The sequence below is a fragment of the Ammospiza nelsoni genome, chromosome 5 (genome assembly GCF_027579445.1).
Source record: "Ammospiza nelsoni isolate bAmmNel1 chromosome 5, bAmmNel1.pri, whole genome shotgun sequence".
Classification (NCBI taxonomy): domain Eukaryota; kingdom Metazoa; phylum Chordata; class Aves; order Passeriformes; family Passerellidae; genus Ammospiza; species Ammospiza nelsoni.
Window position 1 is genome coordinate 3,640,711 of NC_080637.1, and position 65,373 is coordinate 3,706,083.

The 65,373-nt window shown below is 47.0% G+C and overlaps 4 protein-coding genes across 5 annotated transcripts; all 4 read left to right on the forward strand.

The window, feature by feature from the left end:
• Nucleotides 1–6,903: 6,903 nt before the first annotated feature.
• Nucleotides 6,904–33,678, forward strand: LOC132073710 (endonuclease domain-containing 1 protein-like). The gene is made up of 4 exons (XM_059472923.1): nt 6,904–7,008; nt 28,349–28,490; nt 31,130–31,448; nt 32,563–33,678. Exons 3-4 carry the CDS (start codon nt 31,164–31,166, stop codon nt 33,106–33,108), a joined length of 831 nt encoding a protein of 276 aa, XP_059328906.1. The 5' UTR covers nt 6,904–7,008; nt 28,349–28,490; nt 31,130–31,163; the 3' UTR covers nt 33,109–33,678.
• LOC132073053 (endonuclease domain-containing 1 protein-like) lies at nt 15,769–18,616 on the forward strand. The gene is made up of 2 exons (XM_059471742.1): nt 15,769–16,053; nt 18,077–18,616. Exons 1-2 carry the CDS (start codon nt 15,769–15,771, stop codon nt 18,614–18,616), a joined length of 825 nt encoding a protein of 274 aa, XP_059327725.1.
• A 4,873-nt stretch (nt 33,679–38,551) lies between the features above and the next one.
• LOC132073611 (endonuclease domain-containing 1 protein-like) lies at nt 38,552–44,434 on the forward strand. Its single transcript, XM_059472743.1, has 3 exons — nt 38,552–38,688; nt 40,740–41,058; nt 42,607–44,434. The coding sequence occupies exons 2-3, from the start codon at nt 40,774–40,776 to the stop codon at nt 43,147–43,149; spliced, it is 828 nt and encodes a 275-aa protein (XP_059328726.1). The 5' UTR covers nt 38,552–38,688; nt 40,740–40,773; the 3' UTR covers nt 43,150–44,434.
• A 6,829-nt stretch (nt 44,435–51,263) lies between these two features.
• On the forward strand, nt 51,264–58,632 carry LOC132073245 (endonuclease domain-containing 1 protein-like). Of its 2 annotated transcripts, none has more exons than XM_059472143.1 (3): nt 51,264–51,467; nt 53,505–53,823; nt 56,800–58,632. In XM_059472143.1, the coding sequence occupies exons 2-3, from the start codon at nt 53,539–53,541 to the stop codon at nt 57,340–57,342; spliced, it is 828 nt and encodes a 275-aa protein (XP_059328126.1). In that variant the 5' UTR covers nt 51,264–51,467; nt 53,505–53,538; the 3' UTR covers nt 57,343–58,632. The 2 variants fall into 2 exon arrangements, with proteins under 2 accessions (XP_059328126.1, XP_059328125.1); XM_059472142.1 differs by lacking the exon at nt 51,264–51,467 and adding an exon at nt 51,801–51,965.
• The last annotated feature ends 6,741 nt before the right edge of the window (nt 58,633–65,373 follow it).

Here is a 65,373-nt window from a genome sequence, read left to right on the forward strand (position 1 = left end):
TCCATTTATTACTGCTCCTGAGAGATTTTTGATTCAAAGTCAACCTATTCACCAGCAGCTGCCAGGAGTTTAGTTCAATAACAACTCTTGCTGACAAAGTTCTGCCCGTGTCAGTACAAGCCTCAATCATTGTAGCTCTCCCAGTGCAGGTAATGGAGCCTGGAAATGCCAGGACTTGCTGCTTTGGCCAGCACAGGGCTGCGTCTCTCTGCTAACCTCATGCAATACAGGTTAACTTGCTATTTTTCTCAATGCCATCTCTCCTGCAGAGATGGTTTATGGTACATAAAAAATCATTGCAATGAGGAAATAGGTTTGTTTGTCTGCTATAAAGTGCTGGTTTGGAAACAGGAGATAAAATATTAGCTGGTATTAGATCTTGAGCTCAACAGCTAAAAATTACTGCCAGCAGGAGTGATTTGGGTGAGGAGGGAGAGACACATATGCAAAATGGCTCGCCCGGGAGGACAGAGGCAAAAAATAAAAAGACTGCAAGGTAAAAATAGTGTTGTATTTTTTGTGTTTTGTTCCTGAGGCCACTGGAACTCCTGGGGGGATCACTGTCCACTGGAGCAACAGCAGGCTGGGTGATGGGTGCAAGAAGGCTGCAATACTGCGATGACCTAAAGGCAAAAGAACAAGAACAAGAAGTGCTAACGAATGCCTTGTTTTTAAAAGGAAGTTTTCTCCCCATCAGAGAACTTCCTACAGCAAAAACAAGTGCAGCTGCTCCTTTTTCTTCTTTTTTTTTTTTTAATTATTATTTCTTTCTTTCAGATTTGCTGTTTGAGAAGGAGCTGGTTGAAAACTGGTTCTGTGGTGCCAAACTCCTGGACAGATGGGCACGTGGCAAGGGCTGCTTCAGTCTGCTTAAGTGGCCCCAGTCACCAGCCAAACCAAACACTTCAAGTCTAAATCAAGGCCTAGAGAGAGCAAATCAGTGCTTAAGTTTCCTACCAAACCTCAAAGTCCCACACAGTGGAAATCAATGCCATGGAATGCCATGACTATGGATACTTTCCAGCACCACTGATGGCTTTGTGTTCCCCTGTAGCTGGACCTCCCAGTGAAGGTTAAATCAACCTGTAATTGACCCTAAAAGCCAGAGAGACCAGTTTGTACACTGGCAGTGTCACTGGTCACCTGCTCCTTCCAAAGCTATGGACCAGCAGAGTTGTTAGGGACAACTTTTCCATTGGGTTGAGTTCAGCCTAGGGACAGACTTCATCATTTGGGTGATAACACATCCTCTGCACCCACAAGCTGTACCCTGGGACATTTTCTCCGTTTTTATGGTGCTTCTGGAGCTGGTCCTTAATGACAGTACCCCAGGTACAGAACCATTCTGTGAGTTTGAAGGGCACACGTTCACTCCTGACATCGACTCATTGGGTTTGCCACTCATTTTGTTGTCTGTTTTCCTCTTTTATACCAAGGTTTCTTGGGCTGCCATTAGCAGCAGAATTAAGCAGCTGCCTTCACATGTTCAGCTCCACTGAACATGTGAAGTTTCACAGGCAGCTGTAAGAGCTGGATTCAGGAATGTTTGGGGATTTTTTTTATCCTCTGCTCTTTGTCAGGACATCGGGGTTGTTCTCCTGTCCTTGTCTCCTGTTACCCAGAGTGGATCAGGAGGACCTTGCATGCCTAAGATGTCACCAATACCTAAAAATATAAAGGTGTGTGCCAAGAGGATGGTGCTACACTCTTCTCAGTGGTGCCCAGTGAAAGGACAAGTAGCAATGGCGATAAACTAAAACATAAGCAATTTCATCTCAACATGAGGAAGAACTCCTTTACAGTGAGGGTTGCACTGGAAAAGGCTGCCCAGGGAGGGTGTGGAGAATCCTTCTCTAGAGACATTCCAACCTCACCTGGTTATGCTGTATAACCTGTTCTAGGCAGGCAGGGGGTTGATCTCAAGGCCTCCCTTTCATCATTAAAGATTCTGTGATTCTGTAAGAAAATGTGAAAATTCGGCCAGGATGCTGATGGACACAGTGCAAAGCAGGGACAGCAAGTCTGCTCCAACATCATTTTCACAAGGGGGAAAGAACAAGGAAAATTAGTCCAATGGTTCGCTTTCCAGGTGAGGAGCTGCAGCTGAAGCTTTTCCATGCATAAGTGCTGATTTGTGTCGGATGCTGCAGTTATGGTTATTTATATTTAAGTACACACCGTGTAGCCAGACAAAAACCTATAGATGATATAGACATAGGCAACCAGGGTTAGGGTCCTGCCCTGTCCCCAGGACCCCCAGTCATCCCCTGGTACCTCTGGACACCACTCTGGAGTCCAGAGGATGCGGTGCTGAGCACACTGGGGCAAAACTTGAGGGCAGGCACTCAGCCAGCCCTTCCTCTCTGCCAGGTCTCATGAAAGGAAGCGAATTTCTGGCCAGAAAGCTGTTTGGAGGGGAGATGCCTCTTTGGGGCTGGCCAGTGGGCCTGGCTGGGGAGTCGTTGTAGGTGTTGCATGGATTTGCACATCACTGGCACTGCTGCAGGAGAAATCTTACAGCAGGGAATGATGGAAAACAGCACTGGGCATGCCAAGGGGCTGCAGGGCTAATTCTTGCCTGCCAGTTCATCTCCCATCTCCAGGAATTATGGCTTTTTATCTGGTCCCACAGGGCTTTATCCACCCCACAGTGCCCACATAAAATTGCTGCTCTCTCCCTTTGGTGGCATTTCCCCAAAGGAACAGGGTGACACTGAGATTGCTCCCAAGAGTGATTAGGGTTTTGGAGCAGCCTGGCAAAGCCCCACACCAAGTATGGCTCTGTCTTGTAGGAAGTGACTGGCAATAATGCCCAGTGAGCTGCTGGACAACACTTGACTGAGGCACCTCCTGGCCCCTGGCTGCACCCAGACATCTTTTTAAAAGGGAAAATTCTGGTTCTTTTGAACTCAAGTGCAAGAAATCGGACCTTCTCAACTTCTGCTTTTCACTTTTGCCTGGTAAGCATCTGTGCTGATGACCCCACATGCTCCCAGTCACCAAGTTTCCCTTTCATGGCCAAAGCTCCTTGCAGGAAAGAAAACTTCCCTCCACTTCCCATCCTTGGCCAGTATTTGCTCCAGGGATTTGAGTTGCCATTGACCACCAACAGGAGTTCACTGATGCTTTGGGAATCAGTGGGGTGTGAGACATTTGGGGGATTGAATTGCAAACCCTTCTCCTCCTCCTCCTCCTCCTCCTCCTTGTTTGTGAGGGCTCCTGCTGTGAAATGGAACTCACATTGCTTTGGGGGCAATTTCTAGGAGTGTCTGCAGAAAATAGATGGCTGTGATGCTGTTATCATCATCATGAATTTCAAGGTGATGTTTTTCCACGTAGAATATCTCTCTAGCTTGTTTTGATCCTGTTAAATATTAAACCCGCTCCTCCAAGTCCTTAAACTTCTTTCCTGCTTGGAAGAGAATGTGAATTTAACAAGGAAAAGGTTTCCTCCATCAGCTGAGCTACCAGTGAAGGCATTGAACAGGACCTTGGAAGACTGTGTGGAAACCCATGTTCTTCTACTCTGGTCCATTAAAGGCCACAGTACTCTGGGAGCACTTCCCATCACTTCCCACATGTCAGAACCCAGGAAAATCCTCTGGCTGTCCTGGATGGCTTGAGCCCCTGCCAGGGGGCTCAGAGACCTTGGCACAGAGCCCAAGACACCTGTGCCTTTGATTTAGCCCTTGGAAATAACAATTAACAACCTTTATATGAAGAATTACAAGTCAAGAAGTTTAAGTAGAGTAGAAAGTTTAAGTAGAATAACAGTTAGTTTGTCACAGGGTGAAAAATAGATTTTTGAAGTTTTTAGAATGGGGGCTTGGGGTCCCAAGATGGAGGAATTTGGGCATACCCTGTCCTTCTTCCTTCTTCTTCCTATCCTCCATCTTCTGGGTGATGGTGGCACTTCTGGATTGGTTTAGAGTAGAAGCTCACTGTCTAACATGGGTGATAGGTATTGGGAAGTTATGGTAAATAATGTAGACGTAGTTTTCAGTACAAAAAGACAGCACCACCTCTGAGGTAGTCAAAGTGCCTCTGTCTGACCTGCTGGGCAGACCTTAGCAGGCCAGGAGAAAGAATTTTATAGATAAGAAACAATAAACAACCTTGAGAACCAGAACAGAAGAATCCTGACTCCTTCTTCGACTGCTGGGCTGGGAAAAGAGATTTTCTAACCTATCTCAGGGTCACTGACCAGCAGAGATTCTGAGACCCACAGATATCCCAACACATTGTGTCAGCCTCTGGTCTCTCAAACGTTGCCACAGGAGACATGATCCAAAGTCTTTATAAAAAGAAGCAATATGAAATCATCTCTCTCTCCTTTACCCACAAGGTCTGCTACCAGCTCACAAGAGGAAATGAGACTGGACTGAGAAATTTGGTCTTTACAAACCTTCTCTCTCATGCTACTTTACAGGTGCTTGCAGAAAGGTGGCCTCAGCAGTTGTTCTGGAATTAAATTAAGCTCATCCTCCCAGGTTTATAGGTTTTGGGGTCCATCTTTTCCTTCCAACCCCTTTATTTCTAAAGACAAGCATGACTTCCCCTCTTTCTTCACATGAAAGCATTTTCTTACCCTGCTCAAATTCCTCAAGTCAATTTCTAGCAGCTGTTTTTAAGCATTGCAGAGGAGTCTCTGAGACAGGCAAGGTGAAGGCATCTCCTGCTCCTGGGTACTCTCTGCTTTGTAGATGTCCCCATCAATAACCACCCTGTGCACTGAGCAGCACATTCAGAGTTCCTCCTGGCATATGATGGTGGTCAGAGCACCTAAAAAGGGATTTTCCATTGCCCCAGATCAGGTGTGAGCTGTGTTTGGCCTTTCTCATTTATTCCCAGTAAGCTCAACATAAGGAGCTCATCTCTTTGAAGCTGACCTCGTTTCTACTTCATGCCACCCTGAAGCTGAGGTCAGTGAAGAGCTTGAGATTTATCTGGCCTGTAGCGATGCTTCTTTCCTTCACTTTGCAGAACTCTGACCTTGAGTTCTTATAATTTATTTTATGTTAGAAATGAGTCAAAAGGACAGGTATATGTGTGTTCAGCTATAAGCATTTGCAAATCTGAATTTCAAAACTCTTCCAAAACACCTTTAAAGAAGAAAAGTTATGGTTAGTCATAGAACTATTGACTAAGGGAAAGAGCAGATTTTAGGACTTGAAACAAAGGGTGAATATGTAGGTTGTTTCCCCTTTGGCCTGACTAGTGTAAAAAATCTTTTCAATTATTGAAAGCTGTCCTGAATCACCAATTGCAGTACAGGAAATGGCCTCAAATTGTGCCTGGGGAGGTTTAGATTGTATATTAGCAAAAAATTCATTCACTGAAAGGGCTGTCAAGTGTTGGATAGGCTGCCCAGGGCAGTGGTGGAGTCACCATCCCTGGAAGGATCTGAAAGATGTGTAAATGTGGCATGTGGGGATGAGGTTTAGTGGTGGCCTTGGCAGTGCTGGGTTAGCATTTGGACTTGGGCATCTTAGAAGGCTTTTCCAACCTAAATAATTTTATAATAATGCTGACCTCCTCCTCCTCCTCGATGGGCTGATGGACAGAATGTTAAATCAACCTTTCAGCAATGTCAGTAATTAACATGTTTAGGATTTACAAAAGGAATAAAATAATCACCCAGCAGTAAGGGCAGCCAATGCAGTTAGGTGATGCAGGTAAGGATGTGCTGCCCAGGCATGTGGTGGAGTCTACAACAAAGAATTTTTTGTGAGTTGAAGGGATGGGCAGCTGCCAGGGTCAGTGTATTCTGGATTGAACTTTTCTGGAGGTTGGTGGTGAGCTAAGTGCCCTTTCCAGGACAATCTGCTGTGCCATGTGGGACACTCACAAGCTCCCAAGTGCTTCATGTTGGTCATACGAAGGTAGGGAGGCTGAGGCAGAGGATTTAGGAGTTTGCAATGGTCCTTTGGCACATACCTGTGAAAGCTGAGGTCATAGCTCAGGAAACCCAGGCTCCCACCCTGCAGCTGGCAGGGTGCTGTTTATAACAGCAGAGACAAACCAAAGGAAGACCAAGCCTGACTTTTCTCACAAAGAATTTCACTTGTGTTCACAAGTTGAGCACACACCATTGTGCTTTGCCAGTGAAACTCTTGCTGGCTGGAGTGGCTCACAGCAAAGACAAAGAGGTTTTCTGCTTCAAGGCAAGGATCCCATACAGCTGCTTCATGGGGCTCATGTTGAGAGGAATAGTGGATTTGTCTTTACAAACAAGCTGTGGGTCTGCTGGTAGGTAAAACTAGCTCTGGAAGATAAAAGAAACCGTTGGAAGAATTCCACTGACTGATGAATGAAAAAAGTTATTTGCTTTTGCAAATAAACTTCAGGTTTGCTAATAAATGAAATGAGACATTGAGAGATGAAAGAAACAGTGGGGAAGAAAAACCCCTAAATTACATAAGAGTTAAAAATTAAAAGGGAGGGTTATATATTGTAGAGAAATTTTTGGGAAATCTTTGGTATCAGGCGTATCGGGAAGTCTGTACCTCTCAAGTACCAATGGAGAAAGAGAGAAATGTCACCAGGAAATTGGGATAAAAAGGAAGCTGCATCCTCCAAAAATTTGAGAGATCCCAGGGGAATGCCCCATGGCCTCTCCCTTTTTTCCAATAAAGTAAAAGGACTCCTCTGTCTCTGTTTTGGACATAAACCTCTGGTGTTTGCAGATTAATTTTCCTACCAGTGTCAATCCCCAACCAAAACCAGGGCGCCGCGGTCTCAGCAGCGGCCGCGAACGGGGAAGAGTTGCGCCACTTCCTGCGCGCGATCGCTGAGCACGGTCTAGCACAGGCAGCCCCCTTCCTGTGCCAGGGTTGTTGACACTCTTCTGCTTCTCCTTAAAAAAAAAAATGGCCTAAAAGCACCCCTGGTTCCAGGAAAGCCTCTTCCCCAGCCTCTTCCCCATCTGCACAACATGACGTGGCGGCCTGGCTCTGTTCCTTCTCCTCACGACATCTTTGCAGCGCTCTGGGTAGGATGGAGTGAAATGTATGTACTAAAAATAGTTGGGGCTTTTTGAAAGTAAAACTTGATCGCCTTGTGTTTTATTGCTGGTGTCAGTTCCTGAAAGCCTGTCAGCTTTGGGGTTGGGAAGACGGGACTTTCATGGTGAGGTTTCTTCAAAGAACAGAGTCAGGCAACAAAATGTCTGGAAGTTTTTATACCTTGTGTGTTTTGCCCTTGAACATCACCGGGCAGAAAGTAGACAAAGAAATTCTCCATACTGGCATATTATTTTTTCCTCAAAGCTTATCGGTAAAATCATCTAATTTTATTACAATTAATTGCAAAATTGCAATTGAAATATATTAATTGGAGTGTTTGTAGCACACTGAAATTCGTCTTCTACAGCAAAGTCAGTCTCTGACAGAGAGACCAATAAAAGTTTTAAGTTTTTACCTGCCTTTACTAAATGTTATTTCCTTATCTTTGGGACAGGTTGTTTCTGCAGGTTACTTTGGATGACTGAGGATAAAAAGCCTGCAACCTTTTAAAGATGAGCTGCCTGAATAGATGCTAAATGAAAATAATTTGGAGAATAAAGGAGTAGTTTGAGAGTAAATAATACCTTTATGTCTGTTCCTCTGTTTTCTGAACATTTGAGTGATTTCCAAGAGTAAAAACTAAAGTTCAATACACAATATAACACACAGAGAAAGAATCTCAAATTAGCAGAAGATGTCATGGTAAAAGCACTAACAGATAATGCCCAAGTAGCTGCAGGGCACCTGTGATCTTTAGGAGAGCAGAGCTCTGTAATGGAATAATCTGGCTGAGCAGTTGCCCTAGGTTACAATAAAGAGGGGTGTTCCCTGTTTTAATCCTGCAGAAAAACAATGCTTTGAAAGGTTGATATTAAATAATTGCATGGACTTTAATGGCAAGTTTGTGCCACTAACCTCATCGTCCCTTCCAAATAATGCATCCGCAGGGAATGGATGGAGGGCTGGAACACCTCTGCTCTGGAGACAGTCTGAGAGAGTTGGGAGTGTTCAGTCTGGAGAAGAGAAGGCTCCAGGAGAGATGGAAAGGGATGTTGGACAAGGGCCTGGAGGTACAAGACAAAGGGGAATGGCTTCCCACTGCCGGAAGGCAGGCTTAAGTGGGATATTGGGAAGAAATTTTTCCCTGTGAGGGTGGGCAGGCCCTGGCACGGGTTACCCAGAGAAGCTGTGGCTGCCCCTGGATCCCTGGAAGTGTCCAAGGCCAGGTTAGATGGGGCTTAGAGAAATCTCACCTTCTCAAAGGTGTCCCTGCCCATGGAAGGGGATTGGAATGAAATAATCTTGAAGTTCCCTTTCAATTCAAACCCTTATATGATTCTATGATTATAATACTGAGGAACAAGTGTGACAGTGGTATGAGAAGAAAGGGTGGTGTTCTCAGCACTGTGTTTCCTGTAGTACAGCCTCCCAAGATCTTCTGTTGGGGCTGACAATAGCAGCTCTGAATTTATAAGAAACAGTTGTTATAAAAACCATGAAAGTATCAACCATTGCATTTTGTGCTGATTTCTGTGATTTTGATCTGCAGCCGACTGAAAAACAAGAACCAGCACATAGAAACTGAGTGCTAAACCTGGTATTTTCAATCTTCTTATTGCTCCAGCTTTGCCCACGTTGACCTGCATTTTGGTATTATTTTGAATAATTCTGCACTCTTTTTTTTTTTTTTTTTTCACAAAACCAATGGTTGCATAAAGATTTGCCTTTTGACATTTGAGGCTGGACTTGACTAACACCAACTCCTTCTCCCCACCATTCTCAGAAGTGAAACCTCTGCACCAACCTCTGTAACCAGAAAGGGGTTTTTTTAGGATCATAGAATCATTTAGGCTGGAAAAGACCTCTAAGATAATTGAGATCCTTTCAGCAGATCTATCACCAGTGCTGGATCAGACTGCTCCATCCAGATTGGCTCCATCCTGAGCTTCATGTTGTATCCAAGGTTTCCCACAGGACAATTGGATCAAATCCATGTCTTTGTATTCAGTACCTCCACCTTGAGGTTGATGAGTTTCTGGTTTAGGGTTCCCCATACCCAAATTATGATGGTAATATTTGCTCTTGCATTGTCCAGGCACAACAGCCTGTAGCAGAACTGGTGACTGACATTTTCTACCAAGGTAACCAAGAGCTCCAGTGAGGGCAACCAGGTGTGGTCTAACCCCAGAGGTTAAACCAGCACAAACACCTCAAAAGCTCTGCAAAATTTCATTGTTATGGGATCTGCCTCTAATCAGTCAGTCTGGATTTCAATTCATCTCCTGTAAACCAGTTTTGCTGGGCCAGTTTCCTTACTTGTGACAGCAATGCTTTTGCTTTTGTTTCTCAAGAATGAAACAGCCTCTCCTTAGACCTATAGCTGGGCTGTGGGTACTGCTGCCCAGCACTTCCCTAACCTCATCAGCTGCCTCCCCTGCCCCAGAAAATATCCCTCACTGAGAGCTGAGACCTGGCACTCAGCCCCTGGTGGGAAGGTTTTGTTCTAGGGAAGTGCCTTCATTGTCCAAGAGATGGCTGAGGTGAGGTCTGAGATGGCTACATGCAGGTTTTTGCTTTTCCCTGATAGGTTCCTGTCTGATTTGGTTTGAGGAAAATCTTGGCTCACCACTGAAGCATTTGCCTATTCTTATGGCTGATTTTCTCATCCTGTTCCAAGCTACACCTGCAAACCCATCCACCCTACTCCATGTTCCCATTCCTCTCTCTCCTACTTGGGAAATGAGATGCTGCCCATGTACAACACTTCCAGAACCACATCGAGGCAGAATCCCACAAAACAAAGGAAATTCTGAGTTTGCTTACCACATTTTGTGACTCATCACATCTTGTTGACCTAGTGCTGGAAATACCCATTTAAAATTTCCACAGATGCTTGTTATGGGCAGAGGTATATTTTTACCATTATCTTGTTCTCTGGATCTTTCTGAGTGAAAAGGAGCAAAATATTGGGCATCCATAGCATCCAGACTCAGGATTTTCTCACACAGCCCATTGGCAATGGTCATGTCCCATGAAATGGTATCTGCAGCAGAAAACCAAGTCACAAAGGAAGCATCACAGGTCCCCCCAGAGGTCACCTGTTTGAGATGGAAGAGGAGTGTTGCAGACTAAGGCTGGATCACAAGGGGAGCCCAGAGAAGGCCTAAGGTGACTCTTGACTTGCTTCATTGCATCCATGAGCTGGTTCTCAGTCCAGCAGGAGGTCTGACTCAGAGCAAGTCACCTGTACAAAAAACTTTTGACTTCACTTCTCAAGAACCCAAATTTGCATCTAGTTCATGGCCAGTTTAGCATGAGCTCATTTTCAGACCAGGTGATCTTGTATCTGCTCTTTTGGGCTTGAGTAAGGCTTAAAACACACAGCTAACCCTGCCAGGAAGTAAGAAAAATAATCTCAGTTCGTTATCCTCTGTCGTCTTCCACAATCACGTGAAACCATCTTGGTCTGAGAACACTCAGACTGAATTCCATGAAGTGCATCCTTCCCTCCTGTTCCTTGCTCTGCTGATTATTTGTTTGTTATGCTCTCAAGAAAACATCCTCCCACACAGGTTACAAAACTCCCCTGAAATTCCTGCTGGATTGACACATCAAGAAAATGAATGAGGGGAGGCTGTTTGCTCTGAAGGTCTGTCCCAAAGGAAAGGGCTTTGGAAATGGATGGCTTTTGTATTTTTCTGTTATGCTTTGGCTAAGTAACGTGATATAGACATCATGGATTTAGAGATGGCAACATAAATCAGGACTCATGTCATGTAATGTTGGATGTCTAAGTCAGAGCTTGGCCCTCTGTGAATCCTCATGGTCATCAGAGAGGAAGAAACACTTTTAGAGTGCAATTCCCTTAATCTTCTAGATGTAAGCTGTGCCCTGGAAACATGGATATTCCTCTTGTATTGACTCTACAGGGAGTGCTGAGAACCAGCCCTTAAACAGGGTGAATCCTGCTTAGCCAAAACCAGAGCTCCTGGGACTACAAGTCATTTAGATGGGGTGAGCAAGGAGCAAGTTCCTACAGCTGTTTGCTTGTGTTAGTCTGTCCTCAAGGATCAGTTTCTTGTGAACTCATTATAATGAAGACATGTTCTTAATTAGGCCAGGATTTGAGTCTGCCACCTCCTACAACACAGCATTATCACATCTTTTCTGGCTGGAGGCAGTGAGCTCTGAGTGGCACCTTCAGAGGTGAGGGTTGATCAGCATTGCCCACTGCACACAGCTGGCCCTCCCTTCCCTGCCACGTCCATGGGCTCCAGGGGATGCCAAGCCCAGCAGAGATGACCAAAGGCCCTGAGCACAAGGACTGCTCCTCCTCTGAGGCCTGGTCTGACATATTTCCTCTTGCAATCAACAGCCTCATTTCCACGTGCAGTCAGCCAGCAGTCAAACTGGAAGCCATGCTGACGTAACTGCTAATTACCCTCGGCATAACTAACATGCAGCAGCAAAGCTTGTATTTATTGGAGTGTGGGGATGGCTGGCAGAGGAACCAAATTGGTGCAGACACTGTTGAACAAGATCAGTCTCTCCTAAAGGAAAGAGATGAGTGGCTGGGTTCTCATCTAGTTGCTGTCTTTCCCTCAGAAGAGTCTGAACCAGGATTCTGGAAGTGGGTCCTCTTCCTGGCTCTCTGAGGTATGTCATGTGTTTTTTATGACTTTGGGCTATAGAAAGACTTAAAAGTACAACTCTCAGGACTAGAGGATTTGGACTGTGTTGACATAATTTTCCCGGCAATATCTGAGTGTGGCAGGCCAGGGTGGGGTGGGATGGGGGTAGAAGATGGGAGATATATCTACCACAGGATCAAAGAAATGCTGTTTGGCAACATCAGCCACAGGACTCTAATTCAGCTGTTGTCATCTGGCTGAGCCTTGAGTCACCTCTGCAATCCATCATTTGTCATTTCCCAACAAGCTGTTCCAGTGCTGTAGTAGGTGCCTAGAGGCAATTTTTATCCTGCTCTGCAACCTCCCAAGCCAGTCTGTGGGTGCTGCCCTTTGTTGCAGTGCCTGGCTCTGCCACAAAGAGCTCAGGTTTGGTGTTCTTGACCTTTTGAGTAGCTGTAGGCAGCTGTTGGGCTGCCCTTCAGCCTCCCTTTGGCCAGGCTAAACTCAAGGTCTTAATCCCTTTTGCAAGGTGTGAATCCCTTTTTGAAGGTGTGTGCTCCCTGCCTCAGACCACCTTGGTAGCATATCAGAGAGCAATTTCAAAGCAGCCAAATCTCAACAGCATTTAGGAGTCCATATACATGGTGAAATCCTAATACACAAACATTTTCCAGGGAAAAAAAAATCAAAGGAGGCTTTATAAGCAGGTTGTATTAATAAGTAAAGGCGTTTCATCCTCCTAAGAATGTATCTGTATGAAACCACAGCATGGGTTAATTTGTATACAGACCAAAATGTGATTGAAATTGAAGTGCAGTTATGACTGCTGCTATAGCTTATGAGGAAGTGTGTTGTTATCACTGCATGGTGGAAAGAAAATTCCACAAATTCAGAATTCAGGCTCCAGAGTTGCATTAATATGCTGGGACTTCCATTTTACCTGAGGAACAACTGCAGAGTGTGAGAGACCAGAAGGGAAGGATAATCCAGGTTCTTGGTAATAGATCCCTTGGGGTGGGTTAGAATGAAACAACAATGACCAGTGTTTTTCAGAATATTTATATACACAGAAGGGTTTATTTTAGAACAATTTGGTTGCAATGGAAAGTAGGTATGTAGTAATTTTGGTTGGTATTATTTTTATTAATATCCATACTATATATCCATATAATATATATATCTGTATATATATCTATCTGTATATATATATCTCCATATAAATATATATATATGGAGATTATATATATATATATATATGTGTGTGTGTTTATATATATATATATATATATATATATATATATATATATATCGATTAAAATATCACTTAAGAAAACATATAAAGGAAAAAAAGAAAGGAGTAGAAAGACCTCACCTCCCATGGATCCAGGGACAAGATTTTATTGTTGCTATTTTGATGTCTGTTGGTTGAAGTGATGGTCACAATTTTGATCCATCAGGTGTGAGGGGAAAAGCCCCCAAACAAAAACTCCAGTGAGTTCAAATATGCCCAGGCTGGGTGGGAATGCCCAGGTACCTCACCTGGGGGGGAGCTTTCAGTCTTTTGGTGGAAGGCCTCAGGAATGAGTCTGAGGACACTTCAGGGGGTCTTTGATGGTTTATGACCTCTTCTCAGCTGCCTCTCACATCAGGGAAGTTGATGCATGGCTCATCAGATGGGATGAAAACCCTCAGGTGCGAATGTGACCTTCCCCAAGGGCAAGGGGTGGGAGCTACCACCCCTACAGCTGAGCCAGTTGTGTAAGGGAGGACAATTGCCATGATAAAAACACCATCCTACCTCCACAGAGTCTGCTTCATATCATTCTTATCCCCTATTTAGCTCAAAACCTGGCTTGTAGCCTCCGACAGCAGCTGCTCACTACCTCTGTCTTATGCAGTTCAGAGGTTTTGCCACGTGAGGATCTGAAAGTGAAAATAATATACTGATTTTTGGTCTCCAAAGCCAAAGGAAACTGAAAGAGTGTAACCCCAGGGAGGCTAACAGCTCTCAGCTGTGAGTGTTAGTAGCAGGGTGGTGCTTCATTGGTGGCAAGGAGGTGACCTTTCTGTCACCTCAGTGTTACCTGCTCTGCATGCACAGGGACCATGGCACTTGGTCTGATGGAGTTAATGTAAGATTAACTCCAAAGATATCCAAAGATATCCAAATCCCACACCAACTTTTTCAGCTGAACTGTATAATATTTAAAAAGTTGTTGATCCTTGTGAGGAAAAAAAATTGATTGAATAATTTATCTCCAAAATTCAAGGATTGCCATGAGCCAGCATTTGGAGTGTTGCATAGAAAGGCTTGAGGAAAATTGTTTAAAATGGATAATGTACATCTGCTGTCTTTTGGTGGGGGGGGGGTATTTAGAAACATAGTCAAACTTTTATATCCTTACTTTTCCTTGCACTTTTCTCCATAAAATTGATACTTTTCATATGGCTCTGGACAAGGGGTCTATTTTTTACATGGAAAATGTTCCTTGAGGGAGAGCTGCACAGCAGAGGTGCTTTAGGGTCACTTCTGCACACAAGGGAAGAACAGAAGAAGCAGCTGTTGCTTTTTCTGTGAACCTCTAATCTTTGGTCTGATTGGGTCAGTGTTTTACTCATCACTTGAAGCTCACTCTCATTTGTACACCTGGCAAAGGTGACCATGTGAATGCCCCATCCCTGGAAGTGTTGAAGGCCAGGGTGGATTGGACATTGAGCAACCTGGTCTAGTGGAAGGTGTCAAAACAGGGGGTTTGGAAATGGATGATCCCTAAGGTCCCTTCCAATGCAAACCATTCCACGATTCTTTCTGTGATTCTATGAACACACCTAGCACGTAAGGTGAGACCTGCATGTATCACCACCCTGGCTGATGTAAAGAGTGCTGGCCTTGAGGTACCTACACTCCCTCTCTGTCCTCACTCACAGATCCTGCCTGTGGCCATGGGATCTTTGCTGCCCTTGAAGAAGAACAGTCCAGAAGAGCACAAATCCACCTGTCCAAGTGACATTCCTGTTTCTTGCATTTTGTTTCCTCATGTACATTTGGCTTCTGTGATTTACTTTGCCCTGAAGACCTGCAGCCCTCCATGTACTTAGTATCTCTTCAGCTATTCACTTTCTTTTTCCACAGGGACTGAAAACTCAGAAGAAGGCTTTGATGACATCTCTTTTTTTTTACAGTAGAATCACAGCATCATTTAGGTTGGAAAAGATGTCCAAGATCATCAAGTCACAACTTTGATCAATCACCACCTTGTCACGCAGACCATGGCACTGAGGGCCACATCCAGTCATTAAAGTAGAAACAGTACTGCCCTCTGGTTCAAAACCCCCTCTTTCCACCACTGCAGTCATAAGAGCTGTTTCCATTTCCCTGCATTTGCTCACCTACTTGCCAACTTGCCCTGTTTTACCATGAGGTTGGACTGCTGCATTTAGCATCTGATAGAAAGAAAACTGAGGGAGAAATCTGGAGAACATCCACTGGGAGAGGCCAGATCCAGACTTCCAAACAATTTCACTAAAAAGTGCTGTAAATCCTGTTAGGTCTTTTTTTTGCCATGATATGGAAAACTTACCAAAAGTACTTCATGTAGGACTCTCTGATCTCACAACTGTAAGAAGACTGGAGGATCCAAGAGAATTTTTTACAAGTAGAAGAAATGGAGGTTTTTCTTATGGAACAGACCACAGGGGAATTGGATCAATGGGCAGCAGAGCTCAGTAAACATCTCTCATCCAGAAAGCACACAGCTAAGGGCAACATGTAGGCAGTGCCTCCACTAACTCGACATGCAGAGAAGATCCAGTAAATAGGCACTGGAGCAGAGATTTTTATTAAAAACCAGTGAAATGCAAATCCATGAGCTCATAGACCTCAGGAGTCGTTTGAGAGATACTTCATAACCGTATCTGGTTATAACAACCAACACGTTATTGCTGCATTCCTGGAGTTCTGGAAGTGGAGGAAAATGAATCCAGTTTAGTTGTCAATGAATGAGCAGTGGGAATAGTCAGCTCCTCTGCCAGCTATGTCCCACCTGCACAGTGCATTATCAGCTCTCCCAGCTGAGTGTCCCTCTGCATTTGCCTTCCAGAGAGCAAGAGCCCTTCACTGAAATCCTGCCACCATGCTGGGGCTGCTGCTGCTGCTGCAGGTGTTGGCCAGCTGCCTCTGGCTGGGACACAGCGAGGTGGTGAACTCCTTTACAACTTGTCCTCAGTTCTTCTATGCACGGATTCCCCCAAATAATGCCCTGAATCCACAGAACCCAGCCTGGATCTGTCAGCACTTCAGGAACTCGTATCACTATGCCACCCTGTACGACAGAGACAGGAGAATTCCAGTGTACTCTGCTTACATCTACCAGCCTGGATCTGGAAGCAGATCTCCAGACTGGTATGCTGAGCCTCAGGTGAGTGTCTCTCTTACAGCACAACACCCTCCAGGCACTCAGAGATGAGCTGCAGCACTCAACCCAACTTTTCTATTCCTTCCCACTTCTCTTACCCACATGCAAATGGACCCACTGGACAAGATTCTTGTAATTGACCTTCAAACATGTTCATCACATGATTCCTCTGATGCACCTGAGACATGAGCAGGAGCATGAGATGAATCACATCCCAAAGGTGCCCAGCTCTCTGCCTTCACCTGACAGGAACAGCAAATCACATTACTTGGCATGACATGACAAAGTCAAATGCTTCCCCTCCCTGTGCCCTGCTCTGCTGGCTGACCAAGTGATGGGGAAAAGACATCCAGGAGAGGCAAAACTTGAGGGACCAACAGTCCTGCTGGGATGTGATCTCCTCTTTGCCCTGAGCTGTTCTGCATCCCTGGCAGAGCTTATCTGCCCCCAGTGAAGTGTCAAACAGGCTTTGTGACTGGTGTGAGAGAAGTGAGGAGAAACTGAGAAGGGGTGAGATGGCCCAGGGACAAAGCCTCAGGGAAAAGGCACTGGAGATGAGAGGATCATGTTAACTGTGCAGGGATTTCTGGAGGGACATTTCAGGCAGTGCAAAGGGAGGAGCATCAGTGTTGGTCCATTCACAAGGGTGGGATCTCCACCTATGGGCAGTGACCCCTGAGCACCTTTGGCTCAGGCTTGGTCCAGAAGGATCCAGCAGACAGACAGAACTCCACAAGCTCTAGAGGAGACAAATGTCCCTCAAGACAAACTTCAATAAGACAGGCCAGATCAATTAAGGAAAAGAAGAACAACACATTCAGGACCTTTCTATGAGCAGAGTAGGAGGAGAGATTTTAGTGAAAATGTGCAAGATCTTAATGTCCAGTTCCAGAGGAAGGCTAAATATGCTTCATTAAAAATGAACAACAAGATATTGAAGATATGAAAAAAATAACCATTTGCACTTGTTACTCACATGAACATGAGGAACTAATTTGGTCTTGCACCATTGCAGTCTCCACATTAGGGAGGGAAAAAAACTGTCTTTTTGTAGAATCATAGAGTGGTATGTGTTGAAAGGAAACTTAAATATCATCTCAATCCAAACCCCCTGCATGGGACAGGCCATGTGCCTCCAGACCAGCATGCCCCAAACCCATCACTGGTCTTTTCTTCCTACACGCTGGACACAGGATACCTGAAAAACCTTTAATTTTAGTAACTTTCTCCAAAGGAATTTTTGGAGTATTTAGTTTCCCCAGGACTCTTTTGGGAGTAAAGGCTCCTCTCAGAAGCTGATGTTTTTTTATTTCATACCAATGATGCTGCAGAAAATTCTCCCTGGCCCAGATCAGTTCTGAGACACATTCCCAGCATTGCTGTAACAGATTACGTTCAAATTGAGATCTTTTTGCTTACTGAGCAAAACTGTTCATCCGTGAATGAACTGCAGCCCTCCCAGGGAAACCTCAGCTCCAGGACTGATTTCCTGACACTTCTCCCTGTGTATGGGGTTACAGGAGACAACCTCTGGTGTTCCAGGACGGGGTGCACCTGTAGCAACCCCACATAAAATCACAGAATCGCAGAATTGCAAAATCACAGGATCACAGTGTGGCGTGAGAGGATCCAGGGAGAGTCCTGGGCATATTTGGGCTGTGGAGATGGGAGGAAAGGGAAGCAGATTTGGCAGGGAAGGTCTCTCGCCAAAATCAACTTCAATCCTAGGAGGGAAAATGCTCCTTGTCTCATGCATCCATCCATGCTCCCAGCACAGGCTGCAGGCTGGATCACAAAGGTCACAAGTGCAACTGAGAGCAGTCAGATTCTGAGCTACTTTCTCTTTAAAGCTCTTGTATTCATGCAGGAGGGGCATGTGTATGATTTTTCTCAGAGTCATACATTTTCCTACACTGAGATGACAAAACATTGAATTTTGAGCATCAGAGCCTTCTGCTCCATGGAAATCTGTTTCATTACATGCATCCTCAGTACTGACACCTTTTCCTCTTCTTACCCTCTCAAGCTGATCAACTCAGCTTATTCCATGGATATGGATAAAGAGATGTCCATCTGTAATCGATACAAGATCACTCCACAGCAAATTGGCCAGAGTCAGGCTATCAACCAAGACTACAAAAACCTCCATGGTTTGGACCGTGGTCACTTGAGCCCCAGTGGCCACCAAAGTGGCAACAACAACAAGACAGCTACCTTCACCCTCACCAACATAGTGCCCCAGAACAGCACACTCAACAAAGGCCAGTGGAAAGACTACGAGAACCAAACGATGGCTCGGAATACCCAGGGCTGTACAAGGACCTACGTGATCACGGGTGCTGTGCCTGGGAACACCTACATCTCCAAAAACAGGGTTAATGTGCCCAGCCACATCTGGTCAGCTGCCTGCTGCCAGACCAGCACCACCATGAAGACTTGGGCAGCCATTGCTGGAAACAACATGAACCGGGTGCAGAACCTCACGCGAGCACAACTGGAGGCCAACTTGACCCAGCTCTACGGGAGGGGACAGGTTTCTCTGTTCCACAGTGCCTGTCCCCCCTAACAAACCTCATATCCTGGGTGGAAAAGGCTCATGAGCTTTTCCCACATGCCATTAGAATCACAGAATGCTTTGTGTGTTATGGGATTTCAAAGATCATCTTCTTCCATCCCTTTCCCTGCGCAGTGACACCTTCCACTACACCAGGTTGCTCCAAGCCCCATCCAACACTTCCAGGGATGGGACAGCCACAGCTTCTCTGCTCACTCTGTGACAGGGCCTCCCCACCCCCTCAGTACAGAATTTCTCCCGAACATCTCTTGTAACCCTGCCCTTTGTCAGTGTGAAACCATTCTCTCTTGTCCTGTCACTCCATGCCCTTATCCAAAATCCCTCTCAGATCTCTTGGTGAACTTCTAGGTAGTGGAAGGGGATTGAACTTCTCTCCACAGCCTTTTCTTGTCAAGGCTGAGCACACTCAGCTGTCTCAGCCTGTCTCCAGAACAGAGATGTTCCAGACCATGAAACATCTTCGTGGCCTCCACTGGACTCCACTCCAGTACATTTTTTGTCCTTCTCTTGTTGTGGACCCCAGACCTGGACACAGCACTCCAGGTGCAAGGACAAGATTCTGGACAACCTGCTCTAGATAACCCTCCTTGACCAAGAAAATGGACTAGAAGATTTGGAGTGGTCCCTCCCACACTCAACAATTCAATGATAATGTGATCCTGAGGCATGCTTTTGTTTGCTTTCTTTTGAAACTGTACCTTGAGAGCAGCACCTGTGGTATCAGGCAGGCAGGATGAGGCATTAGATATAAAGGAAGCTTTGAGCAGCCAAAGATAAATTTCTGTGATGCACTGTTTGGATACCTTAATTCTCTGCCCTGCTTCTGAAGCTTTTCCGCAAAAGTACAGGGAACTGATTTGGTGAAATATGTTCAATATATTCAATGTATTCAATGTATTCAATGTATTCTGCTGTCAGCAGCTTATATACAACTATGAACAGAGACGAGACACAAGAATCAGTGTCGTGAGCTGTTTATTGCAAGCTCAGTCTCAGTACATTGTTATGACAATGGAGACAAAAGATGTGAACAGCTCGCTGATTCAAATAGAATGCAGGGAAAAGTAATGTTACAGCATAGCATAAAGCCATCTCAGTCCAAGTTTCAGCCAATCACACATAGAGCAAAAACATATTGACAATAATTCTATTTAATCATATGAAACACACGTAACTGTAGTTAACACAACAGAGACTTATTCTCTAACACACTGGCTCGTTTATGAGAGACAAAGCACAGAGACTCATTCACATTAACCTTCTAAAGAAATACACTAAATAAACTTGTTGCAACCTAAAAGGGCAAATCACATAGGCCTATTGTTCTATTTCTCACGTCTGCACTACAGCTTAGAAAACTTTTTCTGCTGCATTAGCAATGTTCACAAATCTGCTGTCTGAAGCCTGACTTTTTTGCCACTTTCACAAAACCCTCTAATTTTATGAATCCCAACAATTCCCTTTTTCTGTTGAATTAAAAAGAAACCTTCATACTCATGTCGTTTACTACTTGCGTTTTATAGCCCTATTATAAAATTTTTGTTTACTATCTGCTGGAGGCTTATTCTTGCTGACCTTAAGCATTGCTATGTTACAGCACAGCAACTTAATGCTGTGAAGGCCTAGTCAGTGAAAGAGATATGAATCACGTCTGACAATAGTTACAAGTCCTTGTTCAAAAAACTCTTCTCAAGTCTAGGGTCTTAACTCAAAACTTTCTCCTATCTCTACAATTTCGTCTACTATTTTCATGAGATTTTGAACACTTTCTGTGCTTCTACTTCTTAATTCTCTCTATTGTATGACAAAAACTTCTCTACTGTTTTGTTCATCATTAGCTGCACACACTGAAGTATGCAGGGAATTACTACCAATATCACTACAGAACACCTAATACATAAAGACTTATCTTGCAAAGTTGCCTTAGCCAAGGTGCAAAGCTCTATTCTTGAAACACATCATCTAGCTAGGAACTACTATCTTCTTTAATTTGGGCTGTCAAATCTTTCAGTTTTTGTATGCTTTTGTGAATGGATTCAGAATGATCGGACAAATTCATACAACACAATCTTTCAATTTCTTCACAACTATGCTTCTGTGCCAGTAAAAGAAAATCAATTGTTGCTCTATTTTGAAGAGTAGCATGTCTAACACTATCAACGTTGGTTAACATATCACTAATTGCAGAGGTTGTGGCACTAGCTTGTTTGCTCAGCTAACATCTAACCTGATCTAATAATTTCAATGCCACTGCTGAAGCTAATTGGGGTAAAAATATACTTACTGAAACTTTTCTTGCAGCTTTCTAAGGCCTGAAATCACTCTGGCAGTTCTCCTCATAATGAGGAACAGCTCTTGTTCTCCTTTGTTTCTTTTTCATGACTGCTTTAGCTGTGGGTGCAATTGTAGTGAGCATCTCAATGCTACAAGGGCCACTTTAAGGTGTGCTGGAATGCCTTGCTAAGCTCTGTCTCCACAAATGAACCAATATCCCTCCGGCAATTGCCGTGGATATTGGTCAGCTTCAGAAAGCACATCTCAACTATTTGAAAAACTACACCAAATACTCAAATTTCTGTATGCAAAATAATGGGGAGTAACATTGTACTTTGGAGCATCACCTTTTCGCCAAGTACTAGTTATGAAAGTAAAACAAAAATCCATTGTTAAAGAACTAAGGATTTCTAATTCTTGAGGTTCAGATGCTGCCTTGGGAAGCTTTTTGGACCAAACGTTCCAATTCAATGAGGGATTGTTTCTATTGTCAATTCTACTTGGCTTGCTATTGGATTGTTTTTTGACTAAAGGCAACTCTTTTACTGGCACACTAACCAGACAGGTTTTTCTGGTTCTGAATTAGACAAACATATAATATCTGAGCCAGCTGCCTTGGCTAAGGTCACCCAAACATTTGTTTTCGGTTGTTCCACAGGCAAATCTACACGACAAAAAAAAATTAAAATCCACCAATACCAACATACAACTTGCATTTGCTCCATCTTTTTCATGAGCTAAATTTTGGCAGTATCTTTACATAAATATCAATTTTAAAATTTTGCTCTCCACAGAAACAAAAACCTAAACATTTGCCAAAAATCAGCTCTGTTAAACAAACATTCAGCATACAATTGGCATACTCATAAATAACATTAACACAAAATCAGAGTTTACGGGTTCCACCGATGCACAAAGAACATCAGGCACAAAGAACGTCAGGCGAGACCCGGGATCCTTCGATTCAGCTCACGTCTGCGTACTTGCTTCCTTGGTTCTGGGCTTGTCAACAGGTTCTGAGGTGCAATATGGTTTGATGTTTTTGGCAGGGACCCGCTTAATTCCAGCACCTGTAGAGACAGAAGCATACACTTTGCCCCTGATTATTAATCGAAAAGGACCTTCAATTTGTCCAGATTCAGGGTTTCTAATTAAAACAGAAGGATTTTCTTTCAGTTTTGCCTGTGTGTTATTTTAAAAGTACCTAAAGATTGGTGGATCAGGTTCTGCCCTCGAACTGTTTAGAAAATTAAAAACATACAAATATACAAAGCTTTGTTCAGCCTCATCTGTGGTGTGACCTCAACTCCCCCTCTCTGTTGATTTAAAATGCGTTTTAATGTTTGATGTGCTCTTTAAATAATTTCTTGGCTTGTGGGAGAGTGAGGAATACTAAAGATGTGACGAACACTCTATTTGTTTAGAAACGTGGCTAATTTTTGAGATATATATGCTGGACTATTGTCAGTTTTTACTTCTTGGGGTACACTCAATGAAGCAAAAGCTTCCAGAAAATGATGATAGGTGTGATTGTTTGTTTCACCTGTGTGAAGAGAGGTAAAATTTGCACTAGAGAACATGTCTACTGAGACAGGAATATTTTTAAATTTACTAAAGGAAGGGTATTTAGTGATGTCTGTTTGCTACAACTGCAGACTTTGCAAACCGTGGGTTGACAGTTTTTGTAGAAACAGGAGGTTGAACAAGCTGACAGCCAGGGCAAGTACTGACGATAGCTCTAGCTTGAATTTTAGAGATTTGAAACATTCGCACAAGTGCTTGTGCGTTTTGGTGGAAAAAAGCATGACTCAATTTTGCTTGTTTAAAAATGTTTGGCAAAGTGTTTGAAATAATCATTGTCAGTTTGTCTGCTCTTGCATTTCTTTTTACTAAAAATCTAGGAAGTGAAGAATGAGCTCTGATGTGAGAAACAAAATATAGATTAGTTCTATATTGCAAAGTTGTAAAAAGACATGAAAGCTAACAATATAAAGTTTCATTACTAACATCTTTTAAAATTGACTCTTCTAATCTCTTAACTACATTAGCAACATAAGCAGAATCTGTGATTAAATTAAAAGGTTGAGGGAAAAGCTGAAAAGCTTGAACTACAGCAGTAAGCTCAACAATTTGAGGAGACTTTTCTACTATTTGAATGTTGGACTCTTAAGCATTAGTTTTTTGATTTAACTAAGTTACAACTGATTTGTGACTTTCGTTAGAGCTATCATTGAAGAAGGTTACTGCATTTAAAGGTTTTTCACTTAATTTGGGTTTTTCTCAGAAACTCAATTTTGCTTGCAATAGTTTGTGAGCTGGGTAGTGAACAGAACAAACACTTGGGAAACTTAAGAATGCATATTGTAAATTATCAGAATTTTGCATTGCCTAATTAAGGTCATCTTTTTTCAATGGTAAATAGATAACTGAAAATTCTTGGCTTGCTAAAGTTAACAATCTGGTTCCGGCTTTAATTACAATGTGTGTAACTATTTCTAAAACTGTGAAAATAGTCTTTGGAAACTTGTAGGGAGGAAAAATCTAATTTATTATTAACAAAGGATCTGGCTCAGAAGGGTCTCACTGAAAAATGAGACCACAAAGTTGCATCTTTTCTCTTAAAACTGCGAAAAAGAAAGGCTTTTCTGGAATGCAGTGATGAGCTTGTCGTCTTTGAAGAGTTGATGTCGCAGCTTTGGATCTTTGTTGTAGAAATGTCTAGTCTACTATTTTGGATTTCAGTTATAAGACAAGCATGGGTTGGTTTCACCTCTCTCTGCATTGGAGCTGTGATGAGCAAATCATCTTTGGAGTGTAGAATAATGGATCTTGGAAACTTCTGTTGAACTGAAGACAAAACTTGTACAACAAAATATTAGCAAATTATATACATTATGACAACTATATGTTATGACAGGTAGAAAGTTGTTTTGGCTAGAATGTTTACACATGACAATCTTTTTTTAACATGATTAGGTTTACAACAAGCAAAGAAATGACGCTTTTTCTCAGAGTTCAACTGCACTGTGCTAACAGAATTTTCTTAAATCTTTGCTTGCTTTTCTAAAAGCTTTTCAAATTTATCTATTTATTGTGTCGAAATATCTTCTAATGTTTTACTTAAATCATTGACTTGTAAATTTGCAAGATTTTGTGGGCTCATAAGTCTGCTGCAAGCTGTTAGCATCTGTGTAATGGTTGGAGGCTGATCAGGCAAAGTTGAAATAATTTTTCTACATTTATCATTAGCATTTACAAAAGCAAGGTTTGAATAATATAGGAATGGACTTGTTCATCTGGGCATCGCTTTTCAACTGCTTGAGTTAATCTATCTAAAAAAGAACTATAGGATTTTGCTTCACCTTGTCTAATTGTAGTTTACATTTTATTTCTATCTTTCATCAATGCTTTTTCTGATTCAGGGGAATAGACAATTTCACTGACAGTAGCTGTTTTGGGAACTTTGCTAGTATCTGAATTCTTGGCAGGGAGGGTGCTGTAGCAACAAAGTTTGTCGGGAACTCTGTGGGCAGGAGAAGACTCTGAATTCTTGGCAGAGGCATCATTGAGAGACTACGCTCTCTCTGAAACTCTGCTAAGAGGGGCTGGGCAAAGGGCGTGTTCTTTGGGTTGTGGAGAAAAGCTAAAATTGAAACTCTTCTGGGAAAGCAACTTTGGGTTTGTACTTTTGATAATTTCTAAAGAACAATGGCATGTTTCACAAAGTCTTTTTGTTTGTGGAGATTCAGCTGGAGAACAGCTAACATCAGACTGAGAATTTAACATCTTATCTTTTCTCTCAACAGCAAAAGAAATAGATTTCAAATTCTTTAAAATCTCAGCTTGTTTCTTTTCAAAAACTTTTCGAAAATCTCTTGCTCTTTTTTTCAAACTTCTGTCTGGGCAGAGTCTCTCTAGTTTGGCTCAATTCCTGGCTGCTGCTTGCCGCATTTGTCTTCTTCTTTGCCTTGTCTTGTGAACAACAGAAAAACTTGGTAGAGGCTTATTTGAACAATTTACCAAAAAAGAACTCTCTGAATCACAAAGCACTCTACTTGCTTGAACCGAATCTGAGGGGTTGTCTTTTCAAAAAGGGAAAACAGTGACAGGAGCGACTTCTACATCTCCCTGACAAGACAAAACAAACTCTAAACTAGTTTCAGCTGTCATTGCTTGTACAATTTCAGAACACATAATTTTTTTATCACAAAACTTCTGCAAATTCACATCTCTCTTGTCTGCACAGCTTGCACTTGCTTTCAAACAAATTTTACAAACTCTTATGTTCTTGGAACACAACCAAAATTCTGAACACTTTTCTTGACATGGAAAGAGTTCATCATTTTTTGGAGGGGTGATAGAGAGATTATTTTCTGCTGAAGGGACACAGAGAGACTCGGGGGAGATAGATAGAGGATATGACTTAATCTAAAAGCTGTTCTGGTTCTCAGTTTTCGGAGGACGGGACGCAGCTAGCATTTCTGGGAGAAGCACTGGATTAATCAGGAGGGAGAGAATCACCTAGACTGAAAGTTGGAATCTTCTCAGAGAGGGACGCAGGCTCAATTTCACTTGGATTTAAAGAGTCTGAGCAAGATATTTTGTTTTGTGGTTCAGAACTGTCTTGGTTACTGTCAGTTTGTTTGAGACACTCCAGCAAAGCTTTGGAGGCAGGGATAAGTTTGCTTACATTCTTGGTTTTTTTTGAGAGAGAATAAATTATAGATTTTCTAGTTTATTTGATCTCAAAAATCAAAGGTAAAAGCAGACTGTAAATTTATATTTTGAGTGTTTGTTTTCACCTAAATGAGTAAATCTTTCAGTTCAGTTTTTGAGATATCTGAACGTCTTTTACCTTGTAAAATTTTCTCAAGTTGGTAAAAAAATTTTATTCTGTTTTAGATAAATGATTTATTTTTGTAACTCAGGAGCTCCTAGAAAGAATTACTTACAAACACATAAGATGCAAACAAGGAGAAGATGAAATATTTCTCTTGATTAACACTTGGGTCTCTGATGGCCGGGTTTTTCTAAGATTTTCTTTTTTTCTTCGTCTAGCTTTATCATCCTCACACGAAGCACCATTTTGCTGTCAGCAGCTTATATACAACTATGAACAGAGACGAGACACAAGAATCAGTGTCGTGAGCTGTTTATTGCAAGCTCAGTCTCAGTACATTGTTATGACAATGGAGACAAAAGATGTGAACAGCTCGCTGATTCAAATAGAATGCCAAGGAAACGTAATGTTACAGCATAGCATAAAGCCATCTCAGTCCAAGTTTCAGCCAATCACACATAGAGCAAAAACATATTGACAATAATTCTATTTAATCATATGAAACACACGTAACTGTAGTTAACACAACAGAGACCTATTCTCTAACACACTGGCTCGTTTATGAGAGACAAAGCACAGAGACTCATTCACATTAACCTTCTAAAGAAATACACTAAATAAACTTGTTGCAACCTAAAAGGGCAAATCACATAGGCCTATTGTTCTATTTCTCACGTCTGCACTACAGCTTAGAAAACTTTTGTGCTGCATTAGCAATGTTCACAAATCTGCTGTCTGAAGCCTGTCTTTTTTACCACTTTCTCAAAACCCTCTAATTTTATAGATCCCAACAGTATTCAATGTCATAATCAAAAGATCATCACAGGACAGATCATTTAGTTCCTGAGTAGTTCACAATAAAAAATATTTGCTGCAGTGCTGGTTTGTAGGGTCATCTCATGTATAAACCACAAGTTCCTTCTTGCTGAAATTTCTACTACCAACAATGTCACAGTTCCCAGGACATCAGTGCTATTTCAGGCTGAATGACATTCCAGTACCTCAGGGGCTGCCTCTGACTCACAGAATCACAGAATCACAGAAGTTCAAGACTGGAAGAGACCTATAAGATCATCAAGTCCAGTCGATGTTCTAACTGTTAAACTAGATCATGGCAGCAAGTGCCACATCCAGTCTTTTTTTGAATTCTTCAAGGGATGATGACTCCACCACCTCACTGGGTAAATGATTCCAGTATCTGACCACTCTTTCTGTGAAATATTTCCTTCTTAATTCTAACTTACATCTCGCTTGACGCAACTTGAGACTGTGTCCTCTTGTTCTATCCGTTGTCGCCCGGAGAAAGAGACCGACCCCCAGCTCACCACAGCCACCCTTCAGGAAGCTGTAGAGAGCGATGAGGTCGCCCCTGAGTCTCCTTTTCTCCAGGCTGAACAACCCCAGCTCCCTCAGTCGCTCTTCGTATGGCTTGTGCTCCAAGCCCCAGCCTCACTCACCTACCTCTGCACACTGGCTGGGGCTTGAGACCACACTCATCCTCATTCCTGCTCATCCCATGTCCACTGCTTCAGCTTTCCAGGCTCTGGAACTATGAATGATTGACCAACTCCATGAATCCCACCTCCATCACCTCCTTGGGCTGTCCTGGGGACCTTTATCCCTGGCAGTACCTAGAAATGCCCTGTCCTCCACAGCAAGCTTGTGAAATACTTGGGAAGCAAAAAAGAAGAAGGAATCAGTTTCACAGAATTACTGAATGACAGAATTCAAGGTTGAAATAGACCTCAAAGGTCATCCTGTCACACCATCCTCTCAGCAATACCACTGTAAACCTTAAACCACTAATCCATATCACCAAGTGCCAAATCTAAATGCCACTGAAACATCTCCAGGGATGGTGACTCCAGCACCTCTCTTGGCAACCTTTTCCATTGTTTGACAACACAACAGTTGAAAGTGCTTTTTCTAACATCTAATATGAATTTCCCCTGTCTCATCTTAAAGCCTTTTCCTCTAGTCCTCTACTACTGGCATGGTAGAAGAGACCAATTTCAACCCCATTTACAACCTCCTTTCAGGCAACTGTAGAGTGCCCTGAGCCTGCTCTTTTAGAGACTAAAATCTAATCCTAACATCTAATCTAGCTCTGCCTTCTGTCAGTTTAGAGCTGCTCCCTGTTGTCCTGTCACTCCAAACCTTTCTCAAAAGCTCCTCTCCACGTGAACCACTCTCAGGTACTGAAGGAGCTCTAAGGTCTCCCAGAGCCTTCCCAGCTTTGCATGAATAAGGGCTCTTACAAAGCCTTTGCAATCAGGCAAGGGAAAATATGCAGCCTGACCCTACTAACTGTGTTCTGAGAGGCTGCAGAAGAGCAGACTGTGAACATCTGGGTGTACTCAGAGACAGGCCAGTCAGTCTCATGCCACAAGAGATGTTCTGCCAGGAACAGAAACACATGTAGGTCCCCATTCCTGGGGAATGAGGAAATGAACAGATAAGTCACCAGACCCAGTTATTTTCCCCTGACACATGATGCTGCAAGAACCTGGGAGAAATCCTGAGGAAATTGCAAATAGCAACTGTCACCCCACTTCAGGGTGGTCATGAACAAATATCCTTGAATAATAACAGAAAACCTTTCTTTTCAGTGAAATTCCCTGTTTATGACAACGGACAGATTTATGACCAGGTATATATTGCACTGGGACTCCTGAGGGATCAGCCAAGTGTTTCTCCAGGGAGAAGAAGAAAGGAACTCTTCAGCTGCCTGTTCTGAGACTCTGCTTCAAGGTAAGCTCTTTCCCCTTTCTCACCATTTACTCCAAAATTTCAGGACTTTCCTGAGCTTTGGAATAAATACATATAGGCAAAGCCTAGGCTGGAGTTGCTGAGTTCCAACATCTGCTCTCCAAGGAGCAAGGAGAGTTTATGCATGCACTGAATTTTGCAGCTCTTTAGCACTTTCTGTAAAGGAGGGCAGAAGGAATGATCTGGGAAAGAATTTCAAGCCAAATCACCTGGAAAATTAACATCAAACTGTTAATAAGAAGGAGGGGTGAGTTTATTGAGCACTAAAACTCCATCCAGGACCTTGTAAGAGGCCTCTGGACAAACACAGGTGGCTGAACTCCTGGACAAACACCCTCTAAACACTGTGGGAAACCTAACAGCTCTGCCTACTTGGAGATCATATAGAAACAGCCAGTCTGAGACTGCAGCAGAGGCATTTGAGACTCCTCTGCCACTTTGGGGCTCAAGCAGAATCCTGTGCCACTCCTTCCCACGGTAGGCTGGTTTCTATATATCTGATATTAAGTTAGACATTAAGTCAGCTAAATACATTTTAAGCTTGTGGAGGGGGTCATACAAAAGGACTTTTCAGGAAGTTGTCTACTTGATTTGGGGCAGCTGTGGGCATGTTCTGCAGAGTACTGTAAAAAGTCACCACTTGTTCTTCCTGTTCTCAGTTTCCAGCTTACTGGTCACAGGGTTGCTAAAGAGTTCTTAGTTTCCAGCTTACTGATGCAGGATTGCTAAAGAGGAAAAGGACCAGATGTCTTGCATCAGAGCCAAGAGTATATGTAATAATACCCCAATGTCAGCTGAGAGGCAGGAGCCCAGGTGGATGATTTGGGGTTCAGTGTTGGGTCTGACTGGAAGAGCTGAGTGTCTGTGTGAACCTGGATGGGGCCAGAGAGCTGTAGGCAGTGCAGCATTGCTGTTCTTTGCCTGCCCAATGGCCCATGAGATTAAAGCCCAGCTGAGCATGGCAGGGGCTGAGCAGAGTCCGTGCCCAGCTGCAGGTGTGTGCTGTGGGAAGGTGCTGAGAGCAGGAGGGACTGAGAATGGCCTGAAACTGAGTCAGGGAAGATTTAAGCTGGATATCACGAAGAAGTTTTTCACCCAGAAAGTGGTTGAGTCCTGAAACAGACTCCCCTGGGAAGTGGTCACATCACCACACCTGCCTGAGTACAAAATGTGTTTGTACAACACTCTCAGGAACATGGTTGGATTTCTGGGGCTGTCCTGGGCAGGGCCAGAAGTTGGACCCAATGATCCTGATGAGTCCATTCCAACTCAGCATCTTCTGTGATTCTATGAGATCATGTTTGGAAATAGGGGCTTCCCAGCCCTGTTTTGTCAAAGGGTTTTTTTTCTCCAATGCCAGTGCAAAGCTGAGCTCTGAGCTCAACTGTAATAGGCTGGAAAAGGTGACCTTGTCCCAGTGCCATATCTCAGTTCCATGATAACTTTGCTTTGAGAGCTGTTTAGGCATTGGGTAGGTTTGGAACACCCCTCAGACAGACTATGCCCCCACCATTGCCTCCTCAGGGCACCTAAAACCCATTTCAGATTTCATCCTCTCATGTGAAAAAGGGAGATGTACTCAAACCTTCAGTGTGTGTTCACCCTGTTACTGCCACATGAAAGCCAAAACCCTTCTCGGCCTGTTGGTGTCCTGTGGTAGGGACCCTTCACTGAGCAGTTCTCTGGGTTGGAGCGTTTGACTGACTTGTTCAGGGTCACACACCAACCAGAGAAAGCCCTCCTGGGTCTGCACAAGTTTATCCACCACCAGAAACTGCCACTCCCTCTGAAGGACTCACTTTAACTGTTTACAGAATAACACTATTAATAAAACTGTGACAGGTTGAGGTTTGAGGCTTGCCAGTGAAAGTACCTGACTGCAAAGAGATATTCAAAGTGAGATATTAATTCAGAACAATATACTCCTCAGCAAAAGCTGGCTTGAGGTAATCATTCAGCATGCTTAAAGTAGGATTCTTACCCAATAGGCATCTCTAAGGGAGAGAAGGCAGGTTCATCCCATCAGTTGACTCCAGAAGTTACAATGGAGTCTTCCATCACTTCTCTCCATTTTAAATTCACTTTTATACTATTTCTTTACATTTAGATGATGTTTGCATGTAATCATACATGTTTTTCAGTGAGAGGCTCTCATGCCTCGGGGGTGGATATCTCAGTAAGTACCTGCAGTAACCTTGGGATGGGCATGTGCGTCAGTCCAAGGAGAGGAATTTTGCTATGGTTGCTGATTCAGCAGCAGGACATTTTAATTTGTCTCCTATGGTTTTCAGTTGTCACGCAGATTATCAGCTAGAAAACGCCACCAAGGTGTCTCCTCTGCAAGGGTTTTGACAGAGCCTGGCCATGGTGTCTCCACTCCACTCCACCTGCTGTTTAGGCTCACCTTAGATTTAGTCCTCCTTATGTGTGGGAGGCCAGGTATGCTGACTGTGTTTCATACAGGGAGGAGCAAATGTATTTTCTCCTGTAACACTATCCTTTTATCCCCAGTCATCTCCCTGCACAACCCCATGGCATTGATGATTTTTCCATATCTAGGAGGACAGAAGTTACCCCCTCCTTGGTCTCTCATATCCCCTCTTTCTGCATTTTCCTTCCAGGGGAGCAAGAGCCCTTCACTGAAATCCTGCCACCATGCTGGGGCTGCTGCTGCTGCAGGTGTTGGCCAGCTGCCTCTGGCTGGGACACAGCGAGGTGGTGAAGTCCTTTGAAACTTCATGTCCTCAGTTTTTTTTCCGGGAGATCCCCCCAAATGAAGCCCTGGAGCCACAGAAACCAGCCTGGATCTGCCAGCGCTACAAGAACCAGTACTACTTTGCCACCCTGTATGACAGGAAGATGCGTATTCCTGTCTACTCTGCTTACATCTACCAACCTGGACCAGGCAAAAGACCTAAAACTTGGCTGGTTGAGCCTCAGGTGAGTGTCTCTCTTACAGAGAGCAGTATTACAATAACCATTTCTATTTTGTACAAACCCACTATACACATGCAAATGGACCCACTGGACAGGATTCTCCTCATTTTACTTCAAACTTGTTCATCACATGATCCCTCTGATGCACCTGAGACATGAGCAGGAGCATGAGATGAATCACATCCCAAAGGTGCCCAGCTCTCTGCCTTCACCTGACAGGAACAGCAAATCACATTACTTGGCATGACATGACAAAGTCAAATGCTTCCCCTCCCTGTGCCCTGCTCTGCTGGCTCACCAAGTGATGGGGAAAAGACATCCAGGAGAGGCAAAACGTGAGGGACCAACAGTCCTGCTGGGATCTGATCCCCACTTTGCCCTGAGCTGTTCTGCATCCCTGGCAGAGCTTATCTGCTCCCAGTGAAGTGTCAAACAGGCTTTGTGATTGGTGTGAGAGAAGTGAGGAGAAACTGAAAAGGGGTGAGATGGCTCAGGGACAAAGCCTTGAGGGAAAAGGCACCGGAGATGAGAGGGTCAGGTTAACTGGGGAGGGATCTCTGGAGGGACATTTCAGGCAGTGCAAAGTGAGCAGCGTCAGTGTTGGTCCAGTCACAAGGGTGTGATCTCCATCCATGGGCAGTGACCCCAGAGCACCTTTGGCCCAGGCATGGTCTAGGAGGATCCAGCAGACAGACAGAACTCCAAAACCAACAGAGATCTCCCGGATATCTTTCAGTCAAACTTCAGGACTTTAGGAAAACAGGCCAATCAAATAATGGGCACAAAGAGAGGAAATTAATGTCATTGCTAAGGACAGAGGGGCAGGATTGATTTAGGTGAAAATGAACCACAGAAGAAACTCATATGTAGTGTTCCAAAGGAGAGCTAAATATAATGCACTAAATGTGAAATTAATTTCTGAAACAAAAAAAATATTTGCAGTTTGATTGCACTTTGAGTTCCTCACAGGAACTCAAGCAACTAATCTGGTATTGTACCACATCAGGAGCAGACAAAAAACAGGATCTTGACACTCAGACACTTCTGCTCTAGGGAAATCTGTTCAATTATGCTCATCCCCAGTACTAACACCTTTTTCTTTTTATTTTCTGTGAAGCTGATTGGCCCAACTTATCCCAAAACTATGGAGAAAGAGTGGACACTCTTAAATCAATACAATGTCACCTTAGAGAAACTCAGCCAGAGCCAGGCTATCCTTCATGATTACAAGAACCTGACAGGTTTGAACCGGGGCCATTTGAACCCCAATGGCCACCACGATGACTACAGCAGCAGGGTGGCCACCTTCACCCTCACCAACATAGTGCCCCAGGATGAGAAACTCAACGGCGGCGCCTGGAACAACTACGAGCAGCAAACAATGATCAGGAGGACCCAGGACTGCAAAACCACCTATGTCATTGTGGGTGCTGTGCCTGGGAACAACTACATTGCCAAGGGGAGGGTTAATAAACCCAGCCACCTCTGGTCAGCTGCCTGCTGCGTGGTGGACAAAAACTACATAAAGGCTTGGGCGGTCATCGCTGAGAACGACAGGAACCAGGTTCAGCTCCTCACACTGGGAGAGCTGGAGGACACGTTAACTGAGCTCTATGGGAGGGGACAGGTTTCTCTGTTTGACAGTGACTGTCCCCGAGAATAAGCCTCACATCCTGGCTGGAACAGGCCATGGAGCTTTTGCTATATGTCATAGAACCACAGAAAGGTTTCGGTTTCAAGGAATTTCAAAGACCGTCCCTGTAGTCTCAGCTCCTGGGCCATGAGCAGGGACACCTTCCACTATCCTTGGTGGCTCCAAGCCCTGTCCCGTGCTAGTAAGTTTCTTTGTTATGAAATTGTGGTGTTATAAGTTCGAATTTATTTGTTCCAGTTGTACCCCATACATATTGGTTTGTTCCTGAGCAATGTCCACCCATTCCCCTGTCCATCTACCTAAAGACCAACCCCTTATTTCAGAATCTTCCCTGCCACTCAGGGAGACCCTGCCCTCATCCTTTGTCCTTCACAGAAACCCTATCTTTGTTTCCAGAAACTTCTGTGTCCATCCTGGACCCCTGGAATACCTATTGCTCTGCTTGGCCTGCTCCCCTCCCCTGTTGTGTCCCACTGGATGTCATGATGTGTACCCCGCCTTGTGCCCCCCCCAGCTGTCTCACCATTGGTCCAAGTTTGTATCCTCCCCATGTTCCCTCCCCCATACTTAAGATGCTGTTACCCTGTTTGAACTGTCACTTGTTCCTGGATCCTGTCAGATTAAAGCCTTTTGAGAACCTATACAAGTGATCCCTCTCTTTTCCTTCACTCTGGACTCCCTGACTCAGGATTCTAGCAGCAGCTGCACAGAGCAGCTTTGCTGCCTCTGAGGGTGAGGCAGCCCTGCTTTACTGCCCCCCAGAGCAGCCCAAGGGGCAGACAGGGAGCAGCCACTCTTGGCACGGGCCAGGAGCTTGGGCTAGCCATGGTAATTTCCAAGCGGTCAGCCCGTGACACTGTCCAGCCTGGCTTTGAACACTTCCAGGGATGGAGCAGCCCATGGCACTGTCCAGCCTGGTTTTGAACGCTTCCAGGGATGGAGCAGCCCATGGCACTGTCCAGCCTGGCTTTGAACGCTTCCAGGGATGGAGCAGCCCGTGGCACTGTCCAGCCTGGCTTTGAACACTTCCAGGGATGGAGCAGCCCATGGCACTGTCCAGCCTGGCTTTGAACGCTTCCAGGGATGGAGCAGCCCATGGCACTGTCCAGCCTGGCTTTGAACACTTCCAGGGATGGAGCAGCCCATGGCACTGTCCAGCCTGGCTTTGAACGCTTCCAGGGATGAAGCTGCCACAACTCCTCTGGACCACCTATGCCAGGGCCTCACCACTCTCACAGTAAAGAATTTCTTCTTAACATCTAATCTAACCCCATCTGCTTTTAGTTTAAAGCTGTTCCCTCTCATCCCATCACTCCAGACCCTTGTCCAAAGTCCCTTCCTCATTTAAAACCATTTGGAAGGCATCCAAATTCTCCTAAGAGTCCTTTCTCCAGGCTCCCTCACCTTCAGCTCTCTCACCGTCTCTCCAGAGCAGATGTGCTCCAGCTCTTGGAGCATCTTTGTGGCCTCCTCTGGACTCCATCAGGTTTGCCACCTTCTTCTGTTGTGGATCCCAGAGCTGGAGGCAGCCCTGCAGGTGAGGTCTCACCAGAACAGAATACAGGGGGACAAATGGACTGTAGAAGGAAACAAGACAACCCAAGGCTCCCAAAGACCCCTGATTCATTTCCAGGATGGTCTGAGAGAGCAGACGTCACATGATATCTATCTTCCATTAAGAAGTGAGAAACCTGTTTTCTGGTCAGGAAAATTTATATAAAATGATACCCACTGCCAACTTGCTTATAGAGTAGTTTAGGGACTAACATAACAATTTCCACACCAAGTGTGTAATTTACTAATAAAACCTTGTGGAATTTTACATGTCTTCTGATTTTTGTTGTTCCTTTTGACCATGAACAGTTAGGGATCTTGTGGGGAGTCCCTTTTCCTTGAAAATGGTTTTGTGGGCAGAATGGGAGCTTCAGGCAAAGGTTAATAGAGAAACTTTACTGTTGAGTCATGAGCTGCAGAAAGGACTCCCTGGCTTGGTAAACTTCTCAGGGAGCTGTCTGGGTTCAGCTGGATCCAATCTGAGCTCCATATTTTGTCAATTGTTTCCATCTAAAGGATTATATAGACATAATTGAAACTTTATACAACTTGTCCCAAAGGTTTTAGGATTGCAAACCGTGCATATTTTTGTAATTATATATGATGTAGGATTATAATGATAAGGCAGAAACATGTTAAACAGAATTATTTAGTTCACAGTATGGAAACTATAACTACTAGTATAATATTGTGCTCTATGAAGCAGTATTGAAGCAAGTACATTAAAGCAGTTATATTAAAACCAGCAAAAACAATTAAATAGAGATCACCCATACTAATGACCATGATCAAATCTCATTGGCTCAGCCTTGAGAAGTGACCTTGAGAGGCATCTCCACTCCAAGGAGGAATCTCCACACCCACACACACCCACACACACACACACACGCACGCACACCCACACACACTCTCCAGGAAGGTGTGTGCCTGGTGTGCAAGAGCTAAAGAGAGCAAAATCCAGTCACTACTTCATATCAACAATGATGTTCAGACACTTCCTGGGAAGCAGGGCACAATTCCTCTAGAAGGCCAGCACTGAAAACTCACACACACCCCTCCTTCATTCTCTCTCCCTTAGCTTATATATCTCAGCTGAAGTCAAATGCTATGAAATATCTCTTTGGCTAATTTAGGTCAGCTGGCCTAGTTGTGTCCCCGCCAGGAACTTGCCCACTCCCATCCCCTTTGATGGGGGAAGGAATGTCAGAGGGACAGTGCTGCTTTGCAGTAGCCAAAAAACTGGTCTCTTATCAACGCCTGTGCAGCTACCAGCACAGCAGTGTAAGGGCTGTGACCTTCACCTAGCTAAATCCCAACACAGGCATTCACAATAAAGTTTACTTGCTGCAGTGCTGGATTGCAGGTTCACCTCATCGATAAACCACAAGTTGCTTCCCACTGAAATTTCCACCAGCAGTAAAGTAACAATGTCCCTCCTTGCAGGAGGTTCAGTGTCCAGACATGAACAGAGGATGCCATAACACTCGCCCAAGTGTCAGCATCACACTCCACATACTTCTCTAACAAGTGAGGATGAAAATGTGGGTCGAGGTGCCAACAGGTCGTACAAGATACCTCCATGGTTCCTGCAATGAGACAGCAGCTTTGATGTCCTTACTCTTGATCCTTTGGGGGTAGGGTCCTGTGCAACAAAGAGTCCAATGGGTTCTGTGAATTCAGGATTATAAGGGATTGCCCCACGTTTCCCCTGGGAGTGGTTGTACACTGGGTCATGCAGCACTGTGGAGTTGGGGGACATTTTGGTGGACATCTTTGATGGTTTATGGCCCCTTCTAATGATGTGACCACTGTTGGGCCCTGCTTTGTTCTGTCAGTTGGGCCCCATCAGAAAGGAGGAAGTTGCCCCACCTCCACCAGATCTGCTTCTTTTTGGCCTTCTCCCTCATTCTGGCTAAACCCCACTTTGTTTAAGACATCAGTCCCATGTTGACAGAGACAAAAGAAACCACAGGACTCAACCAGCATGCTTAAACCAACTTTGGTCTAACACACTTCTTCTGGACACTAGCAACCAACTCATCGTTCTATTATTCCTGGACTTTTGGAAACAGAAGACAATTTGTCTATTTTAGATTTGAGTGAATGAATGGTCATTGAATGACAGAATACTTTGGGTTGGAATGGAACTTAATGACCAGCCTACTTCCATGCCCGCCCATAGGCAGGGACACCTTCCACTATCCCAGGTTCCTCCAAGCCACAGCCAGCCTGGCCATGGACATTTGCAGGGATGGGGCAGTCTCAGCTTCTGTGAGATACCTGCACTAGGGCATCACCACCACACAGTCACAAATACCTTCCTAATATCCACTCTAAACCTACACTCCTTCCATTTCAAGTTGTTTCACCTTGTCTCGAGCTGTGTCAAGGGAAATACAGAGTGGATACCAGGAAAAAGTTTTTCACTGAAAGAGTGAAGAAGTTCTGGAATAATCTGCCCAGGGTGGGGGTGGAGTCACCATCCCTGGAAGTGATTAAAAAAAGACAAGATATGGCACTCAGTGACATGGTTTAGTTTAGATGTTGGGGCATGGGTTGGACTTGATCATCTTGAGGGTCTCTCCCAACGAAGTCATTCTGTGAATTCTGTGAATTCTGTCCCAATGCTGTGGTTTAGCCCCAGCCAGCAGCCACGTCCCACACAGCCGCTCCCTCCCTCCCTGACCACCATGATCAGGGAGAGAACTGGAAGGGGGAAAGCTGGAAAACTCCTGGATGAAGATAGAGACAGTTTAACAGGGAAAGCAAAAGCTGTGCAAACAAGCAAGGCACATCAAGGAATTCCTTCACCATTTCCCATGGATAGAAAGGTGTTCAGCCACCTCCAGGAGGGCTGGGTACTGTTCCACCTTATGGCTACCTCAGAAAACAAAACCCACCACTCCAATCTCCCCCTCTTTCCTCCTCCTTCCCCTTACTTTATATCCTCAGCATGATGTCACATGCTCTGGAATATCCTCTGGTCAGTTGGGCTCACCTGTCCTGGCTGTGTCTCCTCCCAGCCTCCCAGGTACCCCCAGCCTCCTTGCCAGCCTGGCAATACAAAAAGCACAAAAGGCCTTGGCCTGTGAAAGCTCTGCCCAGCAATAACAGAAACTTCTCTGCGTTATCAACTCTGTGTTCAGCACAACTCCAAAACAAAGCCCCACACCTGCCACTGTCAAGAAAATTAACTCTGAACCCAGCACACCTGTCAGCTCCAAGCCCTTGTGCAGAGTCTGTCTCCAGCTCTCCTGTAGACTCCTCAAGTACTGGCAGATGCTCTGAGGTATCCCCAGAGCCTTCTCCTTCCCAGGCTGCTGGGATGGAGCTGTCACACAGCCCTGGCAATGAGGCAAGAGAATATTTGTAGCCTGGTCATGGCAATGATGTTCAGGGAGGCTGCAGAAGGACAGACTGTGAATATCTGAGTGTATCAGAGTCAGGCCAGTCCATCCAGTGTCAGCAGAGCTGTTCTGTTGGGAGCAGAAACACGTGTAGGTGCTGGAGCAGCAGCAGCTGCAGCTGGTGGGATTGATGAAAGGATCAAGGAACCCACCAGACCCTGTTAGCTGACCCTGACATGCCATGCTGCAAGTCAGTAAATTTGGGAGAAATTCTGAGGAAACTAAAACAATGTCAACACCTTTCAGAGTGGGTGTGAACAAATTCCCGAAATAAAAATAGAAAACTTCTCTTTTCTGTGGAATTAACTGTTTACAAAAAAGGGCAACTTTATGACTGGGTGTATAGTTGACTGATCCTGACATACCATGCTACAAGTAAGCAAATTTGAGAGAAATTCTGGGGAAACTATAACAAACAACAGTCAGCACATTTCAGGGTGGGTGTGAACATACCCCTGAATAAAAATAGAAAACTTCTCTATTCTGTAGAATTCCTTGTTTATAACAATGGGGAAATTTTTGAAAGGGTATATATTGCAGGTGCACTCCTGAGGTTTCAAACACTCCTTTCTCCTGGGAGAAGACAGAAGGAACAGTTCAGCTGCCTGTTCTGAGACTCTGCACCAAGGTAAGCTCTTCCTCCCTCCTCATCATTGATTCCAATATTAAAAATCTCTCCTGACTTTCTGAAAAAAATATCTACATGGACAAAGGCTAGGCTGGAGCTGCTGAGCTCCAAGGAGGAATCAGAGCTTATGCATGCACTGAATTTTGCAGGACTTTGTTGTTTTCCGTCAGTCAGGAGGGTACAGACAGAAGGAATGATTTGGGAAAGAAACTCAAGCCAGCTCACCTAAAAATTAATATCAAACTGCAGAATAAGAAGGAAGGGGGAGTATATTGAGTATTAAAACTCCACCCATGACCTTGTGAAAAACCTTGGGACAAACACAGGTGTGGTCTAAATTCCCAGGGAAATTTACACAAAAATCTTCTTGGAAAATCCAACACCTGTCACTTCCTGGAGAGCATATAAACCCAGAGAGTGTGAGACTGCAGCAGAGGCATTTGAGACTCCTTTGCCACTTTGGGGCTGCAAGCAAAATCCTGTACCACTCCTTCTCACAATAGGCTGTTTTCTATGAATCTGTTATATCAGATATTACCTTATTTAGATCTCTTTCACTCACATGGGGTGGGTCATGCAGAAGGACTTTTCAGACCCTTCTCTGCTTGATTTGGGGCAGATACAGCCGTGCTCTGCAGAGCACTGTAAAAAGTCCCGACTGGTAGTTGCAGTTCTCAGTTTCCAGCTCATTGGTCACCACATTCCGGATCCAGGGCTGGAAAAGAGAAAAAGGACCAGATACCTTGGGTCAGAGCAGGGCTGTGTGCAGCTCAGCATCCTGAATCCAGTGGAAAGGGAGAGATGGTGGGCAGGGAAAAGAAGTAGACAAGGGCAAATATGCAAGGTGACATGTCAAGCCTTCAGCTGTGCTGAGCTCAGCCCCTGGCCAGCCCAAGGTGGGCTTTGTGCTTGAGAGGCTGTGGCAGCTTTGTGTGCCAGGAACACTTTGAACTGCCTGTCCCTGCTGCCTTATCCCAAATGCTGATGATATTAAATCTGTCCAATGAGTGTCTGGCAATGCAGATGGAAGCATCCCTGCTCTCCCAAACCTGTGCTGCCTCTGAAGGGAGAAAAATCCCCTCGTGTGGTTGTCACCATCCCAGGGAGCTTTTCAGCAGTTTTCTCAAAAAGGAATGACCTTACTGACTGCTGAAAATCCCATCAGCACTGAGAAAGACAAAACAGGACAGGTTGCTGTCCAAGAAATCCCTGCAATGGTGCCTTTGCCTGTCCAGGGAAATAATCAGCAAAGCTGAAGATGGGCATCAGCAGGAATCCCAAGCAACCAGGGCAAGAGCTGCCCCTCAGGGCTTGCATTGCAGCAGCCACTGTGCTGATAAGATAGTGGTGTTATCCCTCATGCTTGCTGCTGCCATCTGCTTGGCCCCTTCATTTGCTCCCTCCATGTGCCTGCAAGTTCAGAGTCTGGGGTTGGATAACGTGGAAATGCAAGGTGAGCAGCAGGACACGCATGGCCCCATGTCAGCTGAGAGGCAGGAGCCCAGGTGGATGATTTGGGGTTCAGTATTGGGTCTGACTGGAAGAGCTGAGTGTCTGTGTGAGCCTGGATGGGGCCAGAGAGCTGTAGGCAGTGCAGCATTGCTGTTCTTTGCCTGCCCAATGGCCCATGAGATTAAAGCCCAGCTGAGCATGGCAGGAGGCTGAGCAGAGTCCATGCCCAGCTGCAGGTGTGTGCTGTGGGAAGGTGCTGAGAGCAGGAGGGAGGTGGGCAAAGGTGACCTTGTCCCAGGGCTGTGCCTCAGTTGCAAGATCCCTTTGCTGTGAAAGCTGATTGCAGTCCTGCTGGGTTTGGCTCCTTCCTCCTACAGGCTGACTGCTCCCACTGCTGACTCTTCTGGGCACCTAAACTCTGTTTTAGGTTTAAGCCTTATTGCCCTCATGATTTTTTCCATATTCAGGAGGACAGAAATCACTCCTTTCCTGGTCTCTCATGGTGCCCTCCTCTGCCAGCTCTGTCCCCCTGCACCCAATGGCTCCAGGCCATGACCTGCTCTCTCCAAGCTGAGTGTCCTTCCTCATTTGCCTTCCAGGGGAGCAAGAGCCCTTCACTGAAATCCTGCCACCATGCTGGGGCTGCTGCTGCTTCAGGTGTTGGCCAGCTGCCTCTGGCTGGGACACAGCGAGGTGGTGAACTCCTTTGATAGCTGTCCTCAGTTCTTCTATGATGGGATTCCCCCAGATGGTGCCCTGAACCCAAATAACCCAGCCCGGATCTGTCAGCGCTTCAACAACTCGTATCACTATGCCACCCTCTACGACAGAGTCAGGAGAATTCCAGTGTACTCTGCTTACAAGTATGAGCCTGGAGATGACAAGAAACCTCCAAAGAGGTGGATGGTTGAGCCTCAGGTGAGTGTCTCTCTTACAGCAAATCACCCTCCAACCATTCAGAGATGAGCTGCAGCATTTAAATTACCACTTCTATTTCCTAACACTCCAGTTCACACATGCATGTGGATGCACTGGATGGCAATTTCCTCATTGAACTTCAAACTTCTGCACCACATGGTTCCTCTGATGCACCTGAGACATGAGCAGGAGCATGAGATGAATCACATCCCAAAGGTGCCCAGCTCTGTGCCTTCACCTGACAGGAACAGCAAATCACATTACTTGGCATGACATGACAAAGTCAAATGCTTCCCATCCTTGTACCCTGCTCTGCTGGCTGACCAAGTGATGGGGAAAAGGCATCCAGGAGAGGCAAAACTTGAGGGACCCACAGTCCTGCTGGGATCTGATCCCCACTTTGCCCTGAGCTGTTCTGCATCCCTGGCAGAGCTTATCTGCTCCCCGTGAAGAGTCAAACAGGCTTTGTGATTGGTGTGAGAGAAGTGAGGAGAAACTCAGAAGGGGTGAGATGGCCCCGGGAAAAGGCACCTTCTGGTGGCCATGGTGACCTCTTCCTTTTCATGTTCAGTGCTCCCACCACTGAAACACGGACCAAGAGCGGCTTCGAGGGTTGTCTTTTTAAGGATGCATTGTCCCACTCCAAAAAAGGCACAGTCCCTCCTTTGGGACCTCTGTCCCCCTCCATTTCTTTTACACCCCCTGGGGCCAAGGTGAACCTTTTCCTCCTGGACCTTGGACCCTGGACACCCAAAAACCCTTTGATATTTTTTTAACTTTCTCCAGAGGCATTTTTGGAGTATTTCGTTTCCCCAGGACTCTTTTGGAGTTACAGGCTCCTCTCAGAGACTGATCATTTGTAACTACTTTTCAGTAATGCTGCAGAAAATTCTCCCTGGCCCAGATCAGCTCTGAGACATATTCTCAACACTGCTGTAACAGATTCCATTCACTTTGAGATCTTTTTGCTTACTGAGCAAAACTGTTCATGCTGGAATCAAGTGCAGCAGTTCCAGGGAAACCTCAGCTCCAGGACTGATTTCCTGACACATCTCCCTGTGTATGGGGTTATAGTCCTGGTGTTCCAGGACTGGAGTACACCTGTAGCAACCACACAAAAAATCACATAATCACAGTGTGGTGTGAGGGGATCCAGGGAGAGCCCAGGGCAGATTTGGGCTGTGGAGGCAGGAGGAAATGGAAACAGATTTGGCAGGGAAGGTGTCTCACCAAAGTCAGCTTTCAATCCTGGGAGTGGGAAATGCTCCTTGTCTCATGCATCCATCCATGCTCCCAGCAGAGGCAGCAGGCTGGATCACAAAGGTCACAAGTCAAACTGAGAGCAGTCAGATTCTGAGCTGCTTTCTCTTAAAAGCTCTTGCATTCATGCAGGAGGGGCATGTGTATGATTTGTCTCAGATTCATATGTTTTTCAACACTTTGATGACAAAAAATGACATCTTGACCATCAGAGACTTCTGCTCCATGGTAATCTTCTCCATTACTCCCATTCCCTATGCTAACACCTCTTTCTCTTTCCCTGTCCAGCTCATAGATAGAAATAGTCTTCCAGACATGAAATACGATTGGGTCCTCATAGAGGAACACATATTCACCTTAGACCAAATCAAAGAGAGCCAAGCTATTCCTGACGACTACAAAGAACTGAAGGATTTGGACCGTGGCCATTTGTGCCCCAGTGGCCATCAGTTCAGTAAAGAGAGCATGATGGCTACCTTCACTCTCACCAATGCAGTGCCTCAGGACAAGAATCTCAACATAGGCCAGTGGAACATCTACGAGTATAGAACAATGCGCAGTATGACCAAGGGATGTAAAACCACCTACGTGATCACGGGTGCTGTGCATGGGAACACCTACATATCTGATAACAGGGTGAACAGACCCAGCCACATCTGGTCAGCTGCCTGCTGCCTGGCGGATGAAGAGCCCCCAAAGGCTTGGGGGGCCATAGCTGAGAATGACAAGAACAAGGTGGACGTTGTCAGCCTTGAGGAGCTGGAGAAGAGGTTGACCGATCACTACAAGGGAAAGGTTACCCTGTTCAAAAACGCCTGTTCCCAGAAATAGGCCTCACTTCCTCAATGGAAAGGGTTAGGTAGCTTTTCCCACATGTCACAGAATCACAGAATCACAGAATGGATTGGTTTGGATGGGACCTTAAAGCCTTAAAGATCATCTCATTCACAACTGCCTGCCATGGGCAGGGACACCTTCCACTACACCAGCTTGTTCCAAGCCCTCCCCAGCCTGGCCTTGAGCCCTTCCAGGGATGTGGCAGTCAAACAGCTCTGGGTAACTTTTACTCATACCACAGCCTGCTCACTGTAATTTACTGCTATATAATATCCCATCTAACCCTGCCCTCCATCAGTGTGAAACCAGTCCCTCTTGTCCTCTCACTCCATACCCTTGTCCAAAGACCCTCTCCAGCCCTCTTGGAGACCCTTGAGGTACTGCACTCTCAGCAGTCTATCCAGGCTGAACATCCCAAGCTCTCTCTCTCTCACTCCAGAGCAGACACACCCCAGCCCTTGGAGCACCTTCATGGCCTCCACTGGACTCCACTCCAACAGCTTTGGATCCTTCTTGTGCTGTGGGCCCAGAGCTGGAGGCAGCACTGCAGGTGGGGTCTGAGCAGAGTAGAGGGGGACAAATGTTCTGGTCAGAGTCTGTGCTGCTTCCTTCTCTGGTGTGTTTCCAGCTCTGTCCCTCAGGGCACCTCCTGCTCTGCTCAAAGGCACAAAGATGTGGGCAGAGCCTCCAGCTGCTTTGCTTTGCTGCCCATGGCAGGAGAGAGCCCTGAGGAACGAGTCCTGTCCTCCTCAGCTGTCCCCAAGAGTGTGCAGCTGACTTGTCCCTCACCACCTTGGCCAGGCTGTGGCACCAGGGCGCCTCAGGGTGCCCAGAGATCCTGTCTGGAGATCTCCATGTCTGGAGATCCCCAAAGCCCAACAATACATGATTCTGGACAACCTGCTCTCGCTGATCCTGCTGCAGCCTGGAGTGTGGACTAGAAGGTCCAGAGAAGTCCCTCCAAAACACAACAATTCAGTGATTCTGTGATCCTGGCACATGCTTTTGTTTGCTTGCTTTTGAAAATGCACCTTGAGAGCAGCAGCTGTTGTATCAGACAGGCAGGCTTTGGCATCAGATCCATAGAGAGCTTGGAGCAGCCAAAGCTGAATTCCTGTGCTGCACTCCTTGGACACCTTCATGCTCTGCTCTGCTTCTGAAGCTTTTCTGCAGATTGATGGCAAACTGATTTGGGGAAATGTATTCAATGCTTGTCAAAGATCAATGTGTGCCCCATCATGGAGTTTGCAAGAGCTTACAATAAAAGGGATTTGCTGCAGTGCTGGATTGCAGGGTCATGTTTCTATAAACCTCAAGTTGCTTCTCACTGAAATTTCTACACCCACCAGTAAAGTCACAGTGCCCAGAGAATCCTTGCAGGGAATTGGTTGTGCAAATGCAATCAGAGCACCCACACAAGTGTCAGCATCAGGCACCAGTTATTCTCCTGTGAATGGCATGAACCAAGTGTGCCAGGGTGCCAACAGCTCATGCAAGCTGTGTCACTTTCAGAGCTGCCAGCTTGGGGCTGGACATCCCAGCTCAGGAGCTGTTGTTCATTGTCCTGCTGGGTCTCACTGCTCAGGCAGAACCAACCTGTTTGGGGCTGCTCTAAAACACAGGTTCTGGTGGAGGTGCAGAGTGAGGCAGCCCCATGCAGGTGTCTCCAGGTGTGCTGGTGTCCCAGCTGTGACCGCAGCCAGCAGAGCTCCAGGCCTGCCTCAGCTGCATACAGAGCTGCACCCTGGGCCCCTGCAGCTGCCCTGAGCTGTGGAGAGCCCCACTGGGGCTGGCTGATGTGTAGCAGCATCCTGGGCAACAGGCACCCCCAGCTGGGCCAGCAGCCAGAGGCCAGGCCCATTCCCCAGGGGCAGCTCTGGGGGCTCTGCACACCTGAGCACAGGCACCAGGTGCCAGGGCAGACACGGGGCACGGCCTGGCAGCACCATGGAGCTCTGCTCCTCTTGCCTCCAGCTGCCATGGCCACAGCAGCAAGAGCCCTGCCTTGTGTCAGTGGGGCTGCACACACCCGTAGGAGAAGATGTTGCTTTTAGGAGAGCAAAGTGAGCACATCACTCTCACTGCCTTTGCTGGACAGCTCCTGCCCTCCCAGCTCCTCTGCCTGGATGGATTTTTTCTGCTGGGATCAAATGCTGACAAAGCCCCTGCTGGGATGAAAGCATCAGAGTGATTTCAGGCTGAGGCCCCTCTGCAGACACCTCTGCTGTACCTCAGGCTGAGGCTCCCTCTGACTTGCTCACACACCTCTGCACACTGGCTGGGGCTTGGGACCACACTCATCCTCACCATTCCTCATGCCATGTCTCACTGCCCCCCCCTTCCAGGCTCTTGAGCCATTGGCTGCTTGAACAACTGTCGTGGTTTGACACTGGCCAAACACCAGGCACCCACAAAAGCTGCTCACTCAGCCTCCCCTGCAACAGCTGAAAAGAGGAGAGAATAAAAAAATCATGAGTTAAAAACTCAGTCTAAACATTCCCAAGAGCAGAACTTGTTCAGCTCAGAGATAGAAAGTGAGTTTATTACAGACACAATCAGAGGACAATAATGAGAAGTAAAATAGCCCTTTAAAAACACCTTTTCTTTCCTCAGCCCTTCCCTTCTTCCCACCAACAGCACAGGCAGACAGGGTGAGGGGGGCTTGGTCAGTTCATCACCCAAGGTTCTCTTCCAATGCTCAGGGAGAGGAGTCCCTCCCCTTCTGCACCGTGGGGTCCCTCCCATGGGAGACAGTTCTCCTTGAACTTCTGCAGTGTGGCTCCACTCTCACTAGCAGCAGTCCAACCAAAACTGCTGCAACAGGAGTCCCTCCCACAGGCACACAGACCTCCCCAAACTGCCCTGGAGTGGGTCATCCTTCCATTGGGTGAAATCCTCCCAGGACAGGCTGCTGCAGCAGGGGAGCAGGGGACCGCTCTCTTCACCAGGTCTCCCAGTGGATCCCAGCAACCACATACTCCAGCGTGGGCAGCTCTGAAATGGGCTGTGGGTGGATCTCTGCATTCCCCATGGATCCCCTCGGGCTCTGGGTGGATCTCTGTATTCCCCATGGATCCCCATGGGCTGTGGGTGAATCTCTGCATTCCCCATTGATCTCCAGGGCATGCAGAGGAACTGCTGCTTCACCACAATCACACCATGGCCTACAGAGGAATCTCTGCTCTGGTGCCTTGAGCACCTCATCCCTTCCCCTCTCCACTGACCTTGTTGTCTCCATGTTGTTTCCCTCACATGTTCTCAACTCCTCCTAATCTAAGGCTGCAATTCAAACTGCACACGCCACTTTGCTTTGATTTTCCACATAAATATGTTATTGCAGAGGTTTTACAAACATCTCTAACTCGCCCAGCTGTGGTCACCAGCATCTCCATCTTCAGAGCCATCAGGGACTGAATCTGCCAGACAAGGTGGAAGCTTCCTGCAGCTTCTCACAGAAGCCACCTTGGTGGCCCTTCTGCCACAAAATCCAGTCTGTGCAAAACCAACACACCAACCCCATCAGTTCTAATCAGTGCTGGGTCACTGGGGAGGTGCCAGATGCCTGGAGTTTGGCCATTGTGACACCCATCCACAAGAAGGGCTGGAAGGAGAATCTGGGGAACTAGAGGTGTGTCCACCTGACCTTGCATCCCAGAAGAGTTTTGAAGCAGATTGTCCTGAGTGTTGACAGGGCACATCCAGGAGAATCAAGGCATCAGTCCCAGCCAGCAGGGCTTTAGGAAAGGCAGGTCCTGCCTAGGGAACCGGATCTCCTTGGATGACCAGATGACTGGCCCAGCGGATGAGGGGGGTGGCTGTGGAAGTGTCCACCTGGACTTCACCAAAGCCTCTGGCACAGTCTCCCACAGCATTCACCTGGAAAAGCTGTCAGCCCAGGCCTTGGAGAGGTGCTCTCCTGGCTGCCTCAGGAGCTGCCTGCATGTCCAGGCCCAGAGAGCCTTGGTGACAGTGCCACATCCAGCTGGTGTCCGGCCACAAGCGCTGTCCCCAGGGACCAGTGTGGGGCCTGGTCCTGTTGAAGATCTTTCCTGATGATCTGGATGAGGGGATGCAGGGAACTCTCAGCAAGATCACAGATGGTGCCAAGTTTGGAGGGAGACTCAGCTGCTGGAAGGCAGGAAGGCTCTGCAGAGGGATCTGCACAGGCTGGATCCACGGGCCGAGGCCACCTCTGCAGGCCGTGCAGAGCAAGGCCATGGAGCTGCTGAAGGCCCTGCAGGGAAAGGCCTGTGAGGAGCAGCTGAGGCAGCTGGGGTTCTTTAGCCCAGACATGGGGGCTCTGAGAGATCATTTCTCTCCCCAGCTCCCTGAAAAGGGGCTGTAGCCAGCTGGGGATCTGCATTTTCTGCTGGACAACCAGCGAGACAGTGAGAGGGCAAGGCCTCGACCTGCACCAGCGGAGATTCTTGTGGTGCATCAGGAGGAATTTCTTCACATAAAGGGTGATTCAACATTGGAATGGACTGCCTGAAGATGTGGTGGAATCCCAGTTCCTGGAGCCTGGATGTGGCACTCAGTGCCATGGTCCACTTGACCAGGATGTGATTGTTCCAAAGTTGGACTCCACGACGCCAGAGGCCTTTTCCAACAGAAATAATTCTGTGCTTCTGCCAGGGAGCCAGCTTGGAGCTGAGCGCAGAGCTGTCCCAGCTCCACAAGCATGCTGCCAGGCACCTTTCAGCTGGGAGTGCCTCTGCTTTCTGCTGAGCCTGCTGTGAATGGGCAATAGGGATGGAGCCCTTTGCTGAGCCCAGAGCTGCTCCATGCCCACGGTGGGGTGGGAAGGACCTGGGTTCCCTGGGAAGATGCAGCTGCACTGCCATGGCAGGGTAATTTTGCAGTTTGCTCTGTGTCTGTCCATCTTTGGGGAGAGCTCTGGGCTCCAGTGTGGCACAGGGATTTTTGTCACTTTGGAAAAACGATTTTTGCTGGGAATTGTGAGGAGACATCATGACCTCAGGCCACTTCTCTGCTCAGGGTTGGTTCAGTCAGCTGGCTAAGTCCATTTCCAGTAACACCAATGGTTCACATTCTGTGGACAGTACATGTTGTCATGTGCTGTGCCAAAAGAGAAGGAAAGAGGAGAATCAAGACAGTGATATATTCTAAACTTTGCTTGAGAGAGCAGTTAAGCAAAGATCCTTTAGTCCATCCAAGAAACAAACTTCCCTGTTTGGCAACTTTTATGAGGTTATATTGTAAAACTACAGCTCTGATTTCTGAGGAACAGCTTATCTGCTGTATATCCGGGTGGCTTTCTGTTTACACTCCCTGCAATGAGGTCCTCACTTCCTGTACCCGGGCAAAATGTTCGTTTCTGATGGGCAGCAGCACTTTGGCACAGGAATATCAGCCAAGAACCCCTGGGGGTCAGGTCAGGAGGTGTTCTGGAATGCTGCTGCCCAAGTGCTGTGCCTCACACCTGAAGATGCTGCAGAGAACATTGTGGACAATCTGCTCTAGCTGATCCTGCTGCAGCCTGGAGGCTGGCCTAGAAGATCTTTAGAATTCCCTCCAAAACACAACAGTTCAGTGATTCTGTGATCCTAGCACATGCTTTTGTTTGCTTGCTTTTGAAACTGCACCTTGAGAGCAGCAGCTGTTGTATCAGACAGGCAGGCTTTGGCATCAGATCCATAGAGAGCTTGGAGCAGCCACAGCTGAATTCCTGTGCTGCACTCCTTGGACACCTTCATGCTCTGCTCTGCTTCTGAAGCTTTTCTGCAGATTGATGGGAAACTGATTTGGCGAAATGTATTCAATGGTTGTCACAGATGAATGTGTGCCCCATCATGGAGTTTGCAAGAGCTTACAATAAAAGGGATTTGCTGCAGTGCTGGATTGCAAGGCCACTTCTTCTATAAACCACGACCTGCTTCCCCACTGAAATTTCTACACCCACCAGTAAAGTCACAGTGCCCAGAGCATCCTTGTGCAGGACATTGGGTGTGCAAAAGCAATCAGAGGATGCCATAATACCCACACAAGTGTCAGCATCAGGCAGCAGTTATTCTCCTGTGAATGGCATGAACCAAGTGTGCCAGGGTGCCAACAGCTCTTACAAGATACCTCCATTGATCCAGGAACAAGACTCCCAACTTTCATATCCCAAACTTTGATGATCCTTTGGAGGTGGGGGCTCTGCATGAAAGAGTTCAATGGGTTCTTTGATTTCAGGACTGTCCCAGTTTTCAGCAATGTCCCACTTTTCCCCTGGGAGTGGTTTTACACTTGGTCAGGCATCAGTGTGGAGCTGGGGGACACTTTGGGATTTATGGGGGACGCCTTGATGGTTTATGTCCCCATCTAATGATGTGACCGCTGTTGGGCCCTGCTTTGTTCTGTCAGTTGGGCCTCATCAGAAAGGAGGAATTTGCCCCACCTCCACTTGATCTGCCTTTTCATGGCCTTCTCCCTCATTCTGGCTAAACCCCACTTTGTTTAAGATATCAGTCCCAGGTTAACAGAGACAAAAGAAACCACAGGACACAACCAGCATGTTTAAATAAACTTTGGTCTAACACACTTCGGGATATTTGTGGTTGTAACAAAGAACTCGTCATTCTGTTATTCCTGGACTTTTGGAAACAGAAGACAATTTGTCCATTTTAGTTTGAGTGAATGAATGGTCATTGAATGACAGAATATTTTGGCTTGGAAAGGACCTTAATGACCAGCCTACATCCGTGCTCTCCCATAGGCAGGGACACCTTCCAGTATCTCAGGTTCCTCCAAGCCACAGCCAGCCTGGCCATGGACACTTGCAGTCATAGGGCAGTCTCAGCTTCTGTGGGCAACCTGTGCTGGGGCTTCACCACCCCACAGTAACAAATATCTTCTTAATATCCTTTCTAAACCCACACTCCTTCCATTTCAAGCCCTTTCTTCTTGTCCCAATGCTGTGGTTTAACCCCAGCCAGCAGCCACGTCCCACGCAGCCGCTCCCTCCCTCCCTGACCACCAGGATCAGGGAGAGAACTGGAAGGGGAAAAGCTGGAAAACTCCTGGGTGGAGATAGAGACAGTTTAACAGGGAAAGCAAAGGCTGTGCACACAAGCAAGGAACATCAAGGAATTCCTTCACCATTTCCCATGCATAGAAAGGTGTTCAGCCACCTCCAGGAGAGCAGGGCCCCATCCCACCTAACAGCTACCTGGGAAGACAAAACCCATCATTTCAAGTGCCCCCTCCTTCCTCCTCCTTCCCCTGATGTTATATCCTCAGCATGATGTGTCATGGTCTGGAATATCCCCCTGGTCAGTTGGGCTCACCTGTCCTGGCTGTGTCTCCTCCCAAACTCCCAGGTACCCTCAGCCTCCTCGCCAGTCTGGCAGTACAAAAAGCACAAAATGCCTTGCCTCTGTGAAAATTCTGCCCAGCAATAACAGAAACATCTCTGCGTTATCAACTCTGTGTTCAGCAGAACTCCAAAACACAGCCCCACACCCGCCACTGTCAAGAAAATTAACTCTGAACCCAGCACACCTGTCAGCTCCAAGCCCTTGTGCAAAGTCTGTCTCCAGCTCTCCTGTAGACTCCTCAAGTACTGGCAGGTGCTCTGAGGTATCCCCAGAGCCTTCTCCTTCCCAGGCTGCTGGGATGGAGCTGTCACACAGCCCTGGCAATGAGGCAAGAGAATATTTGTAGCCTGGCCATGGCAATAATGTTCAAGGGGGCTGCAGAAGGACAGACTGTGAATATCTGAGTGTATCAGAGTCAGGCCAGTCCATCCAGTGTCAGCAGAGCTGTTCTGTTGGGAGCAGAAACACGTGTAGGTGCTGGAGCAGCAGCAGCTGCAGCTGGTGGGATTGATGAAAGGATCAAGGAACCCACCAGACCCTGTTAGCTGACCCTGACATACCATGCTGCAAGGCAGCAAATTCGGAAGAAATCCTGAGGAAACTAAAGCAATGTCAGCATCTTTCAGAGTGGTTGTGAACAAACTCCCTAAATAAAAATAGAAACTTCTCTTTTCTGTGGAATTCACTGTTTACCAAAAAGTGCAATTTCTTGACTGGGTATGCAGTTAACCTATCCTCACATACCATGCTGCAAGGCAGCAAATCTGGGAGAAATTCTGGGAAACTACGACAAACAACAGTCAGCACATTTCAGGGTGGGTGTGCACATACTCTGTGAATAGAAATAGAAAACTTCTCTATATATAACAAGGGGCAAGTTTATGCCTAGGTATATATTTCATGTGCACTCCTGAGGATTCAAACTCTCCTTTATCCTGGGAGAAGACAGAAGGAACAGTTCAGCTGCCTGTTCTGAGACTCTGCACCAAGGTGAGCTCTTTCTCCCTCCTCACCATTGATTCCAATATTCAAAGTCTTTCCTGACTTTTTTAAATAAATATTTATATGGACAAAGGCTAGGCTGGAGCTGCTGAGCTCCAAGGAGCAATCAGAGCTTATGAATGCATTGAATTTTGCAGCATTTTGGTATTTTCTGTCAGTCAGGAAGGAAAAGAAGGAGGGAAAAATTTGGGAAAGAAACTCAAGCAGGCTCACCTGGAAATTAACATCAAATTGTAGAACAAGTAGGAAGGGGGAGATTATCGAGTACTAAAATTTCACCCATGACCTTGCAAAAATCCACTGGACTAACATAGGTGTGGTCTGAACAACTGAGAAAATTTATTCTAAAGGCTTCTTGGGAAATATAACAACTGTCTCTTCCTGGAGAGCATATTAACCCAGAGAGTGTGAGACTGCAGCAGAGGCATTTGAGACTCCTCTGCACTTTTGGGCTGCGAGCAGAATCCTGTGCTGCTCCTTCTCACGGTAGGTTCTTTTCTATGAATCTGTTATATTACATATTACCTTATTTAGATCTCTTTCAGTCTCATGGGGTGGGTCATGCAGAAGGACTTTTCAGACCCTTCTCTGCTTGATTTGGGGCAGCTTTGGGCATGCTCTGCAGAGTACTGTAAAACTTCCCGACTTGGAGTTGCAGTTCTCAGTTTGCAGCTCTTTGGTCACCACATTCCTGATCCAGGGCTGGAAAAGAGAAAAAGGACCAGATACCTTGGGTCAGAGCAGGGCTGTGTGCAGCTCAGCATCCTGAATCCAGTGGAAAGGGAGAGATGAGGGGCAGGGAGAAGAACAAGACAAGGGCAAATGTGCAAGGTGACATGTCAAGCCTTCAGCAGTGCTGAGCTCAGCCCCTGGCCAGCCCAAGGTGGGCTTTGTGCTTGAGAGGCTGTGGCAGCTTTGTGTGCCAGGAACCCTTTGAACTGCCTGTCCCAGCTGCCTTATCCCAAATGCTGATGATATTAAATCTGTCCAATGAATGTCTGGCAATGCAGATGGAAGCATCCCTGCTCTCCCAAACCTGTGCTGCCTCAGAAAGGAGACAAATCCTCTCGTGTGGTTTCTATCATCCCAGGGAGCTTTTCAGCAGTGTTCTCATAAATGAATGATCTTACTGACTGCTGAAAATCACATCAGCACTGAGAAAGACAAAACAAAACAGAAATTCTTGCAATGGTACCTTTGCCTGTCCAGGGAAATCAATCAGCAAATCTGAAGAAGGGCATCAGCAGGAATCCCAATCAACCCGGGCAAGAGCTGCCCCTCAGGGCTTGCATTACAGCACCCACTGTGCTGATAAGATAGAGATGTTATCCCTCATGCTTGCTGCTGCCATCTGCTTGGCCCCTTCATTTGCACCCTCCATGTGCCTGCAAGTTCAGAGTCTGGGGTTGGATAACATGGAAATGCAAGGTGAGCAGCAGGACACGCATGGCCCCATGTCAGCTGAGAGGCAGGAGCCCAGGTGGATGATTTGGGGTTCAGTGTTGGGTCTGACTGGAAGAGCTGAGTGTCTGTGTGAGCCTGGATGGGGCCAGAGAGCTGTAGGCAGTGCAGCATTGCTGTTCTTTGCCTGCCCAATGGCCCATGAGATTAAAGCCCAGCTGAGCATGGCAGGAGGCTGAGCACAGTCCGTGCCCAGCTGCAGGTGTGTGCTGTGGGAAGGTGCTGAGAGCAGGAGGGAGGTGGGCAAAGGTGACCTTGTCCCAGGGCTGTGCCTCAGTTGCAAGATCCCTTTGCTGTGAGAGCTGATTGCAGTCCTGCTGGGTTTGGCTCCTTCCTCCTACAGGCTGACTGCTCCCACTGCTGCTTCCTCTGGGCACCTAAACCCTCTTTTAGGTTCTACTGTTATTGCCCTCGTGATTTTTCCATATGCAGGAGGACAGAAATTACTCATTTCCTGGTCTCTCATGGTGCCCTCGTCTGCCATCTCTGTCCCCCTGCACCAAAAGGCTCCAGGCCATGACCTGCTCTCTCCAAACTGAGTGTCCCTCTGCATTTGCCTTCCAGGGGAGCAAGAGCCCTTCACTGAAATCCTGCCACCATGCTGGGGCTGCTGCTGCTGCAGGTGTTGGCCAGCTGCCTCTGGCTGGGACACAGCGAGGTGGTGAATTCCTTTGATGATTGTGCTGGGTTCTTCTATGCGAGGATTCCCCCAAATGATGCCCTTAATCCAAAGAACCCAGCCCGGATCTGTCAGCGCTTCAACAACTCGTATCACTATGCCACCCTGTACGACAGAGACAGGAGAATTCCAGTGTACTCTGCTTACAAATATGAACCTGGATCTGACAAGAGACCTCCAGGGTACTGGCTTGTTGAGCCTCAGGTGAGTGTCCATCTTATACACTTCACCCTCCAGCCACTTGGAGATGAGCTGCAGCATTTAAATTACCACTTCTATTTCGTACCACCCCTCTAAACACATGCAAATGGACACACTGGATGGGAATTTCTTCATTGAACTTCAAACACCCACACCACATGATTCCTCTGGTGCATCTCAGACATGAGCAGGAGCATGAGATGAATCACATCCCAAAGGTGCCCAGGTCTCTGGCTTCACCTGACAGGAACAGCAAATCACATTACTTGGCATGACATGACAAAGTCAAATGCTTCCCCTCCCTGTGCCCTGCTCTGCTGGCTGACCAAGTGATGGGGAAAAGGCATCCAGGAGAGGCAAAACGTGAGGGACCAACAGTCCTGCTGGGATGTGATCTCCTCTTTGCCCTGAGCTGTTCTGCATCCCTGGCAGAGCTTATCTGCCCCCAGTGAAGTGTCAAACAGGCTTTGTGACTGGTGTGAGAGAAGTGAGGAGAAACTCAGAAGGGGTGAGATGGCCCAGGGACAAAGCCTCAGGGAAAAGGCACTGGAGATGAGAGGATCATGTTAACTGGGGAGGAATTTTTGGAGGGACATTTCTAGCAGTGAGATGTGAGGAGTGTAGCAAGCTGAATTGCTGCTAACATAGTCTAGGGTAAGGAAGTCTAAGAGGCCTTTGCATAAAATGCACAGATGTTTTATTCAGCCAAGTGGGCTGATGTTCAGGTCCCACACATATAGTGTGAAAATTTTGGTCTGCCAGGGGCCTGGGGGTCAGCTTGGCCTCAGGGCAGTGGAAAGATGAGGTCAATTAGGGAATAGGGAGATGTGGCTGAAGGGCATAGGAACCGACATAGGAACAGGGGAAGGAGCCCACAGGGTCTAACAGCTTTTTGGGGGAAGTTTCTTGTGTCTCTCTAAACCAGGGAATGGCCCCTCAGGGTCTTCACAGAGGAGCATCAGTGTTGGTCCAGTCACAAGGGTGGGATCTCCACCTATGGGCAGTGACCCCTGAGCACCTTTGGCTCAGGCTTGGTCCAGAAGGATCCAGCAGACAGACAGTACTTCACGAGCTCTAGAGGCCTCACAAATGTCCTTCAGACAAACCTCAGCAGAACAGGCCAGATCAATTGCAGGAGAGAAAAGGAAGCAATTCCTGTCATTGGTAAGGACAGAGTAGCAGGACAGCTACGGGGGAAGGTGAGCCAGAGGGGGAAACCACATGCCCTACTCCAAAGGAAGGCTAAATATGTTTGCCTAAAGATGAACCAAAAGATGTTGAAGTTATGAAAAAAATAATAATTTCATTTGTTGCATAGGAACTCAAGCACCTAATCTGGTCTTGCACTACTGCAGCCTCCACATTCTCTCTTTTTGAGGGATCATAGAATGGTTGGTGTTGGAAGGAACCTTAAAGACCATCTCAGTCCAACTCCCCTGCATGGGCCAGGCCACTTGCTGTTAGACCATGTCCTGGTTCAGGGCATATTTTGGAGAGAACCCCCAAAGGGGCTCCTCTAGGAAAGCCGATTCAATTGGCCCCTCCCACAACCTGTCCGGGAGAAAATAGCTCCTTGGAGAAAAGTGGAAAAAAACCTGTTTATTAAACAATAAAACTTAAACGATATTAAACAATGAAATGGCTTGCTGCCCCAAAAAAGGTGACAAACTCAGAAAAGTCCCTCCCCGTGTTGCAGTTCAGCTCACTCAGGCTCTTAGCAGTCCCTCCTGTGCTGGGAAGGCCCGGCCCGGTGGGAGCTGCTGGTGTTCCTCTGGTGTTCAGTCCAGAGCAGGTTTGTAAAGGTCCAAAGAAAAAGCAAAAAAATCCACAGTCCAGGGAACTTCTTTGCCTCAGCTAGCTAAACTAACTAAAAGCAAAGGAGAGCTCTGTCCTGCTGTCTGTCTGTCCGCAGAGAGCACAGGCCAGGAGCAGGAATAGGGAGAAGTGAGTGCAGTGTCTGAAAACAAACTGCTGCTTCTTCTCTCCCCCCTTCACTCTCTGGAACAAGGCTTAAAGGTGCAAAACTTCTTATTCAGCATAAACAGAACAAGATGATTGGGGATAAAAGCATCATATAGTCAACCTAGGACAGAACAGCGTGCTCCAAGCCCTTTCCAACCTGGCATTTTCCTCCTGGACCTTCGACCCTGGACACCCAAAAAATCTTTGATATGATTTTAACTTTCTCCAGAGGCATTTTTGGAGTATTTCGTTTCCCAAGGATTCTTTTGGGATTAAAGGCGCCTCTCAAAGGCTGATCATTAGTAACCTATTTTCAGCAATGCTGCAGAAAATGCTCCCTGTCCCAGATCAGCTCTGGGACACATTCCCAGCACTGCTGTAACAGATTCCATTCAAATTGAGATCTTTTTGCTTACTGAGCAAAACTGTTCATCCTTCAATGAACTGCAGCCCTCCCATGGATAGCTCAGCTCCAGGACTGATTTCCTGACACATCTCCCTGTGTATGGGGTTACAGGAGGCAACCTCTGGTGTTCCAGGACTGGGGTACACTTGTAGCAACTCCACATAAAATCACAGAATCACAGAATCACAGAATGACAGTGTGGTGTGAGGGGATCCAGGGAGAGCCCTGGGCAGATTTGGGCTGTGGAGACAGGAGGAAAGGGAAGCAGATTTGGCAGGGGAGATGAAGTCCCACCAAAGTCACCTTTCAATCCTAGGAGTGGGAAATGCTCCTTGTCTCATGCATCCATCCATGCTCCCAGCACAGGCTGCAGGCAGGATCACAAAGGTCACAAGTCAAACTGAGAGCAGTCAAATTCTGAGCTACTTGCTCTTTAAAGCTCTTGTATTCATGCAGGAGGGGCATGTGTATGATTTGTCTCAGATTCATACATTTTTCAACACTGAGATGACAAAAAATGGCATCTTGACCATCAGAGACTTCTGCTCCAGGGAAATCTTCTCCATTATTCCCATTCCCTATTCTAACACCACATTTCTTTCCCTGTGCAGCTTATAGGTAAAAATAATCTTAAAGAGATGACAAGCGAGATGACCCTCATAAATAATCACAAGTTCACCTTAGACCAAATCAAAGAGAGCCAGGCTGTTCTTGATGACTACAAAGGACTGAAGGGTTTGGACCGTGGCCATTTGAGCCCCAGTGGCCATCAGTGCGGTAAAGAGACCAAGATTGCTACCTTCACCCTCACCAACATAGTGCCCCAGGACAGCACTCTCAACACGGGTAAGTGGATGGCCTACGAGTGTAAAACAATGCCCCAAAAGACCCAGGGCTGTACAACCACCTACGTGATTACGGGTGCTGTGCCTGGGAACACCTACGTATCCAATAACAGGGTGAACAGACCCAGCCACATCTGGTCAGCTGCCTGCTGCCTGGAGAACAAAAAGCCCCTAAAAGCTTGGGGGGCCATCGCTGAGAACAGCAAGAATAAAGTAGAGCAGCTCAGCCTGGAGGATCTGGAGAAGAGGTTGAGCAATCTCTACGGTGGAAAGGTTACTCTGTTCAACAATGCCTGTTCTCAGAAATAGGCTTCACTTCCTCAATGGAAAAGGCTCGGTGGCTTTTCCCACATGTCACAGAATCACAGAATCACAGAATGGATTGGTTTGGATGGGACCTGAAAGCCTTAAAGATCATCTCATTCTGACCTGCCTGCCATGGGCAGGGACACCTTCCACTACACCAGCTTGTTCCAAGCCCTCCCCAGCCTAGCCTTGAGCCCTTCCAGGGATGGGGCAGTCAAACAGCTCTGGGTAACTTTTACTCATACCACAGCCTGCTCACTGTAATTCACTTCTATATAATATCCCATCTAACCCTGCCCTCCATCAGTGTGAAACCATTCCCTCCTGTCCTCTCACTCCATACCCTTGTCCAAATACCCTCTCCAGCCCTCTTGGAGATCCCTGAGGTACTGCACTCTCAGCAGTCTATCCAGGCTGAACATCCCCAGCTCTCTCTCTCTCACTCCAGAGCAGACACACCCCAGCCCTTGGAGCACCTTCATGGCCTCCACTGGACTCCACTCCAACAGCTTTGGATCCTTCTTGTGCTGTGGGCCCAGAGCTGGAGGCAGCACTGCAGGTGGGGTCTGAGCAGAGCAGAGGAGAGGGGGACAAATGTCCTGGTCAGAGTCTGTGCTGCTTCCTTCTCTGGTGTGTTTCCAGCTCTGTCCCTCAGGGCACCTCCTGCTCTGCTCAAAGGCACAAAGATGTGGGCAGAGCCTCCAGCTGCTTTGCTTTACTGCCCATGGCAGGAGAGAGCTCTGAGGAACGAGTCCTCTCCTCCTCAGCTGTCCCCAAGAGTGTGCAGCTGACTTGTCCCTCACCTCCTTGGCCAGGCTGAGGCACCAGGGCACCTCAGGGTGCCCAGAGATCCTGTCTGGAGATCTCCATGTCTGGAGATCCCCAAAGCCCAACAATACATGATTGTGGACAACTTGCTCTAGCTGATCTTGCTGCAGCCTGGAGTGTGGACTAGAAGGTCCTGAGAAGTCCCTCCAAAACACAACAATTCAGTGATTCTGTGATCCTGGCACATGCTTTTGTTTGCTTGCTTTTGAAACTGCACCTTGAGAGCAGCAGCTGTTGTACCAGACAGGCAGGCTTTGGCGTCACATCCATAGAGAGCTTGGAGCAGCCAAAGCTGAATTCCTGTGCTGCACTCCTTGGACACCTTCATGCTCTGCTCTGCTTCTGAAGCTTTTCTGCAGATTGTTGGGAAACTGATTTGGTGAAATGTATTCAATGGTTGTCAAAGATCAATGTGTGCCCCATCATGGAATTTGCAAGAGCTTACAATAAAAGGGATTTGCTGCAGTGCTGGATTGGAGGGTCATGTCTTGTACAAACCACAAGTTACTTCTCAGTGAAATTTCTACTTCCACCAGTAAAGTCACAGTGCCCAGAGCATCCTTGCAGGACATTGGCTGTGAAATGCAATCAGAGGATGCCACAACACCTACACAAGTGTCAGCATCAGACACCAGTTATTCTCCTGTGAATGGCATGAACCAAGTGTGCCAGGGTGCCAACAGCTCATGCAAGCTGTGTCACTTTCAGAGCTGCCAGCTTGGCATTGGACATCTCAGCTCAGGAGCTGTTGTTCTTCATTGTCCTGCTGGGTCTCACTGCTCAGCCAGGACCAACCTGTTTGGGGGCTGCTCTAAAACACAGGTTCTGGTGGAGGTGCAGAGTGAGGCAGCCCCATGCAGGTGTCTCCAGGTGTGCTGGTGTCCCAGCTGTGACCGCAGCCAGCAGAGCTCCAGGCCTGCCTCAGCTGCATACAGAGCTGCACCCTGGGCCCCTGCAGCTGCCCTGAGCTGTGGAGAGCCCCACTGGGGCTGGCTGATGTGCTGCAGCATCCTGGGCAACAGGCACCCCCAGCTGGGCCAGCAGCCAGAGGCCAGGCCCATTCCCCAGGGGCAGCTCTGGGGGCTCTGCACACCTGAGCACAGGCACCAGGTGCCAGGGCAGACACGGGGCATGGCCTGGCAGCACCATGGAGCTCTGCTCCTCGTGCCTCCAGCTGCCATGGCCACAGCAGCCAGAGCCCTGCCTTGTGCCAGCAGGGCTGCACACACCCCTGGGAGAAGATGTTGCTTTTAGGAGAGCAAAGTGAGCACATCACTCACTGCCTTTGCTGGACAGCTCCTGCCCTCCCAGCTCCTCTGCCTGGATGGATTTTTTCTGCTGCGAACAATTGCTGACAAAGCCCCTGCTGGGATGAAAGCATCAGAGTGATTTCAGGCTGAGGCCCCTCTGCAGATACCTCTGCTGTACCTGAGGCTGAGGCTCCCTCTGACTTGCTCACACACCTCTGCACACTGGCTGGGGCTTGGGACCACACTCATCCTCACCATTCTTCATGCCTTGTCTCACTGCCCCCCCCTTCCAGGCTCTTGAGCCATTGGCTGCTTGAACAACTGTCATGGTTTGACACTGGCCAAACACCAGGCACCCACAAAAGCTGCTCACTCAGCCTCCCCTCTCACTGCCAGAAAGAGGAGAGGAAATAAAATAATAAAACTTTTATGAGTTAAGGACTCAGAGTAAACACTCCCAAGGGAAACATTTGTTCAACTTAGAGATAGAAAGTGAGTTTATTACAGACACAATCAGAGGACAATAATGAGAAGTAAAATAGCCCTTTAAAAACACCTCTTCTTTCCTCAACCCTTCCCTCCTTCCCACCAACAGCACAGGCAGACAGAGTGAGGGAGGCTTGGTCAGTTCATCACCCAAGGTTCTCTTCCAATGCTCAGGGAGAGGAGTCCCTCCCCTTCTGCACCGTGGGGTCCCTCCCATGGGAGACAGTTCTCCTTGAACTTCTGCAGTGTGGCTCCACTCTCACTAGCAGCAGTCCAACCAAAACTGCTGCAACAGGAGTCCCTCCCACAGGCACACAGTCCTCCCCAAACTGCCCTGGCCTGGGTCATCCTTCCATTGGGTGAAGTCCTCCAAGGACAGGCTGCTGCAGCAGGGGAGCAGGGGACCCCTCTCTTCACCAGGTCTCTCAGTGGATCCCAGCAACCACATACTCCAGCGTGGGCAGTTCTGAAATGGGCTGTGGGTGGATCTCTGCATTCCCCATGGATCCCCTCGGGCTGTGGGTGAATCTCTGCATTCCCCATTGATCTCCAGGGCATGCAGAGGAACTGCTGCTTCACCACAATCACACCATGGCCTACAGAGGAGTCTCTGCTCTGGTGCCTTGAGCACCTCATCCCTTCCCCTCTCCACTGACCTTGTTGTCTCCATGTTGTTTCCCTCACATGTTCTCAACTCCTCCTAATCTAAGGCTGCAATTCAAACTGCACACGCCACTTTGCTTTGATTTTCCACATAAATATGTTATTGCAGAGGTTTTACAAACATCTCTAACTCGCCCAGCTGTGGTCACCAGCATCTCCATCTTCAGAGCCATCAGGGACTGAATCTGCCAGACAAGGTGGAAGCTTCCTGCAGCTTCTCACAGAAGCCACCTTGGTGGCCCTTCTGCTACAAAAATCCAATCTGTGCAAAACCAACACACCAACCCCATCAGTTCTAATCAGTGCTGGGTCACTGGGGAGGTGCCAGATGCCTGGAGTTTGGCCATTGTGACACCCATCCACAAGAAGGGCTGGAAGGAGAATCTGGGTAACTAGAGGTGTGTCCACCTGACCTTGCATCCCAGAAGAGTTTTGGAGCAGATTGTCCTGAGTGTTGACAGGGCACATCCAGGAGAATCAAGGCATCAGTCCCAGCCAGCAGGGCTTTAGGAAAGGCAGGTCCTGCCTAGGGAACCGGATCTCCTTGGATGACCAGATGACTGGCCCAGCGGATGAGGGGGGTGGCTGTGGAAGTGTCCACCTGGACTTCACCAAAGCCTCTGGCACAGTCTCCCACAGCATTCACCTGGAAAAGCTGTCAGCCCAGGCCTTGGAGAGGTGCTCTCCTGGCTGCCTCAGGAGCTGCCTGCATGTCCAGGCCCAGAGAGCCTTGGTGACAGTGCCACATCCAGCTGGTGTCCGGCCACAAGCGCTGTCCCCAGGGACCAGTGTGGGGCCTGGTCCTGTTGAAGATCTTTCCTGATGATCTGGATGAGGGGATGCAGGGAACTCTCAGCAAGATCACAGATGGTGCCAAGTTTGGAGGGAGACTCAGCTGCTGGAAGGCAGGAAGGCTCTGCAGAGGGATCTGCACAGGCTGGATCCACGGGCCGAGGCCACCTCTGCAGGCCGTGCAGAGCAAGGCCATGGAGCTGCTGAAGGCCCTGCAGGGAAAGGCCTGTGAGGAGCAGCTGAGGCAGCTGGGGTTCTTTAGCCCAGACATGGGGGCTCTGAGAGATCATTTCTCTCCCCAGCTCCCTGAAAAGGGGCTGTAGCCAGCTGGGGATCTGCATTTTCTGCTGGACAACCAGCGAGACAGTGAGAGGGCAAGGCCTCGACCTGCACCAGCGGAGATTCTTGTGGTGCATCAGGAGGAATTTCTTCACATAAAGGGTGATTCAACATTGGAATGGACTGCCTGAAGATGTGGTGGAATCCCAGTTCCTGGAGCCTGGATGTGGCACTCAGTGCCATGGTCCACTTGACCAGGATGTGATTGTTCCAAAGTTGGACTCCACGACGCCAGAGGCCTTTTCCAACAGAAATAATTCTGTGCTTCTGCCAGGGAGCCAGCTTGGAGCTGAGCACAGGGCTGTCCCAGCTCCACAAGCATGCTGCCAGGCACCTTTCAGCTGGGAGTGCCTCTGCTTTCTGCTGAGCCTGCTGTGAATGGGCAATAGGGATGGAGCCCTTTGCTGAGCCCAGAGCTGCTCCATGCCTACAGTGGGGTGGGAAGGACCTGGGTTCCCTGGGAAGATGCAGCTGCACTGCCATGGCAGGGTAATTTTGCAGTTTGCTCTGTGTCTGTCCATCTTTGGGGAGAGCTCTGGGCTCCAGTGTGGCACAGGGATTTTTGTCACTTTGGAAAAACGATTTTTGCTGGGAATTGTGAGGAGACATCATGACCTCAGGCCACTTCTCTGCTCAGGGTTGGTTCAGTCAGCTGGCTAAGTCCATTTCCAGTAACACCAATGGTTCACATTCTGTGGACAGTACATGTTGTCATGTGCTGTGCCAAAAGAGAAGGAAAGAGGAGAATCAAGACAGTGATATATTCTAAACTTTGCTTGAGAGAGCAGTTAAGCAAAGATCCTTTAGTCCATCCAAGAAACAAACTTCCCTGTTTGGCAACTTTTATGAGGTTATATTGTAAAACTACAGCTCTGATTTCTGAGGAACAGCTTATCTGTTGTATATCCGGGTGGCTTTCTGTTGACACTCCCTGCAATGAGGTCCTCACTTCCTGTACCCGGGCAAAATGTTCGTTTCTGATGGGCAGCAGCACTTTGGCACAGGAATATCAGCCAAGAACCCCTGGGGGTCAGGTCAGGAGGTGTTCTGGAATGCTGCTGCCCAAGTGCTGTGCCCCACATGTGAAGATGCTGCAGAGAACATTGTGGACAATCTGCTCTAGCTGATCCTGCTGCAGCCTGGAGGCTGGCCTAGAAGATCTTTAGAATTCCCTCCAAAACACAACAGTTCAGTGATTCTGTGATCCTGGCACATGCTTTTGTTTGCTTGCTTTTGAAACTGCACCTTGAGAGCAGCAGCTGTTGTATCAGACAGGCAGGCTTTGGCATCAGATCCATAGAGAGCTTGGAGCAGCCACAGCTGAATTCCTGTGCTGCACTCCTTGGACACCTTCATGCTCTGCTCTGCTTCTGAAGCTTTTCTGCAGATTGATGGGAAACTGATTTGGCGAAATGTATTCAATGCTTGTCAAAGTTCAATGTGTGCCCCATCATGGAGTTTGCAAGAGCTTACAATAAAAGGGATTTGCTGCAGTGCTGGATTGCAAGGCCACTTCTTCTATAAACCACGACCTGCTTCCCCACTGAAATTTCTACACCCACCAGTAAAGTCACAGTGCCCAGAGCATCCTTGTGCAGGACATTGGGTGTGCAAAGGCAATCAGAGGATGCCATAATACCCACACAAGTGTCAGCATCAGGCAGCAGTTATTCTCCTGTGAATGGCATGAACCAAGTGTGCCAGGGTGCCAACAGCTCTTACAAGATACCTCCATTGATCCAGGAACAAGACTCCCAACTTTCATATCCCAAACTTTGATGATCCTTTGGAGGTGGGGGCTCTGCATGAAAGAGTTCAATGGGTTCTTTGATTTCAGGACTGTCCCAGTTTTCAGCAATGTCCCACTTTTCCCCTGGGAGTGGTTTTACACTTGGTCAGGCATCAGTGTGGAGCTGGGGGACACTTTGGGGTTTATGGGGGACGCCTTGATGGTTTATGTCCCCATCTAATGATGTGACCGCTGTTGGGCCCTGCTTTGTTCTGTCAGTTGGGCCTCATCAGAAAGGAGGAATTTGCCCCACCTCCACTTGATCTGCCTTTTCATGGCCTTCTCCCTCATTCTGGCTAAACCCCACTTTGTTTAAGATATCAGTCCCAGGTTAACAGAGACAAAAGAAACCACAGGACACAACCAGCATGTTTAAATAAACTTTGGTCTAACACACTTCGGGATATTTGTGGTTGTAACAAAGAACTCGTCATTCTGTTATTCCTGGACTTTTGGAAACAGAAGACAATTTGTCCATTTTAGTTTGAGTGAATGAATGGTCATTGAATGACAGAATATTTTGGCTTGGAAAGGACCTTAATGACCAGCCTACATCCGTGCTCTCCCATAGGCAGGGACACCTTCCAGTATCTCAGGTTCCTCCAAGCCACAGCCAGCCTGGCCATGGACACTTGCAGTCATAGGGCAGTCTCAGCTTCTGTGGGCAACCTGTGCTGGGGCTTCACCACCCCACAGTAACAAATATCTTCTTAATATCCTTTCTAAACCCACACTCCTTCCATTTCAAGCCCTTTCTTCTTGTCCCAATGCTGTGGTTTAACCCCAGCCAGCAGCCACGTCCCACGCAGCCGCTCCCTCCCTCCCTGACCACCAGGATCAGGGAGAGAACTGGAAGGGGAAAAGCTGGAAAACTCCTGGGTGGAGATAGAGACAGTTTAACAGGGAAAGCAAAGGCTGTGCACACAAGCAAGGAACATCAAGGAATTCCTTCACCATTTCCCATGCATAGAAAGGTGTTCAGCCACCTCCAGGAGAGCAGGGCCCCATCCCACCTAACAGCTACCTGGGAAGACAAAACCCATCATTTCAAGTGCCCCCTCCTTCCTCCTCCTTCCCCTGATGTTATATCCTCAGCATGATGTGTCATGGTCTGGAATATCCCCCTGGTCAGTTGGGCTCACCTGTCCTGGCTGTGTCTCCTCCCAAACTCCCAGGTACCCTCAGCCTCCTCGCCAGTCTGGCAGTACAAAAAGCACAAAATGCCTTGCCTCTGTGAAAATTCTGCCCAGCAATAACAGAAACATCTCTGCGTTATCAACTCTGTGCTCAGCAGAACTCCAAAACACAGCCCCACACCGGCCACTGTCAAGAAAATTAACTCTGAACCCAGCACACCTGTCAGCTCCAAGCCCTTGTGCAAAGTCTGTCTCCAGCTCTCCTGTAGACTCCTCAAGTACTGGCAGGTGCTCTGAGGTATCCCCAGAGCCTTCTCCTTCCCAGACTGCTGGGATGGAGCTGTCACACAGCCCTGGCAATGAGGCAAGAGAATATTTGTAGCCTGGTCATGGCAATAATGTTCAAGGGGGCTGCAGAAGGACAGACTGTGAATATCTGAGTGTATCAGAGTCAGGCCAGTCCATCCAGTGTCAGCAGAGCTGTTCTGTTGGGAGCAGAAACACGTGTAGGTGCTGGAGCAGCAGCAGCTGCAGCTGGTGGGATTGATGAAAGGATCAAGGAACCCACCAGACCCTGTTAGCTGATCCTGACATACCATGCTGCAAGGCAGTAAATTTGGGAGAAATTCTGAGGAAACTAAAACAATGTCAACACCTTTCAGAGTGGGTGTGAACAAACTCCCTTAATAAAAATAGAAAATTTGTCTTTTCTGTGGAATTAACTGTTTACAAAAAAGGGCAACTTTATGAC

Coding starts and splice junctions, on each gene's coding strand:
- LOC132073053 (XM_059471742.1), top strand. CDS start 15,769: ATGCTGGGGCTGCTGCTGCTGCTGCAGGTGTTGGCCAGCTGCCTCTGG. Junction 16,054..18,076: donor ACTGGTATGCTGAGCCTCAG/GTGAGTGTCTCT, acceptor TACCCTCTCAAG/CTGATCAACTCAGCTTATTC.
- LOC132073710 (XM_059472923.1), top strand. CDS start 31,164: ATGCTGGGGCTGCTGCTGCTGCAGGTGTTGGCCAGCTGCCTCTGGCTG. Junction 31,449..32,562: donor CTTGGCTGGTTGAGCCTCAG/GTGAGTGTCTCT, acceptor TTTTCTGTGAAG/CTGATTGGCCCAACTTATCC.
- LOC132073611 (XM_059472743.1), top strand. CDS start 40,774: ATGCTGGGGCTGCTGCTGCTTCAGGTGTTGGCCAGCTGCCTCTGGCTG. Junction 41,059..42,606: donor GGTGGATGGTTGAGCCTCAG/GTGAGTGTCTCT, acceptor TTCCCTGTCCAG/CTCATAGATAGAAATAGTCT.
- LOC132073245 (XM_059472143.1), top strand. CDS start 53,539: ATGCTGGGGCTGCTGCTGCTGCAGGTGTTGGCCAGCTGCCTCTGGCTG. Junction 53,824..56,799: donor ACTGGCTTGTTGAGCCTCAG/GTGAGTGTCCAT, acceptor TTCCCTGTGCAG/CTTATAGGTAAAAATAATCT.